The sequence below is a fragment of the Schistocerca nitens genome, chromosome 6 (assembly GCF_023898315.1).
Source record: "Schistocerca nitens isolate TAMUIC-IGC-003100 chromosome 6, iqSchNite1.1, whole genome shotgun sequence".
Lineage (NCBI taxonomy): Eukaryota > Metazoa > Arthropoda > Insecta > Orthoptera > Acrididae > Schistocerca > Schistocerca nitens.
This window is the reverse complement of record NC_064619.1, coordinates 150635673-150707761: the sequence shown is the minus strand read 5'-3', so window position 1 is coordinate 150707761 and position 72089 is coordinate 150635673.

The window sequence follows — 72089 nt, the reverse complement described above, 5'->3', positions numbered from 1 at the left end:
CGACGACGTTTGCAGCAGCATGGACTATCAGCTCGGAGACCAAGCATACGGTTACCTTTGACGCTGCATCACAGACAGGAGCGCCTGCGACGGTGTTCTCAACGACGAACCTGGGTGCACGAATGGCAAAACGTCATTTTTTCGGATGAATCGAGGTTCTGTTTACAGCATCATGAAGGCCGCATCCTTGTTTGGCGACATCGCGGTGAACGCACATTGGAAGCGTGTATTCGTCATCGCCACACTGGCGTATCACCTGGTGTGATGGTATGGGGTGTCATTGGTTACACGTCTCGGTCACCTCTTGTTCGCATTGACGGCACTTTGAACAGTGGACGTTACATTTCAGATGTGTTACGACCCGTGGCTCTACCCTTCATTCGATCTCTGCGAAACCCTACATTTCAGCATATTGCAGCATGTTTTCTGGATACAGAAAATGTTCGACTGCTGCCCTGGCCAGCACATTCTCTATATCTCTCACCAATTGAAAGCGTTTGGTCAATGGTGACCGAGCAACTGGCTCGTCACAATACGCCAGTCACTATTCTTGATGAACTGTGGTATCGTGTTGAAGCTGCATGGGCAGCTGTACCTGTACACGCCATGCAAGCTTTGTTTGACTCAATGCCCAGGCGTATCAAGACCGTTATTACGGCCAGAGGTGGTTGTTCTGTGTACTGATTTCTCAGGATCTATGCACCCAAATTGCGTGAAAATGTAATCATATGTCAGTTCTTGTATAATATATTTGTCAAATGAATACCCGCTCATCATCTGCATCTCTTCTTGGTGTAGCAATTTTAATGGCCAGTAGTGTATTTCCGTTCACTATGGAGGCTCCGAGGTAACTCTCATTCTAACACATGGCGAGATACAAAGTATCCCGGTCACTGTGGTACATGCCTGGCTGAGAAACATCTGCTCGCTGTAGATTCTGCCTGGTAACCGCCTTGTCCGCTCACTGCAGCCCCTCAGCAGTATCTGCCTACCCTTAACGAAGTTCACAAGTGTAGTTGCATGGTTCCCGACCGGGAGCAGCTTATACTGGGCAAGCTGACCTGTCGAGCTTGCAATACGTCACAAAATGTCATTAAAAGTGGCAGAATTGAGTGAAAGAATACAACACTATCCCTTCAGCGGTTTTCGTTGTTCGTTTCAGTTTGAACGGAATTTGTGTTGGAATACTTTTGATTCGAGAATAGAGGTCCCACCTCAAATACTATTGGCCTCCGAATAATGACAGAGAATTATATGTGTCATGAATTCACTGCAATAACTTTTTAACATGCTCAAAAATGCATCAATATATACCGCAGAACGAACGTAGCGCTACGATTATCAATGTTACCTTTGGGCAGAAACATGGTTCAGTACAGCGATGTAACACTTTGGTGGAAGAGAAGCACATGAAATGAGATGACTCGAACGCAGCAAGAGCGAAATTTTCGCTGCCGCCTTATGCGGTTGCATTAACGCCGCTGCTTGACGACTGACTCTCTCGTATGGGATTCAGCTTGCTGGTAAATCTTTGAAACTGTAATTATAGAAAAAAATGGTTCAAATGGCTCTGAGCACTATGGGACTTAACAACTGAGGTCATTAGTCCCCTAGAACTTAGAACTACTTAAACCTAACTAACCTAGGGACATCACACACATCCATGCCCGGGGCAGGATTCGAACCTGCGACCGTAGCAGTCGCGCGGTTCCGGACTGACGCGCCGAGAACCGCTTGGTCACCGCGGCCGGCAATTATAGAAAAGTAGACCATCTTTTGTTTCATTTACGTACGGAGTAGAATCATACAAAAGATGAGCGAAATCGAGGAGCTGCTTGGCGGATCCTGATTAACTGAGTTGCTGAATGAGCTGGTGGGGTGGGGGCTGTCTTCCACCAAACTATAAATCAGTTCTGCGATCAACTTCTACCACAGACAAAGAGAACGTAGACAAGGCATTCTTAAGTTATTAGTAAAGATGGTCGATTTAACTATCGAAGTGATGTGAATACGACGACAGGTACACAGTGCAGAGTAATGAGTTGCGGGCTTGAAATGATGTCGTTCTGATTGTTGTTACAGATTGCATCCGTGGCTATCATTCGCCATGCCACACAGAGAGATCGAGCTCTATCCCCACTGCCCCAGTACGGGTTAACTGGGAAGTATCTTTAGAGAGGTAAACCGTCTCTGGCTTAGAAACCGGTTACTAACCGGAAGGGGTTGGTCAGCTGAGCAAGTACCTTGAATACTACTCTTCAGTGACGGTGGAGGTGGTAGTATTAGTCCCGTCAGGTAAGAACCTACAAAAGATATATATAGCTGAGTCGTTGATTATAAAAGAAGAAACGGGTAGTACGGTACTCTCACTGAATGGAGTACTGTAATCCGGAGGCTTACGAAGTAATCTTGATTGGCCTCAGTCAGGTAGAAAATTTCCGCTGCCGTCGATAAACGACTACTCCAAGTATTCAATTTATCAATGGACTGCGCCACTGTATTTTCGTTCCTCTACCATCATGGTACTACGGCACGGGTATTCCGATGAGTGCCGGGAGCGCAAACACACACACACACACACACACACACACACACACACACACACACACACACACACACACTTTATTACGTAGCTTTATTTGATCGGGGTGACATTAAAACTACTACTCGTAAAACAGAAAAAGAACTGAAGAGCCTATTACCTGTTGGAAGATCATTGTCTAGTAGTGTAATATTGGAAACAGCTTACGGAAAAAAGGAAGTGTGCAACTATTCTACTCACTTTCCTGTGAATTGCTCACAGTCGCAGTTCTACCGACACATAGTGCTCATTTCAGTTTCCATTTCATATTGTCGCAGTCGGCTCATTTCTAGAGCAAAGATTTAAAGTAATACGGCGCGTGAGTTACATTTTTTGAGGAATGGCCGTCCTCTTACGAGCGGAGTCTGTCAGCGTCCAGTTGGCACCGGCATGCAGCAACGGTGATGACACGGCAGTCGACGGGCGGCGAAGTGCCACGGGGGGCGGGGCAGGGCAGGGCGGCGCACGTGTGGCGCGGGATTCATAATTCACGAGCGGCGCTGCGATGTCGGCGGCCAGGAAGGAAGCAGGCAGCAGCTCTGCATTGCAGTAAATCGTGACGCGGCGCGGCTGGCTGGGTGGCTGGCTGGCGGCGCAGTGGCACGTACAGACAGCGCAGGAGCCCAGCCCAGCCCAGCCCAGCGTCTTAACCACCACGCCGCTGCCGCTGTCGACCCAAGGGACGGCGCCTCGTACAGCCACGTCTGCCTGTCTGCCTGCCTCCCTTTCCTGAACGCCACTACGTCCGTGTGGCCGTCTCACAACGGACCTTGCGGACTCGTTCTCTTCGATTAGCTTCATCCTTACCAAAATTTAAGGTCAAATTCCGGACATCAATTCGTACAGCAGTAAAACGCACGACTGAAAAACACTGGGAAACAAACGACATGGAAGATTTTAAGATCCGAGCGCTGTTATGTTCAAAATATTTGCAGTTTCTTTATTCAACACGGACGCTCGTGTAGTTAGTTCTCTAGTCTTGCATTCGTGACGTCACTGGTTTGATTCTCGCTAGATACATTTTTTTACTCTTCTCTGAATTTTATATTCATGATCATACTGAAATGTTAAATAACAAAAACTGAAACATTATTTACCAAACACAATAACGTACTTTAATTTTTAACAATTACCGCGTGAGATTACTAATATTTATATTAAACTGTTACTAATTTAAAATATGCGAAATGTATCATTGTTAAATTACATCAACAACACTGCTTTTAATACTACGTTGGCACTTATTCGTACTCTCTCGAAACAAAAAGGGTATTGTATTTTCCATCTGATGTTTCGAATTTTCATGTGATTAGTAATAAAAAATAAAGTGTTGTTTTATCAAATGGCTCTAAGCATTATGGGACTTAATATCTAAGGTCATCAGCCCCCTAGAACTTAGAACTACTTAAACCTAACTAACCTATGGACATCACACACATCCATGCCCGAGGGAGGATTCGAACCTGCGACCGTAGCAGCCGCGCGGTTCCGGACTGAAGCGTCTAGAACCACTCGGCCACAGCGGCCGGCGGTGTTTATCAAAAATTGTGATCCAATATCGGATAATTAAAATCAGTAAACACACAGACAGTTCAAGTAAAAGTTAAAAAAAGTGTCCATCGAGAATCGAGCTGGTAACCTCGTGATTACAAAATTAAATCGATACGTACACAACCATATTTTTTTTCAGTAAGGTTTTATTGTCCTAAATTACATGTACTACAACGCAGTACTAATGTTGATACTAAGCTTTACCATCACCAACATATCCTTCAAATTATTTACACTAAGCAAAGAATTTTTATGACGCCGACAACAGTAACACTCAAGAGGATGAGGAGGAAGATGAGGAATAATAAGATGACACTGAGCAGTAAATAAGGCGCCTAGAATTATGAATCAGATATAACACGCCAAAAAGCAATGGCAAATTGCACATATCAGTCAAATAATAGTTAAGGATAGCGAATATTACAGTAAATGAAGCGTAAAGTGTTGGGATCCTAGCCAAGAAAGCTCACAATGTTGTACATGAATCAACCTAATCTTAATGCATAGGATTAGCAATACCATTTCTCTACTATTAACTATAAACAATTTCGTTGTGGCTGACGGTCAACGGCTCGAAGAAACCATTTACAGGTATTCACCGCCAGTCACAATCGGTGTTGGAATAAATCTCTTCTCTATACTGCCATCTCTTTACATTCTTCTTTAAAACAACCAAATTTTATTTATATTTCAAATTATTTATTATTTTAAACTATAATTTATTCTATGCCAAATGTTGCAGATAAAAAACAAACAAAAAAGATTATGAACGAAAACTGTAATATGTACGGTCCGATTTCCTATATCAAGTAACAGGTCTTTAAATTTGCAATAAATGAATCACAGATAAATAAAATTGACCATCTTTTGTCTCACAGTGGGATAAGTGTATTAACAGTTGTGGCGATTGCTTTTGAAACAATAAAACTTTTACTTATTTTTTTCCATCTGTATCGTGGAGGTGGAGGGAACAATTCTATACTGTCTAATGCTGTAGTACTAAGAGATGCGATAGCGAAAAAGCCACGCAGTTTCTCTTTCGCTTACTGTATCACATTAAGTGAGTCTTATCAGTAGGAAATGCTGCCAAATTTAAATTTGTTCTTTAATACGGATTTTAGTGGAACAAAATGTCGAAGTTATTGAAAATTCATCACGAAATTTGTGAGGACCAGCAAAAGGGAATATATGCGTCTAAGAAATAAGACTGATAGAAAGTGAAAAATGGCATAGGTCTGGCTAGAGGATAAATGCAAAGCTGCAGAATTACGCGTGACTATGGAATGGAGACATGCCACCTACAAGAAAACTGAAGGCTCTTTTGCAAAATGAGACTGGCGAAATACCCTCGCACTTGAAGGAGAATGCAACTATTTTACTTTCAGAGAAGGCAGGATCTCACATATAGGAATGTTACAAAATCAGCAGCTTAATAAGTGTCGTTTACAAAATACTACCATTAATTAACACGCGCGGCAATACGGACCCTACGACTTACCTTATGGCTCTGAGCACTATGGGACTCAACTGCTGAGGTCATTAGTCCCCTAGAACTTAGAACTAGTTAAACCTAACTAACCTAAGGACATCACAAACATCCATGCCCGAGGCAGGATTCGAACCTGCGACCGTAGCGGTCTTGCGGTTCCAGACTGCAGCGCCTTTAACCGCACGGCCACCTCGGCCGGCTCGACTTACCTTAGAGCCGGCCGATGTGGCCGAGCGGCTCTAGGCGCTTCAGTCTGGAACAGCGCGACCGCTACGGTCGCAGGTTCGAATTCTGCCTCGGGCATGGATGAGTGTGATGTCCTTAGATTAGTTAGGTTTAAGTAATGCTACGTTCTAGGGGACTGATGACCTCATATTTTAAGTCCCACAGTGATCAGAGCCATTTTAACCATTTGAACTTACCTTAGAAAGTACACTGAATAAAGAAAACTCTACATTTATAGAACTCATACATTAGAGAGAGCCTTCGACAGTGTTGACTGGATACATTCTTCGAAGTTATGAAGCTAGTGGGGCTAACATACAAGGCAACGAAAGTTTATCTACAACTTGTACAAAAACTGACGATGACCGAGGTAGGATCCGACTAAAAGACGGGATCGGTATGAACGTGCTTACTGTACTCACGCCGTGGTCTCCCTCTACAGTCAGGGCACCGCAAGGTTGGTGTTTTTCAGAAACATGAAGCTCGACGATGTCTTCTTCTTCATACTTCCTTTTTGGTTACGATGCGAAAGAAGACAGTCTACTGAACAAATGCGTGACCGTTGACGAGACATGAGTTCCCTGTGCCACAGCGAGAACGAAACAGCATACACTGACGTGGGGTGTGATCATTACGCCTCGCTCACAGTACCAACACAAGATCCGCTCTCATCCACAGATAATGGCTACAGCGGTTTTTTTCGGGGGAAGGTGATTGGGGGGAGGGGAGGGGGGAAATAGGCATTCTTTTGCGGATTTTATGTAACTTGGAAGGATAATCAGTTCTCAAAGCAACTGCGAGAAATTAAACAAACTGAAAAGACCCAGTTAAAACAAGTTGTGCACTCTCTTTGACTACCGTTGCCTTGTTTTGTGCTACAATGCTAGAACACACTCTGTCTGCCAAATACACACATCAAAAAAAGTTTTGCATCACCTCGGTTCCGAGAGTTCCGGAACCAGTACAGAAAATTGGAATAGAGATCAACAGAAACATCAATTCCGCCCTTTTCATTGCTCATGAAAACCACACATTGCATGCTGTTCCACCGTGCAGCGAGACCTTCAGAGGTGGTGGTCCAGATTGCTGTACCCACCGGTACCTCTAATACCCAATAGCACGTCCTCTTGCAATGATGTATGCCTGTACTCGTCGTGGCATACTATCGATAAGTTCCTCAAGGCACTGTTGGTCCAGATTGTCCCACTCCCCAACGGCGATTCGGCGTACATCCCTCAGACTGGTTGGTGGGTCACGTCGCCCATAAACAGCCCTTTTGAATCTATCCCATGCATGTTCGATAGGGTTCATGCCTGAAGAACATGCTGGCCACTCTAGTCGAGCGATGTGTTATCCTGAAGGAAGTCATTCACAAGATGTGCACGATGGGGCCGCGAACTGTCGCCCATGAAGACAAATGCTCGCCAATATGCTGCCGATATGGTTGCAATATCGGTCGGAGTATGACATTCACGTATCGTACAGCCGTTACGGCGCCTTCCATGACCACAAGTTGCGTATGTCGGCCCCACATAATGCCACCCCAAAATAGCAGCGAACCTTAGCTTTGCTGCACTCGCTGGATAGTATGTCTAAGGCGTTCAGCCTGACCGGGTTGCCTCCAAACATGTCTCCGACGATTGTCTGGTTGAAGGCATATCCGACACTCATCGGCGAAGAGAACGTCATGCCAATCCTGAGCGGTCCATTCGGCATGTTGTTGGGGCCACGTGTACCGCGCTGCATAGTGTCGTGGTTGCAAATGTGGACCCTGCCATGGACGTCGGGAGTGAAGTTGAGCATCATGCAGCCTACTGCGCACAGTTTGTGTCCTAACACGACGTTCTGTGGTTGCATGACAAGCATTATTCAACATGGTGGTGTTGCTGTCAGGGTTCCACCGAGCCATAATCCGTTAAGTAGCGCTGATCCACTGCAGTAGTGGGCGGCCTGAGCCTTGGGCGGCCTGAGCGAGGCATGTCATAGACAGTTCCTGTCTCTCTGTATCTCCCCATGTTCAAACAACATCTCTTTGGTTCACTCCGAGACGCCTGCACACTTCCCTTGTTGAGAGCCCTTCCTGGCACAAAGTAACAAAGCGGTGGCGATGGAACCGCGGTATTGACCGTCTACACATGGTTGAACTACAGACAACAAGAACCGTGTATCTCCTTCCTGGTGGAATGACTGGAACTGATCGGCTGTCGTACCCCCTCCGTCTAATAGGCGCTGCTCATGCATGGTTGTTTACATTTTTTTTTTTTTTTTGGGGGGGGGGGGGGGTTAGTGACATCTCTGAATAGTCAAAGGGACTGTGTCTGTGATACAACATCCACAGTCAACGTCTGTCCTCAGGAGTTCAGTTAAAACGAGACATTTTCAAACATCTACTCTGCAGGTCATAATTGGCCTCCAAGAGATTTTGACATCTTAATGCACATGAAAAAGTTGCTTGGCACCCCATGCCTTTGTCTCCGACGAAGAATTTCAAGTTTCTGTAAAGGGCTGGCTACGATCCCAGGTGGAAGAATTTTTTGTAGAGGGAATCGGTCAATTTTCTGTGATGAATGCTTAAATCTGAACAGTGGAGACGTAGATACAAGGCGAAGTTTAAATATTTTTCCAATAAAGATTTAAGGCCCGCCTACAGATTAAACCACTACCCACAGACTGTTTCGTCCAAAGAAATCATTTTCGCTAATACTTGATGCTTGGTGTTAATAATGGCTTCTAGCCACATCATAACAAGTAGCACAGGTCTCTCACACAGTCCGTACAGCCCTCCACTGATCGGTAGTATGGCTGTTGTAAGTTTATGTATTCCTTATTTAGTAACTGCTATTTCACAGGAACCCAAGTACTAATTCACTCATCTCCAATACGTTTCGTTACTAGCACGTTTTTCGATACGAGTCCGATTTGGGCCGTGTCGTCATGCCGAAACCTTTACTCCGATTTGCCTACTTCCTTCTACAAAATGTTTAGCTAGCTCATAAAATGTAATTATGATCGTTATCTGGAGTGTGCAGAGAGAAGTCTTACTTCGCAGCGAACCAGTTGTTATGTGTCGATATGGATTCTTATCATCATGAAGCAAATGAAGAAAAGTAACGTCTGGAATGTTTTCAATGCAGCGTCGGAGTGACGGCTTTTCGTGCTATTAGCAGTCTGAACTTCATATCCTCTCTATTCGGTCATCGTCAGTTAACCTGTTGGCAAATACCAAGACTCATCCACTACATTTACTGTCTCATTTAATAATCTAATTCGTAAGCATCGCCTGATTTATTCGATTACACTTTCATCGGCAAACCTCAAGACTTTTATTTCTTCTGTCAGACCTCAGATTCCCTTTCCAATTTTCTCCTTGGTTTCCTTCATAGTTTGCTCAGTGTAAAAATTGAATAACATTGGGGACAAGCTACAAACCCATCTCACTCCCTTCGCAACTACTGTTTTCCCCTCATGTCATACGACTTTTATAAAAGAACTCTGATTTCTGTACAAGTTGTGAATAACCTTCCGCTCCCTGTGTGCTACCGTGTTCCAGTGAACACTGTCAAAAGCTTGCTCTAAATCTACAAATGCATAAACATAGCTCTCCGTTTCTTAAACCTATCTTCTGAGTAGCTGAAGGATCACGATTGCCTCGCATGTTCCTAATTTTCTCCGGAACACAAAAAGATATTCAAAAATGGTTCAAATGGCTCTGAGCACTACGGGACTTAACTTCTGAAGTCATCAGTCCCCTAGAACTTAGAACTACTTAAACCTAACTAACCTAAAGACATCACACACATCCATGCCCGAGGCAGGATTCGAACCTGCGACCGTAGCGGTGGCACGGTTCCAGACTGTAGCGCCTAGAACCGCTTGGCCACTCCGGCCGGCCAAAAAGATATTCTCTGAGGTCGATTTGTACCAGCTTTACTATTCTTTTGTTAATAATTCGTGACAATATATCACAAACATGGCTTACTGAACTGATAGCTCGGCAACATTCACACATGTCAGCACGTGCCATTTTCGGAATTGGAATATATGTGTACGGGTAAGCAGTAATACTGGCGAACCGCAGCTCGAAACAGGCACCGCGTTACGGACGCAGGCCCGTGGGGTGCACTACTACGCTACAGGGGACGTACACCTCGGCCTTCATGGAACCTTTGGTAATAATCGACGGCACCACGAGTACTGAGGAGTATATGAACCCTATTGGTATCACGTTCATCCTCTGATGTATTATGTCTCCCACCGATGGGACTTCCCAACAGAATAACCGTCCATGTCACAAGTCTAGAATCGCGGTATAGTGATTTGAGAAGGATGGTGGAGAACTCACTTCTCGAACGGGCGACCTAATTCGCCTGATCTGAACCTGATGGAACACATCTGGGACGTCATCGGACGCCAGCTTCCCGCCCACGAACCAACGATCCGTAATTTACGGCAAATGCAACTGTGAGTAGATACCTAGTGCCACTGAAATCCGGAAAGCTTCCGAGGACTTGTAAAATCCATGCTTCCCAGAAACGCTGCTATATTACGTTGCAAATGTGGAGCAACACGTTATTAAGCATGTGATAACAATATTTTGACCTGTCACTGCAGATTGTAATGGTTCTTTATTTGCAACACGCCAACCCTATTTTTCGATACCGTAGATTAATGAATATTTTTCTACGTAATGTCTTATATTTTTCACTCTATTCAAATTTGGTTTCATTTTTATACGTATGTACGTCGATATTTTGAGATGTTGAAATCGATATAATATCTAGTGTGAATATCTTTGTATTTATTGAAACTTCCTGGCAGTTTAAAACTGTGTGCCGGACCGAGACTCGAACTGGGGACCTTTGGATTTCGAGGGCAAATGCTCTACCAACTGAGTTACCCAAGCACGACTCACGCCCCGTCCTCACAGGTACTACTTTGTACTTATTGTTATCTTTGAGGCGGGCTTGTGACTTTTGGCGCGGAAGCGTACAGAGAAGCAAGTTTTTGTTGAATATGAACAGTCTTGACTTTGTGTTGGAAATGAAAAGATGAATCTGAGTTGTGGACAATGAAAAATGTTGTGAGTTTTATTAAGAGCAGTAACGGCTACGAAATTGTATGATGAAGTAATGTTTTGAACATGCGAAAGTACAAAAAGTTTAATATATGTGAATTTTTGTGAAAAGTGAGTGTCAAGAATTATTTTCAAGTGACCATTGTTTAAAAAAGTATGAAGCACATTGCAATTAAAAACATAAATCATCAATCATTAATCCTGAAAGATTGTCTTCGTAAGTTCTTCAAGTCGGCGTAATTAACATCCGAGTGCCTTTCGCACCAACAGCGATAGTAATGCTACCTAGACAACATTTTTAATTACGAGCCAAAGCCAGAGCGAGACCGTCGTTGGATTGCAAATACAAGATAGGTGATATTATTGTTAATTTTCTTCAGCGACTGTAATCAATTGATGTAGCAATACCTGCCACATTAAAGACCTTTTAGTTGCACAATAAAAATATCATACTTTGAGCGCGCGACGTGATAATTTTTGAACTAATTAACTGTTAGTTGACATATTGTTATAAGATGCATATTGTTTTTGTAAGACGTACCTATATACTCTGATCGATTATTTGATTGCTAATTTGTACGTTGTAGAGGTGCATTGAGAATGTAGACCGCGCAAAAAATGGTAAAAAAAGCGGAGCACTGGGAGGGAACGTTTGCACAACGAATGTCGGCTTTCGAGTAACCCAGCGGCTGTAGGTACACTCGTAGGAGCTGCACTGGTTGTCTGATATCGTGTAGCCACGCGTCCCGCGTGGGCTGCGCTCTTTCGACTTTAAAACACGAGATCACCGTTTCGGATTAGAACAGGGAACGGCAACGTACATCAAATTTACAGAAGACCAGAGCTCTTACCACCTTTGGAGGGGTGAAAAAAAAAGGAAAAAAAAATAGAGTTGGGTGTTTTGGGCTCTAGACCGTCGAAAGCGCCAGGCGCGTGTTCGCCGGCGCAGAAATTTGCCAAGTTGCCGGCCTGCCTGCTGATTGTAAATGAGATTAGCGGGTCGGGCGCGGGTCGGCGGTCTTAACGAAGAAGAGCCGGGTCTGGGGCAGGCTGAGGCGAGCGCGCCGCTACGTGGCGGCGGAGGCCGCGCCGCGAGCGAGCCCAGTCTCCGAGCACAGACAGCCTCGCGCCTCCGCACCTGCTGCAGCGGCACCAGAAAAGTCTCTCTCTGTGCTCTTATATCCAAATGTACAAGTAGCTCTCTTTCAGTCGCTGCAATACTGATCCCGATTCACGTGACTTCAAATATTCTGGCTACTGACCTGCGTACGAGTGAAAGCAGAAGTAATGTTAAATCTGCATCACCTTTCCGGAACGTAAGGGTGCTTTTATAAAGGAATATTCTTGGCGTTTCAGCATGCCCGTGGCAAACTTTACAGATCTCCAACGGAGAGGTGGGACAGCACGATGAACGTAAAGAAGAAAACAATGTTCACTTACGAAAACCAGCAATACTTCGCAAACTTCGTTCAGATATCAAATGTGTAACACCATTCTCTACTTTAATTTTATACATAGGTATTACCTGTAAGTGTGACTACACTGCACAAAAAAGTAAACGTGTACAAAATTATTTTTACGAATCACTGGCTCTTCACACGGAGTAACTCTCAAGTTTTTCATACAATTTCAGCAAATTAATATAACAAAAAACTAAATCTATTACAGAATACACAAAGAAAATTTTATTTTAGCATTACAAATACAAAGCCGATACACAAAATCAGAACATCGTGAAGAACAACAAAAAAAGCAATGTACGTATACAATTTTCCTCAAATAACATATTGCTCTTTCCCAGTGTATAAAAACACACAAAAAAAGCTGGTAAAATTGGAGTATATCTCGTAAAACAGCTCTACCCAGTTATCCTGCCTGCTGTACTGCAAACAGACCCCCAACTTCCCATAGGCGTTTTCAACAACATACGAATATTTACAGTTTAAATGATTTCGGAAAATGAGAAACTGCGAAACAAATGTACTACACGAAATACGTTATTGATTATACATAACGCAATCTGGCAATATTAAATACTTAACAAATATTGTAGACCCGTCGCTACATAAAATCAAATTACCTTGATGGTGCTATTTTAAGGGTCTGTTGCAATGTCGTAAAACTTGAATACAAGACACGAGAAATAACATCGACCACAACCAACCATGTCTTTGCCTAATCCTTAATGTACCAAACCAATGAACTATTTTAGCTCTGCTTATAAACATGTGCACCCTGAGTGAAATGTAATATTGTGGTGACTGCTCGATACTATCCGATGTTCAAGCTGAAAAACGCATTTCCTGTCTTTTCCCCTGCGTTCTTCTCGGAGTTACCCCATTTTCCTTCTGTGATCTATGATTTGCATTTTTCAGAAAGGTAACATATAAACTCTTTGTAACAGGAAGATATCACTGCAGGAGTTCAGGTCGCTAGACAGAAAAATGAGCTATAAAATATGCTAATTACACTTGAAAATGTTTCCAGTTTGTTCGCCAATAAAAAATCTTGCAATCGAGCTAGAAGACCACAGTCAAAAAATTCCATTGCCTCTCAGATAAAGCAAACTAATTTTTGTTATTTTTTTCAGGTTAGTGTTATGTTTTATATTACGGCAAGAACGAGTCAGAACTTACTCCCAGCAACTGTGAATTTTCGTGAAGTTCAGTAATAAGACCCACTTTCCAAAAGAAAAAATTAAAAATAAAATACGAATAGCAGCAATATTAGCTGGACAAGTACTTGCAGCTGAGGCACCGACATCGCCTTGCCGTGACGGCCAGATATACCTGTGCGCTTTGCATTATCGAATAAAGAGGGAATGGGAACATAATAAGGAGGCGACGTAGTCGTAATGGAACTAAACCACGCGAGAAACGGCCGTCAGCCAAAATTATCATCTACGGAAAAGTTTTATTATTCACTAAGGGATCGTGATTGTCCAAAATTTATTAGAAAAAGCGCAATATGTTTTTCACTAACGTTCATAACTGAACAGTTGCTTATCGTTTGATGTTTAGATGGCTATAAATCATAAAACAGAAGAGAACGAGTTTGATTCGACTAGAAATATCCATTTTTTATTCAATTATGGTTTTGTGTATGTGTGTGTGTGTGTGAGAGAGAGAGAGAGAGAGAGAGAGAGAGAGAGAGAGAGAGAGAGAGAGAGGAGGGGGGGGGGATGAGTGTGGGGGTGGCATGCCACACTTCTTCAAACATCTTTCACTGTATTACTAGTCATGAATCTGTGCATCCCTTTCAGAAAGCGAGATCTTGCTGAGATTTATGATGGCCTTTTTGAAAGCTGCGCTATTAGCTGTTCGTGAATTTCGATCTACAAGTTCATCATCAGGCCACAAAATATCACCTTAGCATATCTTCATTACCAAGCAACTATCCCGGAAACCGGATCCGCAAACAAGCTGGGTGTAGCGTATCTAACGGCTTGGAGGGGCATCGAAGATTTGATTTTCAGTATTTCACGCAATTATTGACCGAATATAAAAAATTAAAAATGCTGTCATAATCTACGCATTAAGAGGTATAATCTTACGTTAAAAGTTTATCACAATAAGATAAGATAGAATTCGTGTTGGTCTTCAGGCTACCTAATTGGCGTCGCAATAAACCTAGGATATTCATTCAGGACACGGTTCGCAACTTCCAAACAACTTTCAGCACGATTTTAAATCTTTTCTAAGCTTTTTCTCGCTTGCATGCTTAATGTCAAATATTGTACACATTAATTCATTTGTAAGTAATCAGAGGATTGAAGCTGTTTTATACATGGGTGTTCGAGTCTTTACAGAATCGGAGGTGTACTAGTGGTTGTAGAATCGATTAGGATTTTGTTTATGACAATTCCGTTTAAAATGTGGAAAGTCAATTCTGCTTCTGAATTTCTATCATTAAAATGTGAGGAATGAACAGAACTATAAGTTGAACGTATGTGTTGGATGTCGGCTTAATTAGAAAAGCCATTACCCACTCTAACACTTCCATATTCTTATCACATGCTAGAAACACTTTTGTCAACGAAATCATGACTGATTAGTCACAAATTTCCTAACGCGATTTTTGAAGGCTTTATAACGATTTTGTATATCGAAACTAGAACACAATAGAGGGTTCTCTCACCGGCTGTTGGTGTGCTTTCCAGCATGACTTTCATAAAATATGTTACAGCTGTGGCGCATTGCCTATAGATATATTTTTCTTAGTCTTGCATTCGCGGCCGCGAAAGCAGTAAAACAACCTGTGGTCTGTGACCTGCTGAGAATACTTAGGAAACAACACTTACTGGGGTGCTTTACATATCGTATGTAGATTCTTACGAGAGTCAGTCACTTGTTATTGTCCCATCTGGTACATCCAACTTAACATACGTTCAACCGTGTGGGTTAGTACAAAGGCTTCTTAAGGAACAGAACACATCAAGATGAAGTGTGATAGGGACACCAACATCCCAACGGAGGTAACACGAAACCACCTAATGGTTGACATTAAACGTCCTTATTGTTAGTAACTATAGGAGACAGCACTGAAAAACTGCGGACGCAGCAGTGTGATAAAGTGCAGACGACATAACTAAATATTCCAATACCTGTCTCCCGCCCTTTCGTCTCTAAGTAGTAAAACAAACTGTCAAAAGTTAGGGCGAACTTACGCGGAAGTGCACGTTAGGCGCGGATACGGCGCCAAGTTTCATCTCTCGTTGCGTCCCGGTGTTCGCAATTTTAATTAACCCAATAAGAAACGAGGTGCTTACAAAGGCGAATCTACGTCGCGAAGCGGTTACCTAAATAGTGACGATAAGTAATCAAGCTCTGTTTGCACTTCACGCAAATTCAAGCGCAAACAGAAGAGTTGCTTCAACTGTCAGAGGACGCAGCCAATTAGTAAGAAAGCCCGCGTAGTGGAGAGTAGTTTCAATATTGAAGCACCATCAGCTGCAAGCAGATGTAAATAGCGCATGCCCGCCTGCAGCTAACGGCCATATAATCCAGTTTGCGAGCTTCTCAGACTGCTTAATTCCGCACACATTCTCCATAAATCAAGTTGATGCACAGCATTCTCCAGGGATTTACATATCTATGGTGTGTCCAGCAAATGTGGCGTCCGGACGGAAACTGGGACGTTCCCTTTCGTCGACCGTAATTCACTTAGTATGGAGTTTGCGGCGACACATTCATACCAAACACACACACACACACACACACACACACACACACACACACACACAAAATCACTACTACTACTACTACTACTACTACTACTACTACTGTGCGAACAGGAACTGGAGTTCTGCACCTAGTTTAAGTATTAATAAAAGAAAACAAGCGATAATTGCCTGTGCAGCTATGAAGAAGAATGCATCAACGCGGTGGCACAAGTCTGTCAGCTGTATTCAATGCTGCAAAATGGATTTTTGTTGCAGACGTTTTTATGCTTTGATACAAACGTTTTATATGTACCACCAGATTGGAAAACATCGATTTTCGTATTAGAATTCAAGCAAAGGAACCGCAGATATAATGATTTATTTCTTTCTAATTCGCTTTCTGTCTACTCGACCTTACTGCCAACAACATATTTTTTTGATATCCAGCTCTCATTACGCACATTATATTTACTTATCGTTACTGTTAATTCTTACTTTTCATTTCCATTCTACAGTGCATCTCTCCGAAGCTCTAAACCAATATTATGATTTGTATTCTTAGGGAACCAAGGTATTAACTGCGCTTTTAAAAGTCTGTTAGTTGGTTAGTTACATGTTCCATAGATAATTTGAACGATTCTTTTATTTAAATGATTTGTAAAGAATCAGTTTACAGGATGTGTTTACATCATTAGTGTTAACATTAATCAACACATTGTTATTTTTAGTCTTATTCACGCAGCTGCATATATAACTACAATTAATTTTTTTCTTAAGCTCAAAGAGAGCAATCAGCTGGTCGTACGCACATACTCCGCTAAAATAATACCCTTGCACTTTAACTGTCTGACAGACAGCACTCTAAGCTAAGACCAACAGTTGTAAAGAGAAGGTTCCTTCAGGACTGCATTTTTATGCGACAAAAAACTTTAAAGCCAAAAGAATATAACAATATGAAATATATTTAATTCTCTAATTAATGTGAGGCTCTGTATAAGATGTTACAGAATGATAACTGATTTGTTGGATTTTGGAATATTTTATGGCCAGACTAAACCGAAATTTTCTTGTGGAAGGATAATTTAGTACGTAAACTGGTTATTGACAAACTAACAGAAGAGAAAGTAGCTACTTTTAGCTACTTGGGAGACATATTACAGGATGAATAATGAAACTGATATCATGTTAGATCGATTTCAGGTAATTTATGAAGCCAATAGGAGGAAGTTAAAAAGTGCAGTTGTGAAAATTGTAAATTACACAGTAATGATGAAACGAAGATCGTGGACTCGTAAATTGCATAATTAACTTGTAGTAAGTAACAGACTGGAACATTAGAAATAGGTAGCTAGTTGATAGTAAGGAAGAAGATTCTACACAACAGTATCACTAAGTGAACAGAATAATTGCTTTACATACATGTACGTAAATGCAAGATAATGCCCATAACAAAGAAAAAGCTATAGATAGTAGGAGGCAATTAACCTTCAAACTAACTACCTAAGGATAGTACTTAAAGGCTATATGAAATCGAACGGATGCGTGAATTCACTAGTTGCGAAATTGAATGGAAGGCTTTAGTTTCTTTGGATTAAAGTGCGGCGGATCTACTAAGGAACCAATATACAAGAGATAACAGTGACTAATCCTATAACAGTATTCTAATGTTCTAATGTCTTATCAAGTAGATATGGCAGCAGACTTCGACAAACCCAGAGGCAGATCGGAACAGCCCATACAAAAATGTAACAAAGATGCTCTGGAATCCTATCTAGGAACGTTTGGAAGAAACAACATTGGGAAATTTAGAAAACGAGTATTTGAGTAACACTGCAAGAGATATATTGCTTCCTCCTTATATCTTGAAAATAAGGCGAGTTAATTATGGCGTTCACCGGGGAGTGCAGACAGTCATGTTCGCCTCGCTCCACACGCGAATAAAGCAGGAAACTACGAACGAACAACCTCCTGGTATGGTCATGCCGTAGCTTTTAAGAGTGTGTACAAGATGCAGATATAAACTCAGAATGTCTAAAATCTACAAAGAAGATGTATACTGTAAGTGGTGCTCGCTGCAATTACGTGTAAATAAATTCGAGGTGTCAATTTTTACAGTCAAGTATACCTCAGTAGCGCAGAGGAACACTGAGACACAAAAATGAAAATGACTGAGTGGGCTCCACGTTAGAATCTTACGAGATCAGTTCTTGTCAGTCGAAGAAAACTAAATGCATTGTCAAAATGATACACGATGTCTCAAAGTTACGGCAAAATGCAATGCACCTGTAATCGAAATCGCACACAAGAAGCTAGTGCGACCAGTTCTTGAGTACTATTTCAGTGTTTGGAATCCTTATAAAGTAGGCGCGGCAGTGTGCCGACATCGAACGAATTCATAGACGTTACAGATCGATATAGCCCATACGAAAAAAATGCCCTGGTCAGTTACATGGGCAGCCTTCGCAGAAAGATTACTTAGTTGTCGCGAATTCTACTGGATAAATTTAGACCACCTGCATTTGAAAAACACTGTATCGATTGTCTCGCGTAATAATCGTGAGAGTAAGAGAGATTACGGTGAGTACAGAGGCTTTCGCTCAAACAGTGAATAGAATAGGAAAGGATGCACTGAACAGTGACTTGCGGGGTATACTGGGTGTCCCACGAGGAATGGCCACTATTCAGGGATATGACAGTAACGATCATTCAAAGCAAGAAAGTCTAGTACACAAGAGTTCTAAAATGTATACTTTCTGATCTACGAGCACTTTTTCGTTTTCACTACTGTGCAACACATCACTTCTATTGAACAAATGCTTATAGCTGTTAAGGTATGTATTTCAGAGCCCATCTTTACTTGGCTTTTTTTCTTCGAATGATAGTTCCTGTCTTATTTCTGAATACTGACCACTATTCCAGGGACACACTATACGTGTAGATGTAAATGAAGACCATCTTATTCACATAAAAAGCGGTTTGAATCCCTGTTACCAAATTTACAGCCACGCTTGGCAGCGGAACGTAATAATCGCATATTTGCTGGAACATTTTGAATCGCGTGGAAGCTAATAGACAAGCCCGCTGAACGAACGGTCGTAATCGGGCCAGACAAAAAGAAGCCAACTGCTCAGGTAGCGTGGCGAGATGAATTGCAGCTCTTATCAGAGGCGATAGCGGAGTCGGAATCGGAAGAAAGCGGAGCAATCAAACGCGCAGGAGCCGTGAATCATGGACGGCGCCGACAGCGCTCGCCGGGCCATACATCGCAATCAGCGCGCCGACTACAATGGCGGCCGTGATGGATCCCGCCATCGGCTGTCGCTGCCCGCCCGTAAATTACGTCAGTCACCGCGGCGCCGCCCGCGCCTCCACGACCTAATGACGCAACGCAGTGGTCCGCTCCAAGTCACCTGGCACGCGCACTGCAACACTCACCAGTCTACGAATTAGCGGGGAACGTTTCATGACAAGAGACCAGAGCAGCGGGTATTTAATGACACCAAATTCGTCACAATTTGTGCGGAAACTGCGTTGGAAACTACAGTTGTTTCCTCTACGTCCAAATACACAGCATTTATCACAGTTAATAGCGAAAACTGACAGGGGTGAAAGTATACGATAGTGAATGCGAAAACGTTGCAGTCAAAGTGGCGACGTAGAACGAGGCGATTTCGAGGTAATTGGGAACGTGTCCGTGCGAGCCGCAAATAACTTCAGTAAGAAATATTGTCCTAATTAGAACAAATGTGCTTGAAATGTAAACTTTCCGATTAAATAATGTGAAAAAGGAAAACTCTTCCTGATTTTCTGCAAAATTATATTTATGTGGTCACGAACCGGCTTTCGGCTTCTCAGGCCATCTTCAGGTGACAACTGAATATCGCAAACAGAGATAAACATGATGTGAAACTTACACAGATAATAATATTTGTACAGAAGATACAAAAATGACGAAGTGTTTACACAGAAAAATATTACAATAATTCCATTAACTAAAAAAGAGTACACAAAACTTTTATGTGGAGATACATATGGCAAATGCTGAGAAATAAAATGAATTTTCAGTTTGAATCCAGTATTTGTAACGGAAACTTAAATTAACAGGGAGGAAAATGGAAACCGAGTCTGAGCATTTAATACTAGGCTGGCATTCTGCATCATGTGTTCGTTGATTTTCACTATTTCCAGTACGATCATCTTTCTGCTTTTTTTGACGGAGCGTAAAACTTCACATTCTGCATCATATGGATGGATTCCTGCTAAAAGATTATCTAAAGGTCGAATCTTTCTTCCTTAATCGCCAGCTTCTGTCATGTTTACGTAGCCTAATTGCCACAGCTCTGCCTCACTGACCAATATACACTTTTCCACATTGCTTGCAAGTGATTTTATGCACACCACTCTGTGCCAAGGGTTGTATTACGTCTTTACTAAATGGTTCAAATGGCTCTGAGCACTATGCGACTTAACTTCTGCGGTCATGAGTCGCCTAGAACTTCGAACTAATTAAACCTAACTAACCTAAGGACATCACACACATCCATACCCGAGGCAGGATTCGAACCTGCGACCGTAGCGGCTGCACGGTTCTAGACTGTAGCGCCTTTAACCGCTTGGCCACCATGGCCGGCACGTCTTTACTATTGAGTAAAAGTGTTGAAATGTTAGTGGTATTATAAAATGCAAGTCTGTAGTTGCAATTCTTAAACTTTCTTGCAAGATTGTCTGAAACGTTGCGAGTGTATGGAATTTTGCACCAGGCTTCGAAACTGTCGAGTGATTGCTGTTGGCGAGAACATATTATCAACCAGGGCAGATCTATAGCCATTGCTGGATGTGATTTGCTTCATGGTTTGTAGTTCTGTTTGAAAGGCTGATTGGATAACGGAAAAGATATGAGACGATGCACCATGATTGTGTGACTGTCTGGATGCTGGGAGCTTGCAGGGATTACTTTATCAGCAGCTACGTTTTTTCTGTAAATACTAAATACTTGTTTTCTTGTACTAATATCTATACTAAGTCCAAGAAATCTACAGAAGAGCCTCCCAGCTCCGTTGTGAACTGAATGTTCTTATGTTGCGAGTTTAACTGCTGTAGTAATGTACGTAACTGTCTTGTGGTACCGGTTCACAAACATAGCACATCATTGACATATCTGAACCAGTACTTCATTTTACAATTCAGTGACTCTTCCCTGTGCGAAAATTTGATCGAAATTGTCCATGAAAATTTCGGATAGTATAGGACTGAGAGGTCTATCCAAAGACTGACTATAACACTTGTTCTGAAACTGGAAGTAATTCTGTTTTATACGCATTTTTGAGTAGCATCAGTTATCTCACCCTAATTCAACTGCATTAAATAATCATTTAAACACTCACCTAACCGGACTCGTGTTCACGACTGTTAACGCACCAGTATGGTCCAAATAGACAGGTCGGTGAGGGTTTGTAGCTTGGCGGCCATAATGACCTGACCCCTGCCCTGCGGACCTTTTCTGTCTGGGGTCAGTTCCAAAAGAGAAGTGTACGACACTCTCTCTGATAAGGTTGAGGAACTGGAGTGCTGAACTGTACAATCTCGCCAAGATTTACTAAATGATCAGTGGGTGTTTGAAAGATTTCGTAAGTCACTGCACAGATGAGTGAAGCATATTGTGCAAATAGGAGGTCGACACGTGTAACACGTCTTTCAGCATGTGCGAGAGTGCTGAAGTAGAATTTCTTTCCATAGGTCACGAGGGAAATCTGATCCTAACTTCAAATTCAAATGTATGTGGGCTAACTAGGGAAATATTTGAGACTCACATCTGTGGTGCCTCGTAACCAAACAACACATTCAGTATTATCTCGAAAACAGCTTCTTTTGAGACCTACGTTTACTACAACGTTCTTGCTTCTACTATACTTTCACCCATGTCTGTTTTCACAACATTAATTATGATATTCTGTATAGCATATATTCAGAAAGAAATATAAGCATATTTTCAATATTTTCATTCCCTAGAAATTATTCATTCACATCGATCTCAATGACTAGATGGTACTCAACATTTATTATAATGATTAAACTAGCGCCGCTTCGAGCCTCTCCCTGCGCCGCATCGAGCCTCTCCCTTGCAAAAAAATTATTAGTAACATTTTTTCAGTATCGTATGGTTCCTGAAGAGAAGGTACAGCTAGCTGGAAAAATTTCTTTAAGACAAGAGAAGTTCAGACTCTGTTAGAAGTATTTTACCGTAAGTATACTACCCTATTCGAAAATTAGGGAATGAACGCACGCACGAACGAACAAACACACACACACACACACACACACACACACACACACACACACACACACACACACACGCTCGCCCGCGCGCGTGCGCGTAAATATTACTCATTGATAGCATCTTGAAAAGAGGTTGTACAACGAATATGAAAAGAAGTAAAACAAAAGTAATGGAAGTTAGTCAAGTTAAATCATGCGGTGCTCCCTGGAATTAGATTATGAAATCAGACACTAGAATCAGTAAACGCGTATTGTTATTCTGACAGGTAAATAACTATCGATAGCCGAAACAGAGAGAATACAAAACGCAGACTTGCAACAACACGGAAATCATTCCCCAATAAGAGAAATTTGTTAACATCAAAAATAAATTTAAGTGTTGGGGAGTATTCTATGAAGAAGGCATTAAACTGGTATGTCGTCGTGTATGGAAGTGAAACGTGAGCAATAACATTCTTTGGCAACGATAAGTAAACAATTAGAATCTAACAAAATTATTCACGTGTGAGCGGTCGGACGTCAGTGTCCAACGGGTACAACATTTCGACAGGAGACGACGTTGCCATCATCAGGTGCACCGATGAATTGACTGATTTACGGCTGTCACAGACGGCGGACTGAGCAGTAGGTGGTAGGAAGTGGAAGGGGGATAAGAGATGAAAGTGCTGCGCCGAACCCTAATCAGTATGTTCATGAGCGCACCTGAAGACGGCAAGGCGGTTTCTTGCCGGGATATTGGTGCCGCTTGGACACTGACATCCGGCTGTCCATCAGTGAACTGAGCCGTCATGAAGTACGATGGGAGAAGCTGAAGAAGCACAAGTAGAATCCGTACTGGGCAGTATGTAATGCTATAGATATATATTTTAAATAAATGTGAAAAGCTTGTGCTCTACTGACATGGTGCACACTACGAAGTTTACGACGGATGTTATCGATCAAACGCACAACTAGGCAGGACACACAAAATGAGCATAAGGTGAAAGACAATGAAAATCACTTTGAGGAATTGATTAAACTCCTTCAAACGCCAGTTCCTCTTAAATAGAAACAATGATCTTTGACTTCTGAGAAACACTGTGTAATGAAAAAAATGCTCAGTAAAAAATAAGGAAGATAAAAGGTAAAATTTATAAAAATCTATCAACTACTGGCATCGGAGGGAATTTATCTTGGAACGCTCTTTCTCAAATAAAAGACGGAATGCAGTGTACTGAGAGGCGCCTCGTTCTCGTAGAGGCCCCCTCGGCGCTGGTATTAACTGCAGTCCGGAGGCGCCACTGGACGGGGACATCGTCGTCCCCGAGGCTGGCCGTCGCTTCTGACGCCTCAATTCCCTCCTAACGCAATTCAATTAAATTTCGCTAAATGCTCGGGCGTCAGCGACACTGGCAAAAAAAAGGCGGAAAATGGGGTCTGACGTATCTGGTAAAATGTCAACGCCAAAGTGTAAAAATTACGCCGTCCTGCTTTCCCATTCCGCAAAAAGTTCCGACTGCCAGCTGCGCGCCGCGCACAACCGAATTAGAAAGACGCCGCTTTTCCCGATTTTAAAGCGTGTCTCCCATGTACCCGTTTAGGGCGACAACGCAACCCACCATCAAGAGTCTGATGACATGAAACGACTCTCACTGTAGCTGGAGGTTATGCAGCAGTTTTCTTATTAGAATATGATTTAGCACTATGAGAAACAAGATCTGAACATGTTTCGAATCATGCCGATTACTTAATCGTAGACACTCCATCCAAAAAATCTTTGTGTCGCAGTTACTGTTATGATAAAAAAGTTTTATGCAGATAGTCGTCAGCAATTTGTGTCCTGAGTCCCCTAAAGCGGTTTGACTACTACTTGTGGCTCTGAAAAAATATAATGCGAGGCGAACACAGGCGTAACGTTGGTCATTCAGATTTTAGGGTGCGAGGACCTCTGAGAAGAAATGCAGAGCACATCTCAATAGTGCGGTTAAACATCACACATTCAGCAGCGCTGGTGAGGAGCATTTATCGTAATCGCACAGTTAAGAGAACATTTGCCAAAAGTTAGTTGATTTTTGGACTCAGCGTGAGAGAGACGAGTACGTATTTTTACATCCACATAACATCCACATGTTTACTTTGCAATTCACTCTCAAGTGTTTGGCAGCGGATTGACATAACCACTTTCACATCTGTTACGCTCTTGAGTAGCACGTGGAAAAATGAACTTTTAAATCTCTCCGTGAGAACTCCAATTTCTCTTACTTTATGAAACGTAAGCACCACTCACGGATTAGACCTCAGGCCCATTCCGAATGGCTGATTGCTGCCTGCAAGGCAGTGCGGCGAGCGTTCTATGATCTTGGGACATTTGATCAGCGTGTCGCCAATCCCTCCAGCATTTATTGCTAGTAGATGAATTCTGGTGATGTCGTTGCGTCTTTATTCATGGAGCTCCTCTTTGGCCTTCATGAGGCTAAGTAAACTCCAGTCCATTCTCCATAACTTACAAGAATCCGAGAAGGTACCGGTAATTGAGCCCGGGTCCTTCCCCACGTATCCAACCTGGAATATCGTTGACTGGAGTCGAATTGCCTTCAGTGATGAGTCCCACTTCAGATTCGGCCCAGGCAATCAGCAAAGACGTGTCTGGAAACGCCACGGGCAACAGTGGGACACCAACTTGATGTCGCCCGCCATATGGGCCGACAGCCAGCAGTGATGGTCTGGGGTGCCACTTCATTTGATAGCAGGAACCTTTCGTTGTCACCTGCAGCACCCTTACAGCACAGCGGTGCGTCGAGATACTCTACGGTCCATTTTGTTGCTCTTCATGGGGCAAGCCATCCTGGGCTTACATGTCAGCAACATAATACCCGCCCGCACGCGGCTAGAGTTTCTACTGCTTGTCTTCGTGCTTGCCAAATCCTACCTTGGCCATCAAGGTCGCCGGATCTCTCTTCAATTGGCAATGTTTGGAGCATTATTGGCAGGAACCTCCAACCAGCTCGGGTTTTTGATGATCTAACACGCCAGCTGGACAGAATCTGGCACGATTTCCCTCACGAGGACATCCAACAACTCAATCAGTGCCGAGTTGGATAGCTGCTTGCATCAAGAGCCAGAGGAGGACCAATGTGTTATTGGCTTGCTAACTTTGTGAAGCTCTTTCTCTCGGATAAATTGTCCAATTTTCTGACATTGTAATCATTTATTTATCTGTACATGTACGTTACATCTACCGATTTCGTTCCCATTCCGATAATTCTTTCGTGGTGCGTCTTTTTGACTTAGAGTGTACCTCGATGAACTGTTGACTGAACAGAGAGCTGAATTATTGAGAGAAACTATGTCAAAAGCAAAAGCAGAAGACAATAAAATATACATGACCGGTGTCTAAGGAAGGAATATTTAAAATTTTTGGATCTACCACTAAATAGTTAGACATACCACGAATCGCGGTAAAATGTGGATTAACGTAATATGTAAGGACGTAAGGTAAAGAATCACCGTAGTTTAAAGACGTAGAAAATGAAAGGAAGTGGTGTAGAGTGAATTTCGTATATGTCGAGAGCCAAAATACGCTTGAGCTTTTTGATACAGTTCTGCGATCTATAATTTTAAGAGAAACCGCAATATGAGTAGCTGATGAGTTAACATGATGCGTGGACAGATGATCCAAGTTCTGAGACATAATAATTAATTGAAATACCACGAAAGAGTAAGAAAATTGGTAACTGTAGTGTGGTCGCAGAGATAACTGCATGAATAAGAAATAACTAACGTAACCTCACCCGAGCTCCCAACCAAAACAATTTTGGGCAGTGTTTTAAAAACTTTCTATAAGACAATGAATTGTTGATAGCTGGAAATGTTAGACATCAGGATTTAATAAGAAGGCAATTTAATATTGTAAAAATAAAGTAGTAAAGAGACATGAGATAATACTTATTTAGTTTTACAAATGGACTTTAAATTAGTGTTGGAGTAAACTCACTGAAAATCACAGTGACATAACTTTATGTAAAATTAAATTAATATTTGAATAAATTCATTTAAAGTATTAGTAATATATTGATGTAAAGTCATGCTAAAAATTATTGGAAAATGCACTACAAACAGTTTGTATTTGTATTCACGTGAACTGTATTGTTAATGGATATCTTAAAAAATTGTTTGAGGTCACAACAATCACACGAGTGATGTAGGTACGAGACAAATGCAGACGGGAGATGGAACGAGAGATGGATGGACGCTGAACCGCAGCCAAACAGCCTACACCCGCCCGCTCTCTCTCTCTCTCTCTCTCTCTCTCTCTCTCTCTCTCTCTCACACACACACACACACCATATAACAGTGGGTTAGCAAGCTGGATAGCTGAGGCGCGTGGGTTACGTCACTGCCCGCCTGCTTCCCGCAGCGTCCACGCGTCAAGGACGTACCTGTCGACAAGCGAAGGGGAGGCTCGTGATGCAAGCTGCCACGCCAAGGGGCTGCCACAACCCCACCGGTTTGGCGCCTACACTGCAGTGTGTTCCGCAGCCTCACTACTACAAAAAGGGGCAAGCGCCAGCAGCGCTATTTGCATACGCACTGCTTACCATGCCAAGGGAAACTTCACTTAGGCTGTCAACAAACGGCTGCGTATTACCCAGACAATACAAGAATGTCTTTCCATGATTAAGGATCAACGAGACTGTGATTTCATGCCAAATGAACATATAAACTGTGTTGTGCAACAGTAGATGTCCGACCACTTGTTTACACCAACACTAGGCACAATCCACAACTTTGAGCATAGAAGGACAATAACTTCTCAATGTTAAGGGACACAGTTTCAAATTATTACAATGCCTGCATTTAAAACATTTATTGTGCACAGCTGTGCTCTGATCATAGACTTGGTAATTCAGACACTGATTAAAATCACCAACACTGTGAACAAGTGAAGTTCACATTCCGTGTGTGTGTGTGTGTGTGTGTGTGTGTGTGTGTGCGCATCAAAGACAGTGAAAAAAAAAAGCTACAATGTGGACGATGTTGTATCGCAGTCATTGTGCCTTTTGTCAAAGTATGGCCAGTCTGCTACAATGAAATCAGAGTACTTCCAAGAAAAGTGATCACAGGTATTAGGTATGTACCGCTCATACTAAGTCTGTGACACTGCAATTCACGTGTGAGAAACTTGTTGCGCCTCGGTTCGACATTAGTATTGGTGTGTTTCTTTTTCAGGGACCAAAACTGACTTGTAGGTCTTGCGAACGAACATTATGAATTCTGAACTTTCGTTCTGTTTGTCTTATGTAATCATGATTTTATATAGAGAACCAACTCGTGGAAATACTAAACTATAAATTAACACTGAATGTTCCAATTGAAATCTTGTTTATAGACTTGTATTTCATTTCACACACAGTGACACATGTGTAGTTTGTATACTCACGCAGAGATACGAATTTCATAGCTCAGTCTGAACCGATAATATTCATTGTGAGCTTGTTATACTACGTTTCTGCTTTATCTCAATCCTGTATCCTGTACTTGTATGAATTTTAAATTATTTTATGTTGCTATATTTGCTTTGACTTTAGTGTATTTTATTCTCCACCTTATTTTGTCATGCTGCTATATTTTACATGTTTCACGAGAGTTTGGCTGAAGTAGTACCAAAAATTGTTTAGAGTAAAATGAGAATCAATCACGGTTTACAACATGGAACTGATGCTGTGTTCAAGCCACCAATACGTGATTCAGCAACCAACATAATTTCAAACTGTTTATAAAGCCTTTAAGTGTGAACATGCGCTAACAAAATATAATTTGCAATGCCAGTTTTACAGAACAGTGGATGAGTGTATGCTGATACAGTAATGTCCTTCAATGTCTAATAAAAAACAAGTTAAATTTACACCATAAAAGTACAATAATAACGGTCTGATGGCTTGGTAGAGTAATTAGGAACCAAATAATAAAATGTAATAAGTGTAGCCTTGACAACATTCAAATCTGAAACAATGTCTCAACTGAGCACGTAATCCCAATGCCATGTCGGCCCTAAATTTCTTTGATGCTTTTGTGCTTTGACAAATTTTGAGCACCACTGCACCAGCAAAAATTTAAAAATAAATGCTGAAAATGTAACGTTACGTGACCTTTTTTTGAAAACTGTCCCATACGTAATTTAAAATCAGAATATAAAGACTCATTTGATTGGAATAAGTAATATACACCAAGAAACGAAATGCTTATTAGTAGTAGTGATTGTTGATAGTCAATTATTTTAATTTAGATTTTTATTCACATTTGCAGGGGCACCACCCCATGGGGCATTCTCAGAACGACGTGCGGAATGGATCGCACTGCCACTTGCTTTACCACACTTTCCTTTGAATTGCTGCAGCTAATCGCCGGGTACCCAAAAGACAACATACGAGGGTTGGAACTTTAATAGCGGCAACTATTTATTTACAGCTCGTACAAAATAGATACGTGCACTGTGTATAACCGGTTGCCAGAGATGTGGAAGTCGTAAGATACTCTTAGCAGTGCCAGTTGTGTTGACAGTTCGAGCGGCGCGGTCTATTGCCCGACGAATTTGTAGCAGTTCTCAAGCGAATGCCGTGAAGTGTTTCCTTCAGTTTATCAATCGAGTTGAACTCACGAGGGCTTAAGTGAGGGGAGTGCAGTAGGTGGTATAGCAGTTAGCAGCCCCACCAGTCGACCAAATCACTAACAGCATACACTGTACATGCTTGAGCATTGTCCTGCAAAATGATGGTCAGGTCCTGCATGAAGTGTCATCACTTCTGTCACTAAGACGGTCGTAGATTGTGTACCAAAAATAAACAACATATACCCTGTCCATTCCGTTCAGCTCCTCTTCCAGACCATTTGCTGTCTCTGACAGAATTACAATGTCATCGGCGAACCTCAAAGTTTTTATTTCTTCTCCATGGATTTTAATTCCTACTTCAAATTTTTCTTTTATTTCCTTTACTGTTTGCTCAATATACAGATTGAATAACATCGGGGATAGGCTACAACCCTGTCTCACTCCCTTCCCAAGCACTGCTTCTCTTTCATGCCCCTCGACTCATATAACTGCCATCTGGTTTCTGTACGAATTGTAAATGGCCTCTCGCTCTCTGTATTTTACCCCTCCCACCTTCAGAATTTGAAAGAGAGTATTCCAGTCAACATTGTCAAAGCTTTCTCTAAGTCTACAAATGCTAGAAACGTAGGTTTGCCTTTCCTTAATCTATTTTCTAAGATAAGTCGTAGGGTCAGTATTGCCTCACGTGTTCCAACGTTGCTACGGAATCCAAACCGATCTTCCCCGAGGTCGTCTTCTACCAGTTTTTCCATTCGTCTGTAAAGAATTCGTGTTAGTATTTTGCAGCCGTGACTTATTAAACTGATAGTTCGGTAATTTTCACATCTGTGAACACCTGCTTTCTTTGGGATTGGAATTATTATATTCTTCTTGAAGTCTGAGGGTATTTCGACTGTCTGATACATCTTGCTCACCAGGTGCTGGAGTTTTGCCAGGGCTGGATCTCCCAAGGCTATTAGTAGTTCTAATGGAATGTTGTCTACTCCCGGGGCCTTGTTTCGACTTATGTCTTTCAGTGCTCTGTCAAACTCTTCCCGCAGTATCATTATTTCCCATTTCATCTTCATCTACATCCTCTTCCATTTCCATAATACTGTCCTGAAGTACATCTCCGTTGTATAGTATAGACCCCCTATATACTCCTTCCACCTTTCTGCTTTCCTTTCTTTGCTTAGAACTGGGTTTCCATCTGAGCTCTTGATATTCATGCAAGTGGTTCTCTTCTCTCCAAAGGTCGCTTTAATTTTCCTGTAGGCAGTAGCTATCTTACCCCTAGGGATATACGCCTCTACATCCTTACATTTGCCCTCTAGCCATCCCTGCTTAGCCATTGTGCACTTCCTGTTGATCTCATTTTTGAGACGTTTGTATTACTTTTTGCCTACTTCATTTACTGCATTATTGTATTTTCTCCTTTCATCAATTAAATTCAGTATCTCTTCTGTTACCCAAGGATTTGCATTACCCGTCGTCTTTTTACCTACTTGATCTTCTTCTGTTTTCACTATTTCATCTCTCAAAGCTACCCATTCTTCTTCTACTGTATTTCTTTCCCCCATTCTTGTCAATCGTTCCCTAATCCTCTCCCTGAAACTCTCTACAACCTCCGGCTCTGTCAGTTTATCCAGGTCCCATCACCTTAAATTCCCACCTTTTTGCAGTTTCTTTAGTTTTAATCTACAGTTCATAACCAATAGATTGTGGTCAGAGTCCACATCTGTCCCTGGAAATGTCTTACAATTTAAAACCTGGTTCCTAAATCTCTGTCTTACCTTTATCTCCAGGCTTCTTCCATGTATACAACCTTCTTTTATGATTCTTGAACCAAGTGTTAGCTATGATACAGTTATGCTCTGTGCAAAATTCTACCAGGCGGCTTCCTCTTTCATTCCTTACCCCCACTGCATATTCACCTACTACGTTTCCTTCTCTTCCTTTTCCTACTATAGAATTCCAGTCACCCATGACTATTAAATTTTCGTCTCCCTTCACTATCCGAATAATTTCTTTTATCTCATCATACATTTAATCAATCTCTCCGTCATCTCCGGAGCTAGTAGGCAAATAAACTTGTACTATTGTGGTAGGCGTGGGCTTCGTATCTATCTAGGCCATAATAATGCGTTCACTATGATGTTTGTAGTAGATTATCCGCATTCCTATTTTTTTAATGCATTATTGAACCTACTCCTGCATTACCCCTATTTGATTTTGTATTTATAATCCTGAATTCACCTGACCGGAATTCTTGTTCCTCCTGCCACCGAACTTCACTAATTCCCACTATATCTGACTTTAACCTATCCATTTCCCTTTTTAAATTTTCTAACCTACCTGCCCGATTAAGGGATCTGACATTCCACGCTCCGATCCGTAGAACTCCAGTTTTCTTTCTCCTGATAACAACGTCCTCTTGAGTAGTCCCCGCCCGGAGATCCGAATGGCGGACTATTTTATCTCCTGAATATTTTACCCAAGAGGACGCCATCATCATTTAACCATACAGTAAAGCTGCATGTCCTCGGGAAAAATTACGGCTGTAGTTTCTCCTTGCTTTCAGCCGTTCGCAGTACCAGCACAGCAAGGCCGTTTTGGTTAATGTTACAAGGCCAGATCAGTCAATCATCCGGACTGTTGCCCCTGCAACTACTGAAAAGGCTGCTGCCCCTCTTCAGGAACCATACGTTTGTCTGGCCTCTCAACAGATACCCCTCCGTTGTGGTTGCACCTACGGTATGGTTATCTGTATCGTTGAGGCACCCAGGCCTCCCCACCAACGGCTAGGTCCATGGTTCATGGAGGGGATCGCTAAACATATATATGAGAATTGGATATATGTCTTAAACTCCCAGCCCCCTTCTCTCTGCCCCCCTCCTCCCCCCCCTCTAAGTCCATTTCTTCCTTTCTCCCTCTGTCCTCTAACCCGTCTCTCTAATATTGAGCCTGTTTGTTGTTATTGCAGATAAGACGTTGACTGGGAATTAAAGTCGATTAAAACGAATGGGTAAATCGATTGGGATCATCAGTAACTGGCTATGCAACACACCTCTCCAGCCGCTTCAGGTGTGAGGATTGTACCCTCAATGGTAGAATTTCGGATAGTTTTAATCAGTGAAAAAGTTTCGGACGATTCAGATTTGGTAACAGTATTCTAATCATAAGCAGATAAGCCATAAATACAAATTTCCTGCATTGCATAAATTCCTGCTGTGCAAGTTTTAAGTGTTTCACACGGTATAGTAGTACAGATTCGGACTCATTAGTTTCATTGTGTAAGGTACTTGTAGTGGATTGCGGGGAAATGCTAGTGCCACAGGTACGTTCATTTAAAAGCTCAGATTTGTACTGAATACAGAGTTTACCCAGCGGCTGGGAGAACAAGGCGCCGGGTGGCGTGGCCAGGCAGAGCAGGTGAGCCGGCAGAGTGCGGCGGCTCCCGCCCACCGTGGCCCGGCTAATGGGATTCACCTCCACTCCAGGTCTGCCGCTCTTTAACCGATATCGGCAAGTCCTGCCGTGTTCGTAATTGGTTTAATTTTACGACCGTGTCCTCGTTGCTGAAGACCATACACGTTCAGCGGGTTACGCCCGGACTGCACTGATCCTGACAACTTAATTAAACGCGTACTTTAGCCGGCTGCGTGCTAAACTATACATTTTACTACAACAGCACTTCAGGATGCAGCGTCAAATAACACCGCCAAGTTCCGATCAGCGACTTCTTACTGCAGCAAAAAACATTTGCTCTTCTCCCAGCACAGAAACAACTCAGAATTTTGTGCAACACCGCTATTGATGTTATAACACAATGTCAATTAACATGTACACATTCCGAAAAAAAAAGAAAAAAAAAAGAAAAAACACCTATGTAATACACACTTCTAGAGGAGGAAAATGATGAAAGGTATTCAAGGGTCGACGAACAAACAAAACAAACTAAGCAAACTGTCTCTCTCTCTCTCTCTCTCTCTCTCACACACACACATACACATGCACACAAAGGCAGATACATCCACGGAAGTTAATACCAGCGACGAACAGCTTTAGCCTGTCTGCATGACGTACTCTAGAAAGTGCGGATCGCAATCCGATGTATACAAGGGGTGGACAAAAATATGGAGACACCAATAACATAACACATTAACATGCGTAATACGGCGTAGGAGCCCGCCGGTGTGGCCGAGCGGTTCTGGGCGCTACAGTCTGGAACCGTGCGACCGCTACAGTCGCAGGTTCGAATCCTGCCTCGGGCATGGATGTGTGTGATATCCTTAGGTTAGTTAGGTTTAAGTTCTAGGGGACTGATGACCTCAAAAGTTAAGTCCCATTGTGCTCAGAGCCACGGTGTAGGAAAACGGCTAGCATTCAAAACAACTAGGAATGGATAAATACGCATAGGTTTTGCACAGTTTGAACAGAATCTCATACCATCCTTCCTGCACAATTGTGGCACCTTCAGGTGCCGATGTTCGAGGTGGACAGCGATCACGCAGACTTCTCTCCAAAGCAGGCCACAAAACCTCAATAACACTGAGATCTGGTGATTGTGGTGGCTAGGGAAGGTGCGGCAATTCGTCTTCTTGCTCAAGCGACCAGACCTGGAGGATACGAGTTGTGTGCACAGGGGTCCTGGCGCTTTGGATCACAGCATCGCCAATAGGGAGCAAACACTGTACCGCGGGATGCACCTGAGCAGCCAAATGGTCACATAATCTTTGGCAGTAATGCGACCTTGCAGAGTAACCACAGGGGCTGTGGAAAATCACGATATTGTTGCCTAAATTATCACCGAGCCGCCGCCATCTTTCACTCTTTGGACGTAAACTCATCCGACGGAAAGACTTTCAAAAAAAATGGTTCAAATGGCTCTGAGCACTATGGGACTTAACATCTATGGTCATCAGTCCCCTACAACCTAGAACTACTTAAACCTAACTAACCTAAGGACATCACACAACACCCAGCCATCACGAGGCAGAGAAAATCCCTGACCCCGCCGGGAATCGAACCCGGGAACCCGGGCGTGGGAAGCGAGAACGCTACCGCACGACCACGAGCTGCGGACCAAACCGAAAGACTTTCTTCCACTATTCTGTAGCCCAAGTTTTATTGCTCCGGCACAACTTCTCCTCTCACAGGCATCTCGTTATCTCGGTTTGGAATTCCAGCTCGCTCTACAGTTCCCAACTTATGTAGCTCTTTAAGTGTTGTTTTCGTGCTGACCCAGACTGACACTTGCGACGAACTGAGGGCGTTGCACAAACGCCGAACAAGTCAAATACAACAGCGCAACCTGTAGACTTAGCTATCATCTGTATTTATTTTCCATCATATATTTCTAGCGATGTTTCAGTATTTTGGTCCAACTGCTGTCATGTTTCTGCCAGGAACCGTTAATATAGATATCCGAGGCGCAGTAACAACGCTCTAATTATCAGCTCGAAAAAAATGAAGTTACGTAATTAACGTTTTGTTTGTCTACAAGTACATGTCTGGATTCTCGGTAACACAGAAGCCCCGCGACACAGTATCGCACCACGCTGCTAGAGAGGCTAAACCAAAATAGAAAATTCCATTGATAAAGTGGCGTCTTGTGTGGTAACGCATTTTATAAATTTGATGGGAAACAACGCTGCAACAATCCATGCAGTTACTGTAGTCAACATAAGCGTCTTGAGAGTTCAGCAGCTGTCTAGGCATTTAAGATATTCTGATTTATCGTTCCGTCTCAGTTGCACATTGTCAATTAGATTACATGGTTCGATCACTCTAGATCATCTTCAGATACAGACTGATACATAAAAAGTCGCGCCGTTATGTGGCGACACGCAGATTCCAAGAGCCGTTTGTGTTGTTGTTGTGGTCGTCTTCAGTCCTGAGACTGGTTTGATGCACCTCTCCATGTTACTCTATCCTGTGCAAGCTTCTTCATCTCCCAGTACCTACTGCAGCCCACATCCTTCTGAATTTGCTTAGTGTATTCATCTCTTCGTCTCCCCCTACGATTTTTACCCTCCACGCTCCCCTCCAATGCTAAATTTGTGATCCCTTGATGCCTCAAAACATGTCCTAGTAACCGATCCCTTCTTCTAGTCAAGTTGTGCCACAATCTTCTCTTCTCCCCAATCCTATTCAATACCTCCTCATTAGTTACGTGATCTACCCACCTTATCTTCAGCATTCTTCTGTAGCACCACATTTCGAAAGCTTCTATTCTCTTCTTGTCTAAACTATTTATCGTCCACGTTTCACTTCCATACATGGCTACACTCCATACAAATACTTTCAGAAACGACTTCCTGACATTTAAATCTATACTAGATGTTAACAAATTTTTCTTCTTCACAAACGCTTTCCTTGCCATTGCCACATCCTCTCTACTTCGACCATCATCAGTTATTTTGCTCCCCAAATAGCAAAACTCCTTTACTACTTTAAGTGTCTCATTTCCTTATCTAATTCTCTCAGCAGCACTCGACATATTTCGACTACAATCCATTATCATTGTTTTGCTTTTGTTGATGTTCATTTTATACCCTACTTTCAGGACACTGTGCATTCCGTTCAACTGCTCTTCCAAGTCCTTTGATGTCTCTGACAGAATTACAATGTCATCGGCGAACCTCAAAGTTTTTATTTCTTCTCCATGGATTTTAATACCTACTCCGAACTTTTCTTTTGTTTCCTTTATTGCTTGCTCAATATACAGATTGAATAACATCGGGGATAGGCTACAACCCTGTCTCATTCCCTTCCCAACCACTGCTTCCCTTTCATGCCCCTCGACTCTTATAACTGCCATCTGCTCTCTGTTCAAATTGTAAGTAGCCTTTCGCTCCCTGTATTTTACCCCTGCCACCTTCAGAATTTGAAAGAGAGTATTCCACTCAAGCCGGCCGGGGTGGCAAGCGGTTTTAGGCGCTACAGTCTGGAACCACAGCGACCGCTGCGGTCGCAGGTTCGAATCCTGCCTCAGGTATGGATGTGTGTGATGTCCTTAGGTTAGTTAGGTTTAAGTAGTTCTAAGTTCTAGGGGACTGATGACCTCAGAAGTTAAATCCCATAGTGCTCAGAGCCATTTGAACCATTATTCCACTCAACATTGTCAAAAGCTTTCTCTAAGTCTACAAATGCTAGAAACGTAGGTTTGCCTTTCCTTAATCTTTCTTCTAAGATAAGTCGTTGGGTCAGTATTGGCTCACTTGTTTCAACATTTCTACGGAATCCAAACTAATCTTCCCCGAGGTCGTCTTCTACCAGTTTTTCCATTCGTCTGTAAAGAATTCACGTTAGTATTTTGCAGCTGTGACTTTTTAAACTGATAGTTTGGTAATTTTCACACCTGTCAACACCTGGTTTCTTTGGGATTGGAATTATTATAGTCTTCTTGAAGTCTGAGGGTATTTCGCCTGTCTCATACATCTTGCTCACTAGATGGTAGAGTTTTGTCATGACTGCCTCTGCCAAGGCCGTCAGTAGTTCCAATGGAATGTTGTCTACTCCCGGGGCCTTGTTTCGACACAGGTCTTTCAGTGCTCTGTCAAACTCTTCACGCAGTATCGTATCTCCCATTTCATCTTCATCTACATCCTCTTCCATTTCCATAATATTGTCCTCAAGTACATCGCCCTTGTATAGGCCCTCTAATACTCCTTCCACCTTTCTGCCTTCCCTTCTTTGCTTAGAACTGGGTCTCCATCAAAGCTCCTGATATTCATGCAAGTGGTTCTCCTTTCTCCAAAGGTCTCTCTAATTTTCCTGTAGGCAGTATCTATCTTACCCCTAGTGATATACGCCAATAGATCCTTACATTTGCCCTCTAGCCATCCCTACTTAAGTCATTTTGCACTTCCTGTCGATCTCATTTTTGAGACGTTTGTATTCCTTTTTGCCTGCTTCATTTACTGCATTTTTATATTTTCTCCTCTCATCAATTAAATTCAATATTTCTTCTGTTACCCAAGGGTTTCCACTAGCCCTCGTCTTTTTACCTATTTTATCCTGTGCTGCCTTCACTATTTCATCCCTCAAAGCTGCCCATTCTTCTACTGTATTTCTTTCCCCCATTCCTGTCAATTGTTCCCTTATGCTCTCCCTGAAACTCTGTACAACCTCCGGTTCTTTCAGTTTATCTAGGTCCGATCTCCTTAATTTCCCACCTTTTTGCAGTTTCTTCAATTTTAATCTACAGTTCATAACCAATAGATTGTGGTCAGAGTACACATCTGCCTCTGGAAATGTCTTACAATTTAAAACCTGGTTCCTAAATCTCTGTCTTACCATTATATAATCTATCTGACACCTTCTAGTATCTCCAGGATTCTTCCATATATACAACCTTCTTTTATGAAAATGGTTCAAATGACTCTGAGCACTATGGGACTCAACTGCTGAGGTCATTAGTCCCCTAGAACTTAGAACTAGTTAAACCTAACTAACCTAAGGACATCACAAATATCCACGCCCGAGGCAGGATTCGAACCTGCGACCGTAGCGGTCTTGCGGTTCCAGACTGCAGCGCCTTTAACCGCACGGCCTTCTTTTATGATTCTTGAACCAAGTATTAGCTATGATTAAGTTATGCTCTGTGCAAAATTCTACCAGGCGACTTTCTCTATCATTTCTTAGCCCCAATCCATATTGACCTACTACGTTTCCCTCTCTCCCTTTTCCTACTCTCGAATTCCAGTTACCCATGACTATTAAATTTTCGTCTCCCTTCACTACCTGAATAATTTCTTTGATCTCATCATACATTTCATCAATTTCTTCGTCATCTGCAGAGCTAGTTAGCATATAAACTTGTACTACTGTAGTAAGCGTGGGCTTCGTGTCTATCTTGGCCACAATAATGCGTTCACTATGCTGTTTGTAGTAGCTTACCCGTACTCCTATTTTTTATTGATTATGAAACCTACTCCTGCATTACCCCTATTTGATCTTGTATTTATAACCCTGTATTCACCTGACCAAAAGTCTTGTTCCCCCTGCCACCGAACTTCACTAATTCCCACTATATCTCACTTTAACCTATCCATTTCCCTTTTTAAATTTTCTAATCTACCTGCCCGATTAAGGGATCTGACATTCCGTCTCCGATCCGTAGAACGCCAGTTTTCTTTCTCCTGATAACGACGTCCTCTTGAGTAGTCCCCGCCCGGAGATCCGAATGGGGGACTATTTTACCTCCGGAATATTTTACCCAAGAGGACGCCATCATCATTTAACCATACAGTAAAGCCGCCTGCCCTCGGGAAAAATTACGGCCGTAGTTTCCCTGTGCTTTCAGCCGTTCGCAGTACCAGCACAGCAAGGCCGTTTTGGTTAGTGTTACAAGGCCAGATCAGTCAATCATCCAGACTGTTGCCCCTGCAACTACTGGAAAGGCTGCTGCCCCTCTTCAGGAACCACACGTTTGTCTGGCCTCTCAACAGATACCCCTCCGTTGTGGTTGCACCTACGGTGTATCGTTGAGGCACCCAAGCCTCCCCACCAACGGCAAGGTCCATGGTTCATGGGGGGGGGGGATGCCGTTTGTAGCAGCAGCAAACGTTTAACACAATGGAGGAAGAAATGGTAGTTGGAACTTTCGAGTGTGCCGAATCAAGAAACCGCACATCTTTCGTCGGGTATACGTTTTAAACTGCCTCACATTGTTACGGAGGCCATCTTCATCGCAAGACCTTCGCTGCCGTCTGTATCTGAAGATGATCTAGAATGATCGAAAACGTAATCTAATTAAAAATGTGCCACTAAGAGCCGGCCGGTGTGGCCGTGCGGCTCTAGGCGCTTCAGTCTGGAACCGCGAGACCACTACGGTCGCAGGTTCGAATCCTGGCTCGGGCATGGATGTGTGTGATGTTCTTAGGTTAGTTAGGTTTAAGTAGTTCTAAGTTCTATGGGACTGATGACCTCAGATGTTACGTCCCAGAGTGCTCAGAGCCATTTGCACCATTTTTTGCAATTAAGACGGAACAATAAATGAGAATTATCTTAAATCCATGCTGTGTTGGTGGAAATGTAGATCAACAATGCACCAACATATGACAACTGGTTAGATGGCGCAGATGCTTGCAGTGCGGTCACACAAGTCTGAATGGAGGGGAGCGACGTGTAAGACTGACTGTGAGGGCCTGGGGTTTCAAGAGAAGTGGAGGCCACGGTACTCGGAGACCGGCGCATCACAGTCGAGACGTCTGGGAAAAAAAAATTAAAATCAGCCATGAATCAGTTGTCAACATCACGCAGTACACTTGGGTTCCGCGATTGCTGACGTCCATTGAAAAAGCTGGCCGAACCGAGACAGCAGCGGAAATGTTGCAGTTACGTCTTTACACGCCTAATCACCACGGACGAGTGCCGGTGTTTCACTATGTCCTCGAGATGAAGGAGTTGTTAAATCGTGCCTAGTCGTCGAATCTGGGGTGTATAGAAAACCTGCTTTCTCGGATCGCTAGACAACAATTCAAGAAAATCGTATTAATGAGTTGTATTACAAAAAAGTAAATGACAATATTTAACTTTGAATGTTACACAGATGTGTCGCAAGCAAAGGGCGACAGACAAAATAATCCTAATACAAGCGAAGTAATACAGTTGACGCTTCTAGACAGGTCACTAGTTTCGAAGCTTCACTTGGACTAGGTCGCGGCGCGGCGCTTATGTCCTCTTCGCATAGAGGCCGCTGCTGTCGCGTTGTCGTCCTGGAGAGGGGTCTGTCATCGTGCAATTGGCTGACGTCTTGTCGCAGCCATCTCTGCTCTATCGTTCCCGACTGGTGTGCCGGAGCTTGAATTTGCGCCTGAACAGTAGCAAAGGACATGTGGCTTCACTACCACCTAAAAATGTGAACATCCAGTCGTCATCGGGCAAGATGGAGCCGAATGTTTATTGGCAGTGCCACGACGTGATGCTAGCTGGATTACGCTCGTGAGGGGCAAACCGTCACAGAAGTGTAGTACCAAACTCTCCTAGCGAGGTAAAGGGAGACTTCCAAGAGGAAGCACCGCGAGAAGCCGTCCAAGGGCGGGTTTTCGCTGCACATTACCATCCAAGCTCATTTTACAAAAGATACAATTACAAATTAACCTACTCTGGGCTGCCAAATTTTGCCTCATTCCTGATATTCCCCCGACATGGAGCCCAGTGACTACTTCATATTTCCTCGGATGAAGAAAAGCTGAGCGGCAGGAGTTCCCAGAATGAGACCGAGGTAATTCTCGAGGTGGATCGATTCCTGAACAGCGAAAATGCAGACTGCTATAAACAAGGTCCTCGCCCAGTCATCCACCATCGGGAGAAGTGTATCGCATTCAAAGGTGGATGAGTAAAGAACGACTGAAGCCATCACCAAGTTTTATGGCCACTGCTTTATTTTTTCTAGGTGAGAACTAGAAACTAGAAGTCTGAAGCTAGACATTAACGCTATATCTGCGCAGAATTTCAGTTACTTTTTTTCTTTATCCGGTGTTCTGGACTATTAGAAGATAGGAAAAAAATTTGAAATAAGATTTAACTGACGATGAGTAAGGTACATTTAGAGCAAATGGGAGATTACTGCAGCGGGAAGCCTCCAACATAGGCGAGTTCCGCCGAAAACGCAGGAAGGAAGATTTACTCATCGGTTTGACGTCTTGTCGACAGCGTGGTCATTAGAGACGAAGCGTCGACGGTACTACGACAGGAAGACGAACGTCCGTGTCCTGTTCAGAAGAACAATCCCAACAATGGACTCAAGTGATTTGGAAAAGTGACGGCTAGAATAAATCTCGCAGAGCGTATGGGAATTTGAAGCCCATTCGTCCAAAGCCTACACTCGTATTTTAGAGCTTTAACTACTCCGCCACATCACTCGGTGCGACATCGGTCGAGGAATGCACATCAGGTTGTTTTCGAACGTTTGAGACTAGTATATTACACTCTCATTTAGATGTTAACCCCTGCCACAGTTGATATGTACTGACACATCGAATTTCATAGTTTTCTTAATTAATGAATTTCTGAACTTGTATTGTTCAAGAAGTGTGTACATCGTTTACGTTCAGACGGATGATCCTTCACAGGCAGAGGATTTGCTTCGATTAAGCCATACGCCATGATCAGCGACTCCACACTAGTATTACTGAAACAAGAAAAGCACGTTTCATTTTTTTTTTCAGAATTCCTTCAGTTTTCGTGTATGTGTTGCGCAAGTTTAGCATCATAATCCGACTTTAGGCCAGCAAATAAAATATTTATTAACACAGGAAAAAAAGATTCGTTCTTCGATGAGTATTTGGGATCGGAAGATACGCCAAGCCACTCCTGGTGATACTACAATGAACAAGTAAATTTTTCGCAAACATGTTGTGTGTAAATTATTTTGTAGGCCGACTCAAATGAGATGACAATAGCTCCAATGCCGACAGAGAGAGTGTATGACATATCGATACCCAAGCTCTCTTGCTGTAAACATTAGATCCTAAAATATTACTTCCCATACAGTAAATTAAAATATGCTCTAAGTTTTCAGAATTGAGGTATCACAATGCTGAATTTTTTTCAACTAAATCGCGTTGAAAGGAAAAGGCTTACTATGACTTACGACACGAAATGTGGTTATCTCAGCAATTTAAAGTAATTTTCCCGCAGATTCCGTAACCTTATTGACTTTAGTTATATTTTTACGTTTAAGAGAAGTTAGTAGAGGTTCATCGACATATCACTGAAACACGAAATGGTATCCAAAACTTCCTGAAATTTGAATTTTTCGAGCAAATGGTTACGAGTACACTGAAACATGCCTAGGCGTCTCCTAGCACATTCTCCTTGAATAAGTGAGGCAAGTTGTTGCGAGACGTCTGTATTCGTTAGCTGTTGGCGAGTTTTTGGTTTTGCGATGGTTGTCCTGAAAGAGAATCATGTCTGAACAAAGTTTTGTTTTAAATCGTTGAGGAAATCACGCATAAAAGCATCAAATGTTGAAGCTGGCTTTTGGAGGTAACGCTTTAGGAAAACACACACACACACACACACACACACACACACACACACACACACACACACACAGAGAGAGAGAGAGAGAGAGAGAGAGAGAGAGAGAGACGACGACTGGGGTGTCTCGTAAACGGGCGAACATCAACCGCTGTTGAGTACGTTCCATCGACCATCTACTGACATCGTAACACAAAAGTTCAGAAATTTTGGGATCTGATTCTACAAAATCGTGGGCACACTAGCCATCTGAGACCTCCGTAATACATCTGGAATATTTTATGGTACATTTGAACAGATTCTGTCAGAAGAGTTGAGCACAAGGAGGATTTGCACCTGCCGCGACTGCTTCAAGACCACCAGAAGCAACATCGCGTGGGAGTCTTCAGGGAATTGAAAACATCTCTTTCAAGATGATCTAAAGTTTCTTTCAAATGTTGTCGCTTGTGCCAAACGCTGGGTTTGTGGTTATGACCCTGAAACTAAGCAGTAATCGTCGCGATTCTTTCTCACCTCGGCCAAAACAAGCTCGAGAGGTTAAGAGTAATATTAAGTCGTCCTTCACTGGCCGGATTGTTCATAAATAGTTCGTTCCTGTTAGGCAGACTATCAATAAAGAGAACTGCGATATTCTAAGACGTTCGATGGAGGACATGGGGAGAAAAGTCCACCAAAATGGTGTACAAACGATTAGGTACTTCATGCACGACTGCACAGTGCCCATATTGTTCAGAAATAGTCTCCCTAAAGGAAAAAGAAAGTTGTTCCCATCCAGCGTACTCGCCAAACGTAGCTCAGTGCGACTTCTTCCTCATCCCCAAATTGAAATTGTAGTTGGAGGGCCGAGAAATGGATACACTCGAGAGGATTTAAGAGTTTACTAAACATGCTAACAATGTAATTCCCAGGATGCATTTTATATGTGGCAGAATTTTTGAATCGATATATTCGCTCTCAGAGGGACTAACTCGCATGTTGTGGTGCAGAATAACATCTCTTCAAGACGTTATAATTCTAATTAATCACTCTGGGAACTTTTGGATACCACATCAGAATTTCAACCTATATACTATACTTTCATCTTTACCAAATATCGACAAATAATTTGCCAAGTACGTGAGAGGATTTCGTGTAGCACGAATAAGATATTTGCGAAGTCTGAAAACTTGGGAAAAATTTGAGCGACCTGCTGGTAAGAACAGCAGACAAATTTACTGGCAGCATTGTCGCGCCTGCACCTGCTGCAGACAGCTGCTCCAGGAAGAGCCAGCCGGCCGCCGCCGCCGCCGGATGGGCTGAACTCACAAATTGCGGGAGCTAAAAGGCGCTTGTTAGGCGGCCGAGAGCGCGTCATCGCCGGCGTCTAACTTTAAAATTGGTATGCTAATTGCTTGCTCGCCGTCACGTTAACTTCGGGTACGGCCCTAGAATTTAATAATCAACGCTTGAAGGCCAGAAGATATGACAACACGTGAAAAGTTCCGACCAACAATATACATAACCGCTCTTCATTCTGTTAAGTTCTCTAGCAGCAGATCGCAACGTAACATCTCAAAAAGACGTCATTTCGGAGTCAAACTCATCTGAGAATGGATTACAATGAAATAGGAAAAAAAACACACGGAAAGGAAAAATTAAAAACAGAGGCATAACATGTGATCAGAAAGCTGTCTCTGAACTGCGTCAACGGAAAAATGCAGAGCAAGGAGTGTGAAGAGAATATATCGTACGAAATTCCGTGATAGGTGCGCAGTGTGCAATTTATTTTTGAAACGGAAGTGGGCCTGGAAAAGCTGGACAGGGTAACTGTTATTTGGCCTTTGATTTTCTGTGTCCGTTAAGGAGTATCCTGATTCATTCGGTGAATAAGTGACAAAGTAAATAGCACTCATTAAATTCGAATACACTACGTCCTTTCACGAGAGGAGGCACGCGTACGGCGGCTGGTCCCGGCGGAGGTTCGAGTCCTCCCTCGGGAATTGGTGTGTGTGTGTTCGTCCTTAGGATAACTTAGGTTAAGTAGTGTGTAAGCTTAGGGACTGATGACCTTGGCAGTTAAGTCCCACAAGATTTCACATACATTTCATTTGCACGTGTACGTGTCACTATGGCCACATTAAATAGAGATCCCTAAGGCCACGTTAAATAACGATGACACGTAGCATATTGTCACGCTCGGTAACAAAAGCTATGGGGACTACCATGAAACCTTTTGGGTACTCACATTTATTATGTTTCCTGAACAGGATCTTCTCCCACCCGTTATCTGACATTTAATACGATGCAACAATCGAAAAGCTTTGATGACAAACCAACAGAAGGACCACGAGGGTGGGGGATCCAGGGGGCTGCTTGGAGTGGACGGGCTTTAGCAAGCGTGTGTGCACTTATGGAAGATCGGTAAATTTGGAATAAAACCGAATGTCACTACGATTCTGGCAAGGAATCTTAAATTTCGAACGGAAACTATACCGAAAAAATAGAAAGGTGGTCGCACATTTATTTCCGATAAAAAAAATCAATATTGTGCAATGGCTGATTGAATTAAATATGGGATCAGAATGAGAGAGAATCTATACTAACAAAAAAATTCGAATGTTGTATCTATATCGAGTATTCCGATGTTGTATCTATACCAAGTTTCGGTGTGGTGGAATGCTTCGTGGGATAGTTTTAATCCACCCGTTATGGCGTGATAACATAGGAGACCTCAATATGACAGCTGCAGACGGAGAAATGCAAGGGTGTACAACCGGAGCGGAAAAAAATGCTTATGTCAATGCACTATGGGTGTTTTCGATTAAATTATCTTGAACTGTGAGGGCGTACAAGATACTCGCATGGGAAACGTGTCGAATGCGCCATGCCAGAAAGAAACGTAACCGATGGATTCGATTCAGACGAAATAAACGTAATCGAAGATTTCGATTCAGTAAATGTAGAAACAGAAACCAGCGGCCTAACGGCACTTCGAAGAACGAGAAGTTCAGAAAGGTAGGACGATATTTACGCTTAACATAGGCAACAAGAAAATCGTTGGATGCTATCTAACCAGCAGGCAGCACATTCAGATGTGAGGATGAGCGACACAACGATTTATTGCTCAAATTCAGAACATTTTATGCCACGTTATAGGTAAGTTGGTGTTACAGGAGGTAATGAACACTGAGAAGAATCCATCACATGTCGATAACAACATTTAAAAGTTACTGCGAAAGCACGGAGAGTCACGCGAAGCCAAATCTGTATGGAGAAACGAAAGCTAAATCAAAGTCAAAGCAAGCGGAAGGGTAGTTACGAGAGACACGTTCAATGAATTGTAAATCAAGATTTGACATGCTGCTTTGCCAAAGCATACTAAAAATTTCTGGTCCTACGTAAAATAATTAAAGGCGGGATGTCTACGGACGCTCGTTGGTTAAGACTGCACTGAAATTAAAGCTAAAATGTGTCTTCCGAAATCGCTTTACCAAAGAAGATCAATACACGCCTCTCACTGAACAACGAGGCTCCCACGTGACTGGAAAAAAAGGGAAGATTGTTGCAGCTTGTAGTACGGGGCACAGTACGAAAGACTAATCTCACTGACGTCAGTCTGTTTTAGAAATACGGAATACATTTTGTGCTCGCGTACGACGGCTGATTCCGCATGCAACGCTAGTCTGGAAACTGGCTCTGCTAGTCGATCCAGTTTGCTGCGGTGTTCCCCGAGTTCTGTAAACTGTTAGGTACAGCATACACCTTTAACTAGTGTACACAATGTGTTCTTACAGAATGTAAGGAGATTGGAACGAATATCTGCTAGAAAACAGAAACCAGTGCGTCGTTCTTACTGGGCAGATGCGAAAACAGCGATTTGTGCGAGATAAGGAAGTGTGGTAGAATCACCCGCGTTTAGACTATAAACCTGATCGATACGTCAAACAGTGGTGTTCGCGCTCTGTTCACAGAAGGAGAAGTGGTAAATAGAAAATACGCTACGTTACAAAATTGTTATAAAACGCCTTAAACCTGAAGACGACCACTATTTGATGCGAAGTCTAGCTGCGGAACATACTCGTACATAAACAGGTGCCCTGTAAAGCACATACATGTAGAGGCCCGATACCGTTTGATTGCACAATCGGTGATCGGTTACTCCAATCAATCATACTCGCCAATATACACTCCTGGAAATTGAAATAAGAACACCGTGAATTCATTGTCCCAGGAAGGGGAAACTTTATTGACACATTCCTGGGGTCAGATACATCACATGATCACACTGACAGAACCACAGGCACATAGACACAGGCAACAGAGCATGCACAATGTCGGCACTAGTACAATGTATATCCACCTTTCGCAGCAATGCAGGCTGCTATTCTCCCATGGAGACGATCGTAGAGATGCTGGATGTAGTCCTGTGGAACGGCTTGCCATGCCATTTCCACCTGGCGCCTCAGTTGGACCAGCGTTCGTGCTGGACGTGCCGACCGCGTGAGACGACACTTCATCCAGTCCCAAACATGCTCAATGGGGGACAGATCCGGAGATCTTGCTGGCCAGGGTAGTTGACTTACACCTTCTAGAGCACGTTGGGTGGCACGGGATACATGCGGACGTGCATTGTCCTGTTGGAACAGCAAGTTCCCTTGCCTGTCTAGGAATGGTAGAACGATGGGTTCGATGACGGTTTGGATGTACCGTGCACTATTCAGTGTCCCCTCGACGATCACCAGTGGTGTACGGCCAGTGTAGGAGATCGCTCCCCACACCATGATGCCGGGTGTTGGCCCTGTGTGCCTCGGTCGTATGCAGTCCTGATTGTGGCGCTCACCTGCACGGCGCCAAACACGCATACGACCATCATTGGCACCAAGGCAGAAGCGACTCTCATCGCTGAAGACGACACGTCTCCATTCGTCCCTCCATTCACGCCTGTCGCGACACCACTGGAGGCGGGCTGCACGATGTTGGGGCGTGAGCGGAAGACGGCCTAACGGTGTGCGGGACCGTAGCCCAGCTTCATGGAGACGGTTGCGAATGGTCCTCGCCGATACCCCAGGAGCAACAGTGTCCCTAATTTGCTGGGAAGTGGCGGTGCGGTCCCCTACGGCACTGCGTAGGATCCTACGGTCTTGGCGTGCATCCGTGCGTCGCTGCGGTCCGGTCCCAGGTCGACGGGCACGTGCACCTTCCGCCGACCACTGGCGACAACATCGATGTACTGTGGAGACCTCACGCCCCACGTGTTGAGCAATTCGGCGGTACGTCCACCCGGCCTCCCGCATGCCCACTATACGCCCTCGCTCAAAGTCCGTCAACTGCACATACGGTTCACGTCCACGCTGTCGCGGCATGCTACCAGTGTTAAAAGACTGCGATGGAGCTCCGTATGCCACGGCAAACTGGCTGACACTGACGGCGGCGGTGCACAAATGCTGCGCAGCTAGCGCCATTCGACGGCCAACACCGCGGTTCCTGATGTGTCCGCTGTGCCGTGCGTGTGATCATTGCTTGTACAGCCCTCTCGCAGTGTCCGGAGCAAGTATGGTGGGTCTGACACACCGGTGTCAATGTGTTCTTTTTTCCATTTCCAGGAGTGTATATGAGTTCCTTTACGGGGTGATGAGGAAGGATCAATCAACTCTCGGTATGGCGAAGGCAGAGCTGTGACTGAAATTTTCAGAAAAATGACAAGGGACTGTAATCGCCCCATCAAGGAGGTTGCTTCAAAAACGTCTTCCGATGAATTCTGGGATATTATCCATCGGTCTGGGACCCTTATCAAGTGGTGCGTTTGTTATCAGAGCGAGACTGTCACACAAATGTTCGACAAAATTCATTGCGAGACAACAAAAATGGTGCTGTAGGTTCCGGAGAGTATTTCTCACCAGTTTCCGACAGCTAATCTGTCAGTATGAGTCAAGAAACACATTACTTCCTTAAGCTTAAATCTCGCGTAACCAGCACAACAGTGTTGCACAGCAATAATCTGAACTCCACACAGAGGTACCGAAAATCTTTCTTTCTTCGTGTCATCCATGAATGGAACAAAAAAGTGGAATGTGTGTTGGGTAGACCATGAGCCCTGTAACGATGTAGATTCATACGTAGATAAATGTTTGTTCAACATATCGTGATAGTCACATAGTATGAGTGTGTGCTAAGCGCATAAGCCACTGTAGCAAGAGTAGCTGCAATAATGATTTTTTTTTTTTTGAGGATCCAAAGGCTATATCGAATTGGGGCTGTAAGTGTGAAAGCACAGGCGAAACGAAAACAGCGAAATGAGACTGGAACTGAGCCGCCAATACGTCGAATAATTACCTGTATCCGAAAAAAATTTGATGCCGACGGCACTGCTCATGATGTCCATGAGCAAAGAGTTGGGCGACCACGAATAACATCCAGTGCAATGTTACAACACCACCGCAAATCTCTGTGGATCAGCGCTCAAGCGAAAAGTAGGGTAAGCCGATTAGGTACATGGCGAATTCCGACGGCAGCTAAATGTGAAACGTTCATTCCAAAACGCTAAAAAAGACGACGACGCGGATTGTATTGAGTACGCATAGTGCTTTGGAGGCAGGGTTAACGAGTGCGACGAATACGCAAAAACCGCAGTCTCGTCTGAAAACCGCAAATCAAACTGATGAAAACTATAAACTATCACAATAATGTTAAATGACGGCCCTTTCAGTCGTCACTTTTACGTAAACAAAGAAATTGCTCTTATCTGGTTGACGTGTGGTGGACTTTTCCTATCTTTCGAGAGCTATTTGGAGATAAAAGATTTTACCAGTAACACCGCGGTGCTCTATCTAAATAACACTGAGACGTCGGGTTGTACCGTGATGACACGCTTACCTGGTCAATGGACAGATCGAAGAACTTCCACTGATTACCTACAACAGTTTCTAAGCCTCTCTCGATCTTCGCTTGTGGAGGGAAGTTTATCGCTACAGACCAATGAAAGTAAAGGCGCTACAGTTTGCTCAGTAGTTCGGCAGCAGTTAGCTATTGATGCAAGCCACTTCGAATACATACAATGAACCCACAATAAAGAAATATTGGTAACTACATTTTATTGTGAACTAACTACATCTTGACTTCCAAACAATGAATACATCTACATCTACATTCATACTCCGCAAGCCACCCAACGGTGTGTGGCGGAGGGCACTTTACGTGCCACTGTCATTACCTCCCTTTCCTGTTCCAGTCGCGTATGGTTCGCGGGAAGAACGACTGTCTGAAAGCCTCCGTGCGCGCTCTAATCTCTCTAATTTTACATTCGTGATCTCCTCGGGAGGTATAAGTAGGGGGAAGCAATATATTCGATACCTCATCCAGAAACGCACCCTCTCGAAACCTGGCGAGCAAGCTACACCGCGATGCAGAGCGCCTCTCTTGCAGAGTCTGCCACTTGAGTTTATTAAACATCTCCGTAACGCTATCACGGTTACCAAATAACCCTGTAACGAAACGCGCCGCTCTTCTTTGGATCTTCCCTATCTCCTCCGTCAACCCGATCTGGTACGGATCCCACACTGATGAGCAATACTCAAGTATAGGTCGAACGAGTGTTTTGTAAGCCACCTCCTTTGTTGCTGGACTACATTTTCTAAGCACTCTCCCAATGAATCTCAACCTGGTACCCGCCTTACCAACAATTAATTTTATATGATCATTCCACTTCAAATCGTTCCGCACGCATACTCCCAGATATTTTACAGAAGTAACTGCTACCAGTGTTTGTTCCGCTATCATATAATCATACAATAAAGGATCCTTCTTTCTATGTATTCGCAATACATTACATTTGTCTATGTTAAGGGACAGTTGCCACTCCCTGCACCAAGTGCCTATCCGCTGCAGATCTTCCTGCATTTCGCTACAATTTTCTAATGCTGCAACTTCTCTGTATACTACAGCATCATCCGCGAAAAGCCGCATGGAACTTCCGACACTATCTACTAGGTCATTTATATATATTGTGAAAAGCAATGGTCCCATAACACTCCCCTGTGGCACGCCAGAGGTTACCTTAACGTCTGTAGACGTCTCTCCATTGATAACAACATGCTGTGTTCTGTTTGCTAAAAAATCTTCAATCCAGCCACACAGCTGGTCTGATATTCCGTAGGCTCTTACTTTATCAGGCGACAGTGCGGAACTGTATCGAACGCCTTCCGGAAGTCAAGAAAAATAGCATCTACCTGGGAGCCTGTATCTAATATTTTCTGGGTCTCATGAACAAATAACGCGAGTTGGGTCTCACACGATCGCTGTTTCCGGAATCCATGTTGATTCCTACATAGTAGATTCTGGGTTTCCAAAAACGACATGATACTCGAGCAAAAAACATGTTCTAAAATTCTACAACAGATCGACGTCAGAGATATAGGTCTATAGTTTTGCGCATCTGCTCGACGACCCTTCTTGAAGACTGGGACTACCTGTGCTCTTTTCCATTCATTTGGAACCCTCTGTTCCTCTAGAGACTTGCGGTACACGGCTGTTAGAAGGGGGGCAAGTTCTTTCGCGTACTCTGTGTAGAATCGAATTGGTATCCCGTCAGGTCCAGTGGACTTTCCTCTGTTGAGTGATTCCAGTTGCTTTTCTATTCCTTGGACACTTATTTCGATGTCAGCCATTTTTTCGTTTGTGCGAGGATTTAGAGAAGGAACTGCAGTGCGGTCTTCCTCTGTGAAACAGCTTTGGAAAAAGGTGTTTAGTATTTCTGCTTTACGCGTGTCATCCTCTGTTTCAATGCCATCATCATCCCGGAGTGTCTGGATATGCTGTTTCGAGCCACTTACTGATTTAACGTAAGACCAGAATTTCCTAGGATTTTCTGTCATGTCTGTACATAGAATTTTACTTTCGAATTCACTGAACGCTTCTCGCATAGCCCTCCTTACGCTAACTTTGATATCGCTTAGCTTCTGTTTGTCTGAGAGGTTTTGGCTGCATTTAAACTTGGAGTGAAGCTCTCTTTGCTTTCGCAGTAGTTTCCTAACTTTGTTGTTGTACCACGGTGGGTTTTTCCCGTCCCTCACAGTTTTACTCGGCACGTACCTGTCTAAAACGCATTTTACGATTGCCTTGAACTTTTTCCATAAACACTCAACATTGTCAGTGTCGGAACAGAAATTTTCGTTTTGATCTGTTAGGTGGTCTGAAATCTGCCTTCTATTACTCTTGCTAAACAGATAAACCTTCCTCCCTTTTTTTATATTCCTATTAACTTCCATATTCAGGGATGCTACAACGGCCTTATGATCAATGATTCCCTGTTCTGCACTTACAGAGTCGAAAAGTTCGGGTCTGTTTGTTATCAGTAGGTCCAAGATGTTATCTCCACGAGTCGGTTCTCTGTTTAATTGCTCGAGGTAATTTTCGGATAGTGCACTCAGTATAATGTCACTCGATGCTCTGTCCCTACCACCCGTCCTAAACATCTGAGTGTCCCAGTCTATATCTGGTACATTGAAATCTCCACCTAAGACTATAACATGCTGAGGAAATTTATGCGAAATGTATTCCAAATTTTCTCTCAGTTGTTCTGCCACTAACGCTGCTGAGTCGGGAGGTCGGTAAAAGGAGCCAATTATTAACCCAGCTCGGTTGTTGAGTGTAACCTCCACCCATAATAATTCACAGGAACTATCCACTTCTACTTCACTACAGGATAAACTACTACTAACAGCGACAAACACTCCACCACCGGTTGCATGCAATCTATCCTTCCTGAACACCGTCTGTACCTCTGTAAAAATTTCTGCAGAATTTATCTCTGGCTTAAGCCAGCTCTCTGTACCTATAACGATTTCAGCTTCGGTGCTTTCTATCAGCGCTTGAAGTTCCGGTACTTTACCAACGCAGCTTCGACAGTTTACAATTACAATACCGATTGCTGCTTGGTCCCCGCATGTCCTGACTTTGCTCCACACCCTTTGAGGCTGTTGCCCTTTCTGTACTTGCCCGAGGCCATCGAACCTAAAAAACCGCCCAGTCCACGCCACACAACCCCTGCTACCCGTGTAGCCGCTTGCTGCGTGTAGTGGACTCCTGACCTATCCAGCGGAACCCGAAACCCCACCACCCTATGGCGCAAGTCGAGGAATCTGCAGCCCACATGGTCGCAGAACCGTCTCAGTCTCTGATTCAGACCCTCCACTCGGCTCTGTACCAAAGGTCCGCAGTCAGTCCTGTCGACGATGCTGCAGATGGTGAGCTCTGCTTTCATCCCGCTAGCGAGACTGGCAGTCTTCACCAAATCAGATAGCCGTCGGAAGCCAGAGAGGATTTCCTCCGATCCATAGCGACACACATCATTGGTGCCGACATGAGCGACCACCTGCAGATGGGTGCACCCTGTACCCTTCATGGCATCCGGAAGGACCCTTTCCACATCTGGAATGACTCCCCCCGGTATGCACACGGAGTGCACATTGGTTTTCTTCCCCTCTCTTGCTGCCATTTCTCTAAGGGGCCCCATTACGCGCCTGACGTTGGAGCTCCCAACTACCAGTAAGCCCACCCTCTGCGACCGCCCGGATCTTGCAGACTGAGGGGCAACCTCTGGAACAGGACAAGCAGCCATGTCAGGCCGAAGATCAGTATCAGCCTGAGACAGAACCTGAAACCGGTTCGTCAGACAAACTGGAGAGGCCTTCCGTTCAGCCCTCCGGAATGTCTTTCGCCCCCTGCCACACCTTGAGACTACCTCCCACTCTACCACAGGTGAGGGATCAGCCTCAATGCGGGCAGTATGCCGGGCAACCACAGTCTTAGTCCGATCGGGGGATGCGTGGGACGAGCTGGCCGTCCCCGACAAACCCCCATCCGGACCCCCACAGTGATGCCCATTGGCAACAGCCTCAAGCTGTGTGACCGAAGCCAACACTGCCTGAAGCTGGGAGCGAAGGGATGCCAACTCAGCCTGCATCCGAACACAGCACTTGCAGTCCCTATCCATGCTAAAAACTGTTTTGCAAAGAACGTCTGAACTAATCTACAGAGAGCGCAAACAAATCGACAAAATTTAAACGGTTATTAAAATACAAGATTGCCTAGTAAATGCAGTAATGCTGCTACTAACGCACTGCTGACACACTGCTCGGCAGCGGAAGGAGACTACGCGATTTTACACTATTCAGGTACTAAAACGCGATGCTACAACTCGCAAATACTACAATACGCCCGAAATTTATGTATCAAACAATGCAAGTACCAAAAACACTCAAAGAAATTAAGAATTAAACTATGTAAGAAATGAGTGAGCTAGGAGTATACGACTTGCTGCTGCAGCTGCTTATCCAACGGCGGCAGGGAGCACACTGACTGTGACCAACCGACACTGGCCGTTCAAAACAAAAACAAAAGACAAACGACTACGCGAATTTACACTATTCAGGTACTAGAACGCGATGCTACAACTCTCAAATACTATAATACGCCCGAAATTTATGTATCAAACAATGCAAGTACCAAAAACACGCAAAGAAATTAAGAATTAAACTATGTAAGAAATGAGTGAGCTAGGAGTATACGACTTGCTGCTGCAGCTGCTTATCCAACGGCGGCAGGGAGCAGGGAGATATATTGAGCTCCCTTACCTGTATACGGCATTTTGAGGTGACATGCCCGTTCTAAAACAGTGGTTGTGGATTTATAAAACAATAGTTTAAAAAGGTAGATGATAATTTTACGTGGTGGAAACCCGGTTGCAGGCCGCCACATCGCAGCGTACGTCAAACTCTTCAAAGTGAGCACACATGGTGTCGTGAAAAGAATCGAGCATCTGTGCCACAGGAAAAAAAAATCGTTGCGTGAAATTCTTCTAATCGTTTGTAAAACATTCGTTGTGCGATATGGAGTTTGACAGTGGCAGCTTGGAGTGGATCCTTGAGGAACGCTGAGATAGCGTGCTCAGTAGCTCTGTACCCGCGGAAGGTAGGCTTCCGCGTGCGAGGCCCATAGAGCCACAAACATTCACCACTCATGCGCCTGAGGCAGTCACTTCATGTTGCAATTGCGGAAGTTAGCGGTAAGTATTATTAGGTCACCTGAAATGTATTCAACCGCTTCAAATGACCAAATAAAGCGAGGCGAAATGGATGACTATCTTGCAACAAAAGCAACGTCTGAAACACCGTTCAGCGGGAACAGCTCTATCCAGCGTTGCCAGTGTGTCACGTCTGTCGAGAGCAACAATGTCAGATTCGATGGCGGCACAGACATCATCACTGAAGTGGAACAACGGTCGGAAACCAGTCGTCAGTGTTCGGGCTCGCCGAACGAGATCTGTTGTAAGAAACTGTAGAGCAGAGGCCACTGGAGCGGCTTCACAGCTCCACCACCATTTCCTATTTATTGTTTCCACAGTCACACTTCGACACCAGGAGAACACAATTTCGTAACTGCGTCAAAAAATTCCTGGCCAGACAGAAGAATGCATTCACGTAGCGTAAGATGTATAAAGACGATGTAACATTAGCTTATCACGGAGAAAGTAAAACGGTTCAGTGTCTTCGCTTATTTACAGTACATTGGGTTTCAATGGACCGGACGAGAAAATTTATGCCTTGGACTATGTATTTCCCGCTTTGAAATATAGCTGTTGTTGTTATTATTAGGGTACGGTTTCATGATATTTCACGCACCTTGTCGTTGTTTATCAAGAAAGAATTATAGCCTCTTATTTTGCAGAGGTCTTTATAGGCAAGGTGCTCACTGTGGTAGAGATGTGCTGCAATAAAGGCACAGGTTCCTGTCATGACAGAGTCCCCGTTTGCACCAATAAAACAGTTCGGTAGCGGTTTCTCTCCTACTCCACCCGAAACTCCGTTTTGACAACACTGGAAATCTATGCTCTGTTTTAGAGTAACAAGCAACTGCATCACATACATTCTCCGCCAACAATGCAGGTATTATATAAGTACCGAAATGTAGAAAAGACTAGTGAGGCATTCGGCTTTTCCAACGAGCGTGCTGTAAACGCGGAAACGTGAATTATGACAATATTATTGTCATACGCGCTCAAATAGCACCAACATGCTCTTTCCTTTTCTTGGGTGTCGAAGGACAAACACCAATAGGCATCCATCGGAGAATGAAAAATGTGTATGAGGCAGCACGTCTGTCGCAAACTACCGTTGTGAAATGGTGCGCCAGGTTCCATGCTGGCCGCAATTCGACACAAGACGCTGGTCGATCTGGTAGGCCACCTCACCCAGGAAGTACACCCACTCCAGTGGAAGACACCCGAGCACCCACCCTAGACTTCTGATTCCACATCTTCGGTCACTTATAACGGGCCTTGTAGGGACGACAATTGCTAATGTGCAGCAGCCAGTTACGAACTTCTTCTCACGCAGCAGCAAGTGATGTTTTACCAAATGGGTATCTTCAACCTGGTGCATCACTAGGATGATTGCCTCAATGCTCAAGGCGATTTTGCCTGGTTCGACTACCAATTGTGGTCTGCGCAGACTTCGAACGGAACCTTTTCGATCGCCCCTTATAAAAAAAATACACGCTCATCAAACGATGTCTAAATGTAAACACTAGTAGACTCGGATTATTACTCACAATTCTAGACAATAATATAGCTTTAAGGTGATCCCACAGCAGACATTTATGCTACCACTATATCAAATATTCTAAAAATTATGTCAAATTATCAGTATCTGCCAGAAATACATATGATAACTTGATAGGCAGTGCATCTTCCTTTTTCCCTGGGAAAACTAGTTGTCAAAGAGATCTTTCCTGTAGGGTTGGGGGTCGGGGGTTTGCATGTTACAGTGAAATCGTCGGCCATCCCAACAGTAACAGAACTACCAGTAAGATAGCACAAGCACAACAGGCCTCGATGGAAGAGCTAGACAAAGCGCGGCCCACAGCTTGGCGCATGGAGGGTTCTAGAATGGTGGCGACGCCAACTTATTTAGGTGAGAAAACCAAACAACAAAGCCCTGCTGATCCGGAGACCCAACTGCTGGGTCTACCCTGTACACCGCCCGTGACAAGCCCAGGGCATACTTCAATCACCAACAGTTTGCCACCAAGCCATGGAATGAAATGATCAACTACAGGACGAAAAATGCAACTAACTGATCTAAGTTATGGTTCCAGAGCTACGTAGATATGGAGCTGATGTTACTGCTATTCATGGCTGGAATGGCGAGGAACCAATTATAGACACTCGATCTCTAATATTGCGTGGAAGATGTATGGAGAATGACAAACACGAATTTGGAGCCCGCATCTCGTGGTCGTGCGGTAGCGTTCTCGCTTCCCACGCCCGGGTTCCCGGGTTCGATTCCCGGCGGGGTCAGGGATTTTCTCTGCCTCGTGATGGCTGGGTGTTGTGTGCTGTCCTTAGGTTAGTTAGGTTTAAGTAGTTCTAAGTTCTAGGGGACTTATGACCACAGCAGTTGAGTCCCATAGTGCTCAGAGCCATTTGAACGAATTTGGAAAGGGCATTGTGCCCAGAGACGGAATTGTGACAGGTGTGTAGTCAACAAATAGATCTCGTGTCTTGCCAAAGTGCAACAATATTGAGATATTCACACTTGTGAATGTATAGCCTTAGACATAAAATCTGCCCGCCGGCCGGCCGCCACACAAAGTCCGAGTCGTTCACTTAAGGTGGCCAATAAAACCAACCGCCCGTGACAACGCTAAGTCCAGTCATCTGCACAATCTGGCAACACTGTAAGATGCGGAAGTGTCAGGAGGAAGTGTTGTCTACTTCCGAGATGATGTGCTGTGTGAGCCTGTGGTCTAGTGGTAATCGTCGTGCCTTCTAAATTTATAGTTGCGTGTTCGCGTCCAAACGCAATTTTTTTTTTTATTTTTGCCACACCTCAGCCCTCGTCTAAAGTTATGACTCTGCTAGATCATCAAAGATAATTCGTTTCACATTCTACCCACCAGTAATAGCCTAGACCCGCTCGGCCACCGTGGCCGGCCAGAGATTGGGAAACTGAAAATCAGAAAGGTCACCACTGCGCACAAAATAACTGCAGAGATGTTGAAGACAGGATCAAAACGCCGCAGAGAAAACTGTATATGTTCGGAAATCATCTGCAGTTACTGCTACTCATAGGATTAGCAAAGTGGACACTAATAATGAAATTTCACAACAATTTCTTTCGCAAACCCAGTTGGATAATTGGGAGCTGTTGATTGAGAAGGTGGTTATCAGACACAGTTTTGTACAGGAATATCAACAACAGATGAAACATTTACCGCGAGGAAAATCTGGGAAAAGTACTGCGAGTTCAACAGGCCCATTCTGGCATCGGATACAGGTTACTTCAAGGCATATATGGCGTCCAAGTGCTGAACATGTGCGACATCCTGAGGGAATGTGGCGTGGCGAAGACTTTCGCGTACATAACCAGCGCATGCACAGAAGAATAGAAACAAGTGTAAGGGCGAAATACCAGGGAGAAACGTCCCGGTATGCGACAATACGATCCTCCCTTGCGCATAATGTTTAATATTAGATTCTAGAAAATCATTTGAGAAACAGACACCGACCACCAAGGCGCCAACCTGAATGGAGGAACATATTTGTTATAACATGCTGACGACATTACAGACCTGGCACAGTGGGAAGGCGGTATGGTGGAGACAGTGAGGAACATATCATAAAATGCAAAAAACAGTCAGTCTGAAAATCAACGCTGAGAAGCGGCAGTTACGGCACTATTCAAAGCAGCAGTGTAGAAAATCTCATTGCAAGCTAGACATAAAACAGCTAACTATTAATGCAGCCAGAACATGCCTCGGTGTAAACACATCTGACATCACACGTGCTCTCTAGCCAACTCACATTAAAGGATTACAATGCAAAAATAGTGCCAGTGACGTTATATAGAACAGTGACTTCGAGTGATGAGAAACTGTTAGTAGTTTAAGGGAAAATGTTGACGCAGGTCTTTGGCCCAACACGAGATGCGGATGACTTAAACAGATGGAAGGGCCAGTAATTACAGTAATCGACACAGCAGCCAAACATCGTCCATAAAATAAAGGTGGGACGACTTATACAGGCTCGCATGCCTCAGTACCGTACAGCCAAAGACTCGAAAAAACATGTCCGGTAGGCTGACCCACGATGCGATGGGTGGACAAAATCGTGGTAAGACCTATGACAGCTCGAAGTTTAATCGAACTTGATGCAAACAGTCCAAGAGCGCAGTCACCAGATTAAGAATGTGTGGTCGAGCACGGTCGTCGAGATCGGTAAACGCCTGAGAAGTAAGGAAAAGCATGTGGTTTCACAGACAGCGCATCTATATTCGGCCTGAGAGACAATATTTGCTGAGGCGCAGTCCGCGGTCTCTGCAGTGAGACTGACGCCGCGGTGTTGTGCCCGTAATGCGAGATTCTCAGCATCTCTCTTTTAAGAACTAGTACACAGCAGCAGCCGGGTATATGTACTTTGCTTATCTCAAAGTGGTCAGAATCACATGACACAGACTGGAGAAACGGCTGCTCATTTGTTTGGAAATTGAATATTTTTACAAGCAGTCTTTTAGTAGTAATTATGAGAAAGTGAACTAAATTTCCATCCAAAGAATCCTACCATCTGAAGATACAGTTATATACTTTTGCTCCTAACGGCGTGTACAAACGAAATTCTATCCTAATCTGTCCACAAGAAATCAGAGTGACAGGCCCTGATGTCGAATTGAAGTTATGTTCTAACAACCATGAAAACGTGTCACTAAAATTACCAGATTAGTGGTGGCAAACTGGGACTCTTTCAAGATGATAAATAAATGGAATACTGACTCTTCATCGTGAGTTATTGAACATGAAGTTCGTTAACTTCTAGAATACGCATACTTCTTCATAAAAGCACAAATGGGATCAGAGAATTTTCTATGATGTTACATTACAGATCAATATATGCAATAAGACTACCGGAAAAAATATCCTTTAAAAACGTCACTGCAACTTACACAGCTCAAATGAAATTACAAAATAAGGCAACTGCCAAGAAAACAAATGTATCCTAGATACTTACCACACTGGAGAGTCATTCAGAACATGAGTAAAATGCAGACGGCAAGAGTACTGCCGTTAACCGCACAGCAGAGACCTCCAAATTATTTACTTACCTGCAACAAAAGAAAGAAACCAAGATATGATACTCCAACAAACAAGTAAAGTCAGTGTTCTACGATGTAATTCCTTAATTTTAACGGACAAAAATTACGAACCTGTACAACACATGAGATATCTGATACAAAGTGCACAGAACTCGTAAAATGTGGCTCGTATGTAGTGGTATGCATATAAGATGAACTGTCCACTTATGTGAAATAGCTACCATACGCTTTTGGGTGCATGCGTGACAGTTCACACGTTTGATGTGGTGCTCTCAGAGTGGAATAATTTCTTTTCCTCCTGTTAAGCTAATTGTTACTTTCCTAGCAGTCAGTTAACTTCAATTCGATTCTTTGCATTACAGAGATGACTTCCACCTGATTACACTACAAAACAAGAACAAAAATTGCTGAAGTGTGTCAACAGCCAACAACGTAACCATACGACATGTGCAATGAGCAGAAGGAAGGGGGATAAACGCAGTTATTTAGCACACGCACCTGAGAAATGTCTTACATGAGTTTTTCTTCAAATTTTTGAGAGGAAAGAAAATAAAAGCCACACTATAAATTACGCAACTGTTTATTGTCCAGATCTTCATCGCAAAACTAAGAGTGAGAACTCGACAAATGGGGTAGAAATTGACCAACGTGTGGTCTTGTTTTGCAAAAAGATATTTAATTGTTTGAAAATAATCACGCTGAAGTGATTTGAGTAAAAACTGAAATATTTCACTATTTTGCACATCAAAAGTTACAATGGTGTGATATTTAACTGTCGTAATGGATTCTTTCAAATCTAGTGCTGAGTTCAGGACTTTGGAGAACACAAAACGCTAGGAAAGCAAATGTGGTGACAATAAGATGTTGCTTTCTGAACAAAATTTGAAAATTAAAAAAAAATATTGAAAAATTAGCCAGATGTTCGTGAAATGATTCGTCTAAAAGTAACAAATAAAACAGACTAGCAAAATACTTGGCCTGACTTTGAATGACGGTCGAAATCATATACAGCAAATGAGGCATATGAAATGTTTCTGGACTTCATTTTATTTATTCCATTTGGACAAATCGTTTCACAAAACATGTGATCATTTTTTCTTTTTCCATCTTTTTCGTTGAAACTATCCATTTTCCAAACTAAATATTTTGGTCTCTTTCTGATTCACTGTGCGCAAGTGCACCCACATAAAAGTGTGCTGTAAAGAAATAACGGAGTTCTAGTTCATTTTACAAAAGGGAAGCACCTATTGAGGAAACTCTTAATGAAACGAAATTTTTCATCAAATATTATTACTCGAGAGATAAGCAAGAGGAAGTAATAGGCCTCCACTGCTTGACTCGGGTTGGAACGCTGATATTCTGAACACTGAGATCAGAGCCTTCCTTGTATTGTATCCCACTGGAGTTGGTTGAGAATTTCTGAGGCGTTCTCGCGAGGTCACTAAATGTTTGACGAACTGCGTAGCTCTTTTTTTATATCTCTTCTATATGTTACGAAAATCTAAGTTTGTACGAAGCAAGTATTCAAGAACTGGTCGCGAGAGAGAACGCCAATGGACTATTTCGTCGAAGGATCACACTTTCTCAGGAGTCCTCGAACAAATTTGAATCTATCAACTGTCTTCCCCATATCCCACGAAGCGATGAAATCCTAACACTTTTCTAACGACATGGCCTTGTTGTTTACAACTGTGTCATCTCGAAAAGCCTCAGGCTTTGAGAAATTTGTCTGTCAGATCGTTTGTATGTATCGTAAACAAGGAAGGTTCTGCCAAACTTTCTTGAGGTACGCTGGATGCTGTTTTCGCTACTAACGAATCACCTCATTACACAGTTCATTTTATAACACTAAAACAATGTACTTCACAATTTTTTGACATCTTTCGCAATTTTCATAGTAATTTCAAATTTTAATTGTATATATAGCGTCATTTCATTGTCAATATTAATTATTTGGAATACAGCAACGCAAATTTACTGTAAAGTGTTTAAAAACAATATTGCAAACAAATGCAGTAGATACGTTGGCGAAATCAGGCATTTTGTTATGTATGGCAAGAATCTGTACGAAAGATAACTTCGACACGGCACTAACATCGTTGGTATGCGGGAACGCAAACGGCGTAGCTGCACGTTGACAGTGAGAGGGGCAGGCCATGAGTAACTGCGAGAGCGCGCGTAAAACTTAACGTGTTTGTACTTGTTGGTGATAAAATGTTGGGCGAGGCAATGTGAAGATAACGAGCAATAGTAAAGGGTCACAGTACAACAACTATGTGAAAAGTGTTAGAGAGTATTAATGAAAGAAACGCGGCTACAGAAAATCAACACCATAGTAAGACTGTGCCATTACGGAAATTTAGAAATGTAAAAGATTTGCCAGCGTATTAGGATCAGAAATCTAAATTTTGCCAGTGTTAATAATTTTCCCACGTCATCACTACCGACTGTAGGATCCTGTTCTTATCACAATAATAACCGACTGCCGCATAACTGAAAATACTTGCATCTGAAATTCATGTAAGAGACACAGAGTAAATCTTAAATTTGAATGTTGTTCTTGTTGTGGTCTTCAGCCCTGAGACTGGTTTGATGCAGCTCTCCATGCTACTCTATCCTGTGCAAGCTTCTTCATCTCCCAGTACCTACTGCAACCTACATCCTTCTGAATCTGCTTAGTGTATTCATCTCTTGGTCTCCCTCTACGATTTTTACCCTCCACGCTGCCCTCCAATGCTAAATTTGTGATCCCTTGATGCCTCAAAACATGTCCTACCAACCGATCCCTTCTTCTAGTCAAGTTGTGCCACAAACTTCTCTTCTCCCCAATCCTATTCAATACCTCCTCATTAGTTACGTGATCTACCCACCTTATCTTCAGCATTCTTCTGTAGGACCACATTTCGAAAGCTTCTATTCTCTTCTTGTCCAAACTGGTTATCGTCCATGTTTCACTTCCATACATGGCTACACTCATACAAATACTTTCAGAAACGACTTCCTCACACTTAAATCTATACTCGATGTTAACAAATTTCTCTTCTTCAGAAACGATTTCCTTGCCATTGCCAGTCCACATTTTATATCCTCTCTACTTCGACCATCATCAGTTATTTTGCTCCCTAAATAGCAAAACTCCTTTACTACTTTAAGTGTCTCATTTCCTAATCTAATACCCTCAGCATCACCCGATTTAATTTGACTACATTCCATTATCCTCGTTTTGCTTTTGTTGATGTTCATCTTATATCCTCCTTTCAAGACACTGTCCATTCCGTTCAACTGCTCTTCCAAGTCCTTTGCTGTCTCTGACAGAATTACAATGTCATCGGCCAACCTCAAAGTTTTTACTTCTTCTCCATGAATTTTAATACCTACTCCAAATTTTTCTTTTGTTTCCCTTACTGCTTGCTCAATATACAGATTGAATAACATCGGGGAGAGGCTACAACCCTGCCTCACTCCTTTCCCAACCACTGCTTCCCTTTCATGCCCCTCGACTCTTATAACTGCCATCTGGTTTCTGTACAAATTGTAAATAGCCTTTCGCTCCCTGTATTTTACCCCTGCCACCTTCAGAATTTGGAAGAGAGTATTCCAGTTGACGTTGTCAAAAGCTTTCTCTAAGTCTACAAATGCTAGAAACGTAGGTTTGCCTTGTCTTAATCTTTCTTCTAAGATAAGTCGTAAGGTTAGTATTGCCTCACGTGTTCCAACATTTCTACGGAATCCAAACTGATCTTCCCCGAGGTCGTCTTCTACCAGTTTTTCCATTCGTCTGTAAAGAATTCGCGTTAGTATTTTGCAGCTGTGACTTATTAAACTGATAGTTCGGTAATTTTCACATCTGTCAACACCTGCTTTGTTTGAGATTGGAATTATTATATTCTTCTTGAAGTCTGTGGGTATTTCGCCTGTCTCATACATCTTGCTCACCAGATGGTAGAGTTTTACCATGACTGGCTCTCCCAAGGCCATCAGTAGTTCTAATGGAATGTTGTCTACTCCCGGGGCCTTGTTTCGACTTAGGTCTTTCAGTGCTCTGTCAAACTCTTCACGCAGTATCTTATCTCCCATTTCATCTTCATCTATATCCTCTTCCATTTCCATAATATTGTCCTCAAGTACATCGCCCTTGTATAAACCCTCTATATACTCCTTCCAACTTTCTGCCTTCCCTTCTTTGCTTACAACTGGGTTGCCATCTGAGCTCTTGATATTCATACAAGTGGTTCTCTTCTCTCCAAAGGTCTCTTTAATTTGATTAGTTCAGAAAAATGTTAAACTTAACAATTTAAGTGACAATGTTGATTTATTTTGCAAATTCTGCTAGGAAAAGACTTTTGTGAGGCTTTTGGTAACAGCGTTAAACAACGACTTGTCTTGATATCTACCTAGTAATATACGTTAACAATAGAATCTGCTGTGCATTATTTCAGTTTATTTGTAATGTAACTAACGCAAAAATTCAAAATAAAAAATGAAACATATTTCCACACAGGGACTCGATCCTACGACCCTCGGTTTGCCGTTCTGCACCCTTTCCGCTACGCCAGCCGCTGCCTGGAAAGTACGGTAACATAAATGGCTCATCATTCGCCCGACCCGCGCGAATTATCCTATTTTTTATGTACGTTTGGCCGTATGGAACACTTGTTTCACTTTCGTTTCTGGCTAGCCCTTCATGTACCACAAATTTGAACGAAATCGGTGATGACGAATAGACGCGGTCCCTTTGTGAGTAAAACACGAAATGACATCATTAATGTTTCAGTGACAAGGGAAACGCATCATCCTAATGTGAAACACACTGACCGAAGTAGTGCGTAGTCGAGAAAAAGAAGGAAGCGCTGTTAAGTCCAAGCTCGGATTGGGGAATTATAGGGAAGTAGTTTCGGCGTGTCCTTTTCGAACAAAATATTCCGGTATATTTGCCATCAGGTACTAGCAAAACCACAAAATACATAAATCTCGATATCCAGATGAGGAGCTGACCCTGGTCCTTGCGATTGAAAGACCAGTATCTGAACCACTGCCCCACCTCGCAGGCTAGAGTTGACTCGAAATCGGTGAAGGATACGTCAGTGTCTGGCGTATAACACAATCTAAGACGAACCTTGGTCTAGGTAGAAAATACATCTATATGCCGAGAGACATATTGCAGTGCACGGCGGAGTGGTGTCCTTCACGCTGCACCGTAATGCAGCCTTTCCCTGCTCCATCCGCAAATGGTACGCGGGAAGGCCTCCGTATGAGCTTGAGTTTCTCCTGTATATCATTATCCTTATTTCGCAAGGTTGTTCAAATGTATGTGAATTTCTAAGAGACCAAATTGCTGAGGTATTCAAGAACCACGAAATGCACACTACTTAAACTAACTTATGCTAACGAGGGAGGACTCGAACCTCCAGCAGGAGGGGCCGCACTGTCCGCGACATGGAGCCTCTAACCACGCGGCCTCTCCGCGCAGTGATAGTAGCACATTGATTGACGTTTCTTTGATAGTAGCACATTGATTGACGTTTCTTTGAATATAGGCTTTCTGAAAAATAACAATAAAATCCTCCGTGATGTCTGAAGCCTATGCTGTAGCGTCTGCCACTGGAGTTTCATGAACATCTCCTTCAGCTCTCGCACTTCACCGACACAGGGCTCTTATTCGGGACGACTGTGGTACGAATCCCTGCACGGCCATCCAGTTTTAGTTTTCCCAATGGCTCCTTAAATGGCTTAAGTTGAATGTCCTTAAATGGCTTAAGTTGAATGCCGAGATGGTTCCTTCGAAATGGCGCGGTCAATTTCCTCCATCATCCTTCCCCTATTCGTTCTTGTCTGTCACTAAATGTTCTCGTCGTCGAAGGGACGCTAAATCTTAATACCCCTTTGTTCCTTTCCAATAAATTTGTCCGGCCTGCTGTTTCAAGTGATTTACATGCGGTACTTTATACGTCCTTGTCTTGAGGGTCAACAGCGAGTTCTTGCAGGAAGCGTTGAGCGTCACCAAGTCTTTGAGTATTTCATAGTATTCCTGTGTATTTCAAAAAATGTTCAAATTTGTGTGAAATCTTATGGGACTTAACTGCTAAGGTCCTCAGTCCCTAAACTTACACACTACTTACCCTAAATCATCCTAATGACAAACCCACACACCCATGCCCGAGGGAGGACTCGAATCTCCCCTGGGACCAACCGCACAGTCCATAACTGCAGCGCCCTAGACCGCTCGGCTAATCCGTCGCGGCCTGTGTATTTCGATACAGCCCTAAGTACTCTGTGGTACGGGCGATAGTCATCTTCGAATTTACCATAGACGTCATCTGATCACGGTAGTAAAAAAATAGCAATAGAATGTTGTTGTTGTTGTGGTCTTCAGTCCTGAGACTGGTTTGATGCAGCTCTCCATGCTACTCTATCCTGTGCAAGCTTCTTCATCTCCCAGTACCTACTGCAACCTACATCCTTCTGAATCTGCTTAGTGTATTCATCTCTTGGTCTCCCTCTACGATTTTTACCCTCCACGCTGCCCTCCAATGCTAAATTTGTGATCCCTTGATGCCTCAAAACATGTCCCACCAACCGATCCCATCTTTTAGTCAATTTGTGCCACAAACTTCTCTTCTCCCCAATCCTATTCAATACCTCCTCATCAGTTACGTGATCTACCCACCTAATCTTCAACATTCTTCTGTAGCACCACATTTCGCAAGCTTCTATTCTCTTCTTGTCCAAACTATTTACTGTCCATGTTTCACTTCCATACATGGCTACACTCATACAAATACTTTCAGAAACGACTTCCTCACACTTAAATCTATACTCGATGTTAACAAATTTCTCTTCTTCAGAAACGCTTTCCTTGCCATTGCCAGTCTACATTTTATATCCTCTCTACTTACTTCGACCATCATCAGTTATTTTGCTCCCTAAATAGCAAAACTCCTTTACTACTTTAAGTGTCTCATTTGCTAATCTAATACCCTCAACATCACCCGACTTAATTCGACTACATTCCATTATCCTCGTTTTGCTTTTGTTGATGTTCATCTTATATCCTCCTTTCAAGACTTTGTCCATTCCATTCAACTGCTCTTCCAAGTCCTTTGCTGTCTCTGACAGAATTACAATGTCATCGGCGAACCTCAAAGTTTTTATTTCTTCTCCCTGGATTTTAATACCTACTCCAAATTTTTCTTTTGTTTCCTTTACTGCTTGCTCAATATACAGATTGAATAACATCGGGGAGAGGCTACAACCCTGTCTCACTCCCTTCCCAACCACTGCTTCCCTCTGATGTCCCTCGACTCTTATAACTGCCATCTGGTTTCTGTACGAATTGTAAATGGCCTTTCGCTCTCTGTATTTTACCCCTCCCACCTTCAGAATTTGTAAGAGAGTATTCCAGTCAACATTGTCAAAAGCTTTCTCTAAGTCTACAAATGCTAGAAACGTAGGTTTGCTTTCCTTAATCTTTCTTCTAAGATAAGTCGTAAGGTCAGTATTGCCTCACGTGTTCCAACATTTCTACGGAATCCAAACTGATCTTCCCCGAGGTCGGCTTCTACCAGTTTTTCCATTCGTCTGTAAATAATTCGTGTGAGTATTTTGCAGCCGTGACTTATTAAACTGATAGTTCGGTAATTTTCACATCTGTCAACGCCTGCTTTCTTTGGAATTGGAATTATTATATTCTTCTTGAAGTCTGAGGGTATTTCGCCTGTCTCATACATTTTGCTCACCAGATGGTAGAGTTTTGTCAGGACTGGCTCTCCCAAGGCCGTCAGTAGTTCTAATGGAATGTTGTCTACTCCCGGGGCATTGTTTTGACTTAGGTCTTTCAATGCTCTGTCAAACTCTTCACGCAGTATCGTATCTCCCATTTCATCTTCATCTACATCCTCTTCCATTTCCATAATATTGTTCTCAAGTACATCGCCCTTGTATAGACCCTCTATATACTCCTTCCACCTTTCTGCTTTCCCCTCTTTGCTTAGAACTGGGTTTCCATCTGAGCTCTTGATATTCATGCAAGTGGCTCTCTTTCCTCCAAAGATCTCTTTAATTTTCCTGTAGGCAGTATCTATCTTACCCCTAATGAGATAAGCCTCTACATCGTTACATTTGTCCTCTAGCCGTGCCATTTTGCACTTCCTGTCGATCTCATTTTTGAGACGTTTGTATTCCTTTTTGCCTGCTTCATTTACTGCATTTTTATATTTTCTCCTTTCATCAATTAAATTCAGTATTTCTTCAGTTACCCAAGGATTTCTACTAGCCCTCGTGTTTTTACCTACTTTATCCTCTGCTGCCTTCACTAATTCATCCCTCAGAGCTACCCATTCTTCTTCTACTGTATTTCCTCCCCCATTCCTGTCAATTGTTCCCTTATGCTCTCCCTGAAACTCTGTACAACCTCTGGTTTAGTCAGTTTATCCAGGTCCCATCTCCATAAATTCCCACCTTTTTGCAATTTCTTCAGTTTTAATCTACAGTTCATAACCAACAGATTGTGGTCAGAGTCCACATCTGCCCCTGGAAATGTCCTACAATTTAAAACCTGGTTCCTAAATCTTTGTCTTACCATTAGTGCAATCAGTGCAATAGAACAGCACTGCTAATTACAGTGTCATAGCTGCTGTGTTCAAAAATCCACGTCTACTGTACATTATTCGATGGGGATTGTGTGTATGTACGGCAACCAATCGCAATATTGAAAGATTACTGATTTTATAATAAAAATTAACTGGCTATGCGTCTAGAGTCCCTGTTATCGCTGATGGTTTACTGCATGCACGTCCATTGCTTTCAGTCTCGTTTCACTTTGCACTGTCTTTTTAATGTACAAATATCACAATATAGAGCGAAGATTGTCATCATATAAAATCTAATTGTTCGGAAAATGTTTTAACAGTTTGGTAGAGATGTTTTACTTAATTAGCACTGAGAAGCGATATTTTAACGAAATAATATGTAGCATATTATTCCTTATTTCTGAGCAGTAACGCACAAATTTATCTGCTTTTGATACTTTCAACAAAATTCAATGAAAAGTTCGAATGTAAATGCTGCGAGTATGTGGCGAGAAACTTGTTCGACGTCAGAGATGAAATAAAACTCGAACTTCGAGGGCGATGTGTGAAAGTACCTAATACACGTTTTACTTCAAGTACCATACATTATTTTTTTAGTATCTAGAATTTAGTAACTTGTTCCCGGTTGTCAGGGATCAGCATGATATCGAAATAACAGAAGTGTTGTCTATTTTACAGCAAGTGTACAAATGCAACGTTGTGTAGATCTCGTCAAGATTAAATTTGTTGTACACAGCAAAAACACATTTCCACCTTAATACTGTTCTACCTCAACACTCTTTTCGGTAACTGTTTCGCGTTCTCTAAGGGATGTTTAGCAGTTAATCTCTAATGCTGAGCGCCTGCTTGCAGAAGAAGGCCTTGCCTCTGTTGGCACCGTTGTTGAAACATTTATTTATCTTTAACCGTAACCTATCATCTTGATTGCCATAATACACGGTGTTTCAAAATGAATTATTATATTTCGCAAGACTATACTTTCTATATGAATAAAGATACAAATTTGGGGTAAGTTTTAATTTATGCATAGGAGTATAAAGCTTTTATTTTCAGAAGAATCGACCGATTTTAAGAGGATATGTGTTTTACAGGCACTGACATGTGTTTTTCACAGTTACATTTGGGATCATTTACCTTTCGCAAATGCCCAGTGTGCCCTCCACCGAGCTCACGGTAAACATCCAGAAAGTAGTAAAACTTGTGCCATACTTCTGCAAACATGTCTGAGTTTCTGCATTCACTGGCGACAGTATGCAGCATCGTATTTCACCCAAGCTTGTTGGAAGGGAAGGCACACAGGCGGAGTCTTTCACAAACATCGACAGAAAAAGGAAAAAAATCCCACGCCGTGAGATGACGTGACTTGGAGGCCACTGGCGCAACGCCAGATTATCACGAACAAGGCCGACCCATCATTGCAGTGCCGTAACACGTGCTACCGATGAAAATCACGCCGCACAGCAGTAATGGAATTGGAGCTATTTGTTGTGGTGTTATTACCTCGACTTGGCGCACACTGGTGTATGGACGGGCGAGCGAACGCGCTAGCTACACCAGGAAGGTCGCTACCATCAACCACACGAGGCGGAGCTTACAACAGGCGCCAAGGTGGACTTTCAGTTTCGACGTGAAAGTGACAATCTATCGCAATCATCCCCCATTTCATTTCCTGAGTGTGGTGCTCACATTTCCCTGAAGGGGAGGAAAAAACAGTAGCGTTAAAGTCACTTAACACCCAGATTCTCCTCGTACGGCTGACGCAGTGGTGAGAGATAGCTCATTCTGAGCGGGCCACTGTACTGTACACTAAGCCGCGAATCCACAGCGCGGGGGAAGGCTGGCGATCGAGAACGATCGAGCCAGCGCGCCAGCCAGCATAGCACAGCACAGCTCGGTGCGGCCTGTAACTGCGGCGCGGCCATGTATCCGTCAGCACGGCCGTAATTAATTGCATTAGCAGAATGTGACCGGGCCACGCCACTATTCCGTTTAATGCATTCTGCGCCATGAATGCGCCCTGCTTAAAAGAGAGCCTGGAATTCAGGCGGGCTGTGTGCCGGCCGGTCCCATTGTGCCATCGCTGGGCCAGCGGCCGCGGTTATTCGGCGGCTGCGCGCCGGCAGATCTAATATTTAAATGAAGCGCCGGGCGCGCCAGCGGCAGCGATGCACAGTCGCAGGTGGCGCGACACGGATAACCCCTCCCCTTCCCTCCCCTCCCCCTGCCTACCCCTCCCCCATCTCGTTCCCCTTCCCTCCCCCAACACTCCTCACTCTTCCTCTGGCCACCTTGTTTGTCTGTTTGTGTACTCGGCCAGAAACAGCGCTCGAGCCGACAGATTGGATAAAAATCCAATGAAAAATTGATAACCCCGGTATGTAAATTTGCTGCGTGATTAATGGCAGCCTGTTAGGGAGAGAGACAGAGACGGGGAGGTCCCGCTCGGATACTGCGGCAGGGTCGCGACGCCTGTTTCCGGCGCCTCATTAGCGCAGGACGCTGAGGTGGGCCGTTATCGGCTCTGCTAGTCGCTTATCTGCTGACAGCGTCCACCTCGTTTCTGGCGCCTCTGCCGGCGGTGACGTCCGCCGTGTCGCCCTCCCGCCCGCAGCGCACGGTGACGGCGGACTGCAGCCGCCATCTGCTGTGCTACTCTGCGCAATGAGTTTCGCTCTTTACTGTCGGAGCTGACGGAATCGATGGCGGAAGCAGAGCTAAATGTGCCCGTGCCTCGAAAATAAAAGCTCTAGAGCAGTTGCGCTTCAAAGATGATGTTTTTGTCTTTAAAAATAATGTTCTAACAAGGAACGCCTCGAGGGCGAGGTCGCAAAATGCCAATGATGCTTACGGAATACGACGCCCCACATACTGTACACCACGCAACCGCAATATTGGCTGCTAATGACAACAGGAGGCGGGACTGGAGGTATCCAATGGTGAGCACAGCGTGAACTGTTTAGTCGACGAGTAACTTACAACAGTACTACAGTGCTAGTGGTGTTGATACAAAACAGAGCAATGGCAACGTTAAACAAGGCAAACACTGCGTTTTCTCTACAACAGTTCCTGAAGTTGAATCTTCGTCAGAAAGGAACCTAAGGAATTTAAAAAGGTGAAACGGCAAATAAAATATTAGCGTTTCAGCAAGATAACTCAGTGGAATGTGTGGTGTCACATGCGCTCGACTGTGCGGCCAAAATACATGAGGAGTACAATGATAACAATTCGCGGTTAATAAGTGAAAGTGATACTAAAACAGGTGTCGAGCCATGTAGTTAATCATCCTTGTCGGGCAGGAAGCCACAAATCCCGTCTCTAGTGAAACGTAGTAAAGGACAACCGTTGTACAAGGAAGGGGTACAAAACATAATTGCGTACATGGAAGATCATCCACCGCATAGTAAAAAAATAGCTATGAACAGATTCTTTTAAGTCCGCAGCAATATAACCGTGTAGTTCATAAGAAAAACTACGTATATTCACGGGAGAACAAGGCGCACTTGTTACAAAAACTGGCGTCTGCGCTTTTCAAGGGCGTCTATACAATTTATAAGATGTGCATGACAGTGAACTACAACGTCATGTAAGTTAGGCTGGGTGCAACACAGCGATTTCGAGGGAAGTTGTGGATGGCTGCATAATCTCAGACAGTGCTACAAAATTGGAACACGTAAAATAACGAAGTTTCAAGCAAAGCGTCAACTTGACGATGCACAGCAAACTGCGGAATCGGCCAGAAAATCTTTAGATGAGAAACAAATTTATCCCGCCGTTCAGTAAGGAATTTGTCTACAACTCATGCATATGAAAGGAACCCTGGAAATCAGAGATACCAAGAGAGTTGTATCAAGACCAACTAACATCAATACCTTAATGCATTAGTATACAATTATGCTGGCCGTTAATCTGGATGGTAACCTGGCTGGAAAGTTATTTAGTGTGCTGCGAAAAGTCTGTATTGCTCTGCCTCCTACGATTCTTTCTCGTGTGTGTGATCTTGCAAGGGCAGTAGGAAATATTTATGTCACAGCAAGTTGTAACTAACCTTTTACTACGGGTTATTCCTTATTATTGGGAATGGCAATACTTATTGCTCATGAAATTAATGTGGGAAGAGTACGGTCGCCACCGACTCTAACCATTAACTAATCAAAGATTTGGTCGAGTCGGAAAATAAATTAATTTGAGCACAGATCAAAAACTCACAAAAATGCGTACGTTGTGATGTCGCTCATAGGGGATACGATGTAATTAATAGTGTTCCCCGTGCACTGTTCACGACACTCAAACATTTAAAATAAAATAGAAAATGCATGAACACTGCAGAAGATCAGCTCCCAGCAACACACCTGAAAACAAGACTTAATCTAAAGCATTTGTTATAAAATACAAGGGGAGACTAATCACTGGACCTGTGCATAAGGAAAAGCATTGGATGTGCTAACGGGAAAGCTACGAGG